The following is a 72,089-nucleotide window of genomic DNA, read 5'->3' as shown; positions in this document are numbered from 1 at the left end:
ACCAGAGTTAGCTAAGAGCTAATTTGCATGTGTTGCTGAGGGCTCTATTTGCAATCCGATTGCCGGACGGGATGAGGTCCGCGGGCACATTGAAGTCGCCCTGAAGTTCAAACATTTCTTTTTAGCGCTTCAACACTTTTCGTATCACGCAAGTTGTCAACACACCTCACTAGACCTCATTTCAACCAGCATCAGGCCTGACATTGTACAAGGCCGCCCCCACCCCCTTCCCCCCGATCCCGTCCTATCCCAACCTGGATCAAGTAAACTCCTTGTCAGCACTTTCCTCCCCGCAGCCTGGCACTCTGTTTATTTTTGCAAGACACACACAGCTGAATGGACTTTCATAACTGGTGCGTCCCGGCTTGTCACAACTCGTAAGCAAGCCGCCTGGGCCGCGCTGCGCCGCTCGGGTCCCACCATTCCGTGCTCACTCAACGGATGAGTGCACCGAGCTCACTCTCCCCGGGCCATCTGGAAAACTGCGCAGGTCAGGATGGAGATAGGGAGGGAGGAGGCAAGTCTATTTGCTGAGCTCAAAATGTCTAAGAAACGCATAACAGTGTGAGATTAATAGAGCCTAGGCTAGTTTAGTAGCAGGTGCTATATCACAACATTCTACGGATACCATATCAAAGAATAGATGGAAATAACACAATACAACAATATAATTGGAGGACACCATTGATACAATATGATAGATGGATACAAAATCATGCAATAGATGGGTATGATACAATGCAATACGGTCAATCAATGTTAGGTATGGCGCCACTAGGATACCAAGGATGTGCTACCATACCATTGATGGGTACGCCACGATACAACAATATACTAGTTAGTAGGGGTTGTACAGACTGCTTGACATGTTGACTTTATTATGTCACGATGAGCATGATGCTTCCATATTTATTGGAAGGAAGGAAGGAAGTGCTAGAGGACTCTGCATCTTTTTGCACAATTGTTTTTTGTCAATGTCTTTGTCTCCAAAGTGTTCTGTAAATTGACTGTCTGTTGTACTAGAGCGGCTCCAACTACCGGAGACAAATTCCTTGTGTGTTTTGGACTTACCTTGGCAAATAAAGATGATTCTGATTCTGATTCTGATTCTGATCATGTCGACAAGTAGCCAATCAAATTTTTGGGGTTTTTTTTTTTTGGCTTGAGAAGGCGGCAGAGCCGTTTGCAGCAACAAACGCTTTTATTTTGAAGGCCTCACTTTACCGGTTACAGAACGTTTACGCTGATGAGGGCAAGTGTTGCCGAGGAGATTGGGAGCGTCGTTGTTGCCTGTCGTTGTGAATACACATTTTGCATTCTGGAATACATCTTGCCCTCTCTTTGAAGCCCTTGATTACAACACACAATAACAAACCAGACTATCAAAGTGTAAGGAGAGCGGGGAATTATTACACATGAAAAATTTCCCACCATGCAGAACCCGCCGCTGCGGCAAGACATTATCAGTGACTAGCTGATGTCAACTCGAATTTCATCAGATTAGTGCCGATTTAAAAATGGAAAGTTGTGCAACTCTTACCAGGTTTTTAGGTAAGTAGGTAGGTAGATAGGTAAGTACGTAGGTAGACAGATACCAGGATACCATGCATACGATAAGAAGAAAGGTGGTAGGTTGGTTGGTAGGTAGAATCAGAATCATATTTATTGGAAGGAAGGAAGGAATTTCAAGGAATTTGGAGCCACTCTAGTATGATAACAAACAGCCACAATGACAAAATATAAAATTAGGACACAAAAACAGAAGTATGGAGAGTCACTCATTCACTGCCAGCCCTCCCAGTTAACATGGATATTTGACTTCAAATGCCGTCAATGGCAGTGAACGGCAATGGTACTGGTAATGGGATAATGCTGATACAATGACAATCATGCATATGATGCAGAGTCATCAAACAATTTAAAGTGACGAATAGCAAACCAACCACAACCAGGATACCAAGGAAATTATACCATAGATAGATACAAAACCATGAATAAAAATCAGTGCATCTGGATTTTCAGCCTTCTATTTTTTTTTTATTCCTGGTCAGTAGATTTAAGGCTCAAAGTGGGAGTTTGCGAGCATTCCACAGTGATTTCATCCTGTGTTAATCTTCACAGATTTGCATTAGTGTCCGCGGACACCTTTGATCTTCCCTCAAGACTCTGATTGGATGTGTGAAGGCGGGGGACCACTTTCTCATCACGGAGTCAAGACCAGGAAGGAGGCTTATTATATGTCTTTTTTTTTTTTTTTTCAGGTCAGTGATGTCTTTCAGGAGCAATCAGACAAACAGATTTCAGTGGCGGCACTGCAAAGACGGGAGAAAGGACAGCTCGGGGGAGGGGGGGAGGGGGGGGGGGTGGTGGTAACCATTTCAAACCCGCTGAACTTATGACGACAACACTGGCTGCTGAGCCGTTTTGCTAAATGTTGGCCGCCTTGTCAAAAAAGTTGGCGAGTGGAGGCATCAACTGGCAGGAGGGGCATGACATTGTTGTTTTACAGCCAAAGAAAGCTCAATGAGGTTTAAAGCAGCTGCAGATGGGGGCAAATACACACTAAAACAGCAAACAGGCACCACTGCTTGAATGTGTCATGATGCAAAATCCAATAGATTCTCAAACCGTGGTTCACGGACCACTGGGGGTGACAAAAAATTGTGGCTGCATCATTTACGTTGTCTATCCCTGATAGATGAATACAATACCAGTCACTAGATGGGTATGGTTCGGTCCAACAATATGGTAGATACAGTAGATGGGAGATAGGTCGGCAATTTGGTTGATCGATAGCAAGATGCAATGAATAGGACATGCTACATAGCTAGCTAGCGAGCCAGCTAACTACCTATCTAGCTAGATAGATAGACAGACAGGCAGGTAGGTACTGAGATACCAAGGACACAATATTCTACATGGATACAGTACAACACAACAGACGGGTTGTATAGTCCAACAATATGATAGATAGATCCTTGGTAGGTAGGTAAGTAGATACAGAGAGAGCATTAATATTATAGCTGGATACAACAATGTGGTCCATAGATGGGAGATAGGTTGGCAAGTCACATAGGAATGGAATTTGTACCTATTTAAAAGTCAAATGATGTGTGGAAATCCCTGGAAAGCAGGAGTACTTTGATACTCATAAGAGAAGCTGTCTCCGTTTATGCCATGTGTGGTGCAAAAGCATCTGAGAGAGAAAGAGAGAACGAGAGGGAGAGCAATTATTAGCTGAGTCAAAAGCCGTCGGGCCTGGATGACAGCTGCTCCCTGTTCCCACATGTCACCTTTCAGGAGTAGAAAAATCAGAAACACAACGCTCTCACTTATGACTGAAAACAGACTTTTTCAGGCCGCATTAATGCATCCTTGTCCGACAAAGTGCCACCCCAGGCCTGACTCACTTACATGGGCGGCTAATTTGGCCTAGCTGACATACGATTCTTCCGCACCATTCCGAGGAACATGGCCTGCTTCCCCCCCCCCCCCCCCACCCCCGCCGTGAGAATATGCTTGAAATGCGGTTGAAAATGGGGTGTGTGGAACTGGTATGTTTAATGTAAAATCTAGGCCAGGACACAAGGTTTCAGAGGTTGGACTGCAGGGAAAGAGGAAGAGAGAGAAAGAGAGAGATAGCAATTATTAGCTGAGTCAAAAGCCGTCGGGCCGAGATGACAGCTGCTCCCTGTCCCCACATGTCCACTTTCAGGGGTAGAAAAATCCGAAACATGGTCTCACACTCATGACTGAAAACGGACTTTCTCACGCCGCATTAATGCGTCCTCGTCCGACAACTGCCACCCCAGGCTTGACTCACTTACACGGGCGGCTAATTTGTCCTACCTGACATACGATTCTTCCGCACCACTCTGAGGGACATGCCCCCCACCCCCCCCCCTTCTCCCCGCACCCCCCGCCCCTCCCATCCCATCCCCGTGAGAATAATGCTTGAAATGCGGTTGAAAATGGGGTAACTGGATCCAGTATGTTTAATGTCAAATCTAGGCCAGGACACAAGGTTTCGGTGGTTGGACTGCAGGGTAGAAAGTGGATGCATTACATTACCGCTCGCTTGGATCTGGTCCAGGTAGGTTCACTCCAACCGGGTGCACAAGTCTCACTCAAGACCAGAACCAGAAACAACGATGAATTAGCTAGTTTCGGGGGTCTGCAACCCGTGGCTCCAGAACTGCCAGATGTGGCTCGTTTATCCTTCTGCTGTTGCTCTTTGTGACTTTGGAAGGTAAAGTATTGGATTTAAGTTTGTTTCATTTCAATTCATTCGTTTTCACTCTTCCTGCTATATGTACGTATATCCTCCTCAGCTCCAACACAGTATTTGGCAAGAGGGTGTCAATAAATGAGCTGTGAAGGCCAGGCCTTTCGCCTGTCAACATGTGACACTCAAAACTGTCAGCGGTTCACCCCGACCCTCCGAGGTATCAAATTCCCTTAACGAAGTTGAGATTTTTGGACCGCAAGCTTCGTTTTTGCTCCATTTCGGCCTCAGGAAAAGACACGAATTAGCGCTTTAATTGCGCGATAAAGACTGTAGCTGTAATCTGCCGTGCGTGTTTTCCGGCAAAACAACACGGCGCCCGTGAACAGGCGGCCCCTTTGTCAACGTCTCTGTTATCCCGCCTGAAACCTGAAACTGCCACACACCTGTTCTTTTGTGCCATTTTTTTGCAGCAGGGTCTCTTCTGGCCCTCATCCCATCTCACTCCTTTCTTGTGCCTTTGTACTCGCCGCCTTCATTGAACACCTTTTCTTCGCCTGCCTGCATTTTGCTCCAGATTGGGGATGATGGTGAAGGTCGAGGAGTTTATTTTCCTAATGGTACAGTCCACCCCACGAGTTTGTCAGAAAACAAACGAAAGAAAACACAATACTTTTTCTTGTCACGCAATTTTTTTTGAACAACTTCATTTGAGTAAATGTGAATGGTACAATCCACTCATGAGTAAAAATGGCCTCTCCATCAATTTGTGACATTATTTTCATACTCACACCCTTGGAGTCAATTTGGCGTTAATGGTACAGTCCACCCCATAAATCAAAAGCACATTGTTTGGCCATTAGCAATGTCATTTTTCGATGTTCGACTCACTAAGCCGTGAATGGTACACTCTCAACGAGAGTCGAAATGGTGTCGTTCGTCCACTTGCATCATTTGATTTTCATTTTTCAACCTACTCAAAATCAGAATATCTGTCCAATTGTAGTTTTCTTTTCTTTTTTTTTTTTTTTACATTACAAATCACTATGACATCATGTTGTCACAATATCAAAATTCTCACTTTGATACTACTGTATGTCTGTACAAAGTACCTCAATGTTGATCCTGAAACGGTAGCATGGCCAAAACTAAAACACTAGTAAATGCAGTAGATGTAAAAAACAAAAAACAAAAAAAAAAACATGGAACTTCAAATTGAACCACTTTTGGACACCAAAATATTGTTGTACACTTTTTTTGTAGTACCGGTACACCCTGCAACCCTACGACATGAATGGCTACGGTCCACCCCAGACTCAAAACGGTTTTATATATTGTTTCCACTTTTAGTTCTTCAACAGAAAGATGATTTATTGTTGCCAGTGTTGTCTTTGTTGTAGAAATGTCCAAAATGGTGAGTAATATCTCGGGGCCTTCATCAAATAAGTAGTAGTTCAGAACAAAGGAAAGCATCCTTCAAAGAAAAGGCCTTGCGTGTACATGTTGCCGTATTGTATCCGTCTAGCTATTTAACCTACACCTTTATTTTCTTGTCAAGCAATATGCTGATCTTCTCTCTGGAACGCACATCTCGCATCAATACTTTGCTCTCCAACGTCGCTACTACTCAGCTGCATAGAGGACGAGGTGAAAGAAAAGAGAAAAGAAGCCTTCCCTCATCTCCTTTCATATATTTTTGATTTTTTTTTGGAAAGCCAGCCTTTGTGGAGCGGGCCCGGGAGCAGCTCCAGTGTCTCCGAACGCAGCCTTTTCATCGCGGAACGAGTTGGGAATCTCACTGAGTCTATTCATGCGCTGCCAGGGCCTTCGTCACAAGGCGAGGCGATGCGGAGACGACCACCACCGCTGGGGAGTGGAAGTCATTCAGAGAAGGAGGAGGGAAGACAATTCACCAGGGAGTTTGAATGTCATTTGAAATCTTCAAGCCTGTTCTCCGGGGTAAAAAAAAAAAAAGAAGAAATAATAATAATAATAATAATAATAATAATAATAAGACACTGAGCTGTTCATGAAGTGGCCTCAAATAAGAGATACACAAACCTTCTAGTGCAGGGCTTCTCCAGGAACCTCTAACAGGGAAGACAATTTTTAAAGAAACCCCAATTAAACATAACTACCGTGTGTACCTGCAAATGCACTAGGAAGTTAAGATTGGTTTCTTTACAAGGGGGGAAAGAAAGTTGTAATGTTACGAGAGCAAATTCTCTTTATTTATTTATTTATGGGTTGTTTTTTTTTGAAAAAAATTGCTACAATATGACAATAAAGTTCACTTTTTGAAGAAAAGACATTTTGTCGGGATGAAAAGTCATAATCTTTCGAGAATGAAGTATTTTTCCACAATAAAGTCATCGTGTTATGATATTAAAGTTAAAGTCTCTGTCTATCTATTTGAGGTGTGGCATTTATACATTCAAGTATTATAACTATTGTTATTAAGGCTCCTTAGTGATGACCTCGACTGATTCCAAAACCTGCATTTCAGTAGTTATTGGAACTTAACATTGTCGTCTAATGTAAAACATGGTGTTAAAGAAAATGTCTATTTGAGGTGTGGCATTTATTGAGTCAAGTCTTACCCAAAAACATAATGATTCTCTAACCTCCGTTAAACTATGTAATGATTCGCAAATGTAAGTATTAGGAGTACTTTGTAATGACATCTACTGCAACGTAAGGTGGTAAAAAATGAAAATAAATGAAGCTGAGGCTGAGGCTGAGCCACGGAGGGTAAATGTACAAAACCGGCTTGTGTCAATACAGACGAGCCCGGCCCGAGTTGTGTGTTTAAACTCTCCAATGGGACGAGCCCGGGGGACCTGGCAGGTCCGGATGGGCAGAGCGGCGTGTGAAATACATGATGCAAAAAGAAAGCCAGTGACGTGGCCAAGAATAAATTCAAGAGGGTCGGCGCTTAAAAAGAAGAAGTTTTGGCCGGGGGAGAAGCAAGCAACGGGCGCCTCGCGAAGTTGACATTGGAGGCCGCGCCCCGCATCGCCGTTGTGTTTGCGCCTCGTATAAACGATGGTGCATTTTTGGTACCGTCTCTAGGTTACAGCTAGATCAATGTTTTCCAACCTTTAGCGAAACACATATTTTACTTTGGAAAAAAAATCTTACTGCACTATATATATACAGTCATTTCCAAACTTAAAAAATATAAAAAGATTTTGAATGCAGTGTACTCGACATCTACCACAAAACATGATGGTAAAGAGGGCATCTATTTGAGGTGTGGCATTTATCGATTTAACTATTACCAAGCAATATAATGATTCCCAAACCCTATTTAGGGTGCAACATTTTTTTAAAAACATAACGGTCCCCACTTCAGTAATTCAGCTTTAGTACTTAGCCATTTGAATTCTGTTGATAACTAAAACAGAAGCTGTAATATCATTTACATCATACATGTGGCTTTCTTCATCCGACTTACAACGAACGTGAAAAAAGAAGTCATTTCATTTTGTGGAGGTCAGACATCTTGAATAAAGCATGACAGGCTGATGATTAACAAATCCATCGGCGCTAATAAAAAGTGTGGCGTGCTGGGCTCGTCACGTTAACAGCCTCTAATCAAGCGGTGACACAAATAAGAATTTGAAAAAAAAAAATCCAATTAATTATGGCGCCTCACTACATTTTACATCAATTTGTTTTAAAACAAGGGAGAGGAATAGAAGGGGAAATGATTTCACATTTATATTAATAAGCAAGGGTGAAAAAAAAAAACCATACCATACCGCAACAAACCCAATCAATTATTGAGCGAACAAATGGACAAAAAATTAATTTAAAATATCAACCATACCATACCGTATGGTACTGTATCGTACGACAGTGCACCGTGTCGTATTGTGCCAAACCATATTTTCTCGATTACCGCATAAATCACAGTTTTGTGATAGTATCATCGACATATCGCGATGAAGTTAGACGTTACTCTGCGATGAAAAAGTACAGCTGTATTTCGGTTTGGTATTGTCCTGTGAGTTTTTTAAATTATGTAAAATATTTCCCTAGGCTCAATAAAAGTTGAGAAACATTGAAATAGTCTCATTGATTAATTGGGTCAGCTGTGGGAGTAATCACGTGTCAAACATTGCGCATCGGAATATGATCCAGTTCAAGAATCCGACTCACGCTCGCGGGCACTCAAAGCATTTGATCTCAGCACACATCCGCGGAAAAAAGAAAAACTCATCCGGATGCATTGGGCTCGAATGGGTCACGCTTGGATGGGCGCTCTGTTAGCGTGGTCACGGCCAGTTGAGCACAAAGTGAGCTTTTGGGTGGTTCGGTGCGGCCTGTGAAATAGCAGAAAGGGAGTGTAAAAAAATAAAAAAAAATTGCACAGTGCACGTCTTTCTCAAAGCATAACGTATTTTGGAAATAATATCAAAGGTATATAGCAATAGTGAAAGTAGAAGGACAGTTTATGTGCTTCTGTAGGTGCTGCTGTTTTGGTTAGCAGTAAACTATTGAAGGTCTGCGTGTGAACAAAAAGCATCCTTGAATTGAGCTAAATACACAAAGTGCATTTTTTTTTTCCCTGATGGGAAAATGTAGGTATCTGCTATATTTGAGGGAGGTGTTTAGATTTTTTTTTTTTGGAAGAAATATAACATATTAAATTAATACAGAGCAAATATTGATATTTTAAACTCAATTTTTGTTGTATCATACCGTATATTATATCATACCATATCATATATGCTACCGTATCATGTCACAATGTGTTGTTTATATTCATATATACAGTATCATATCATACTGTACCATATCATATTGTACCGCATCATCTTAGCTAGGATTCCCTGGAAGGAGAGCTCTTGTATCTATGTAAACAAAGGACAAATAAAATAAATACAAAATATTGTATCATATCACACAGTGTCATATGGTATCATTTCATGTCATAACCTTGCCACTTTGTATCATATCAAACTGTATCATATCATATGTTATGGTATCATATCATATGTGAGCTCTATCATCATATTGTATTCTACTGGACTAAATCATATCATATTACACAATATCGTACAGTATCGTATCAGATCGTAACGTATAGTCGCATATCATACTGTAATGTATACTGTTATAGTTTAACGTACAACCCCAATTCCAATGAAGTTGCGACGTTGTGTTAAGCATAAATAAAAACAGAATACAATGATTTGCAAATCATGTTTGACCTATATTTAATTGAATACACTACAAAGACAAGATATTTAATGTTCAAACTGATAAACTTTATTGTTTTTCAAAAATAATCATTAACTTCAAATTTTATGGCTGCAACACGTTCCAAAAAAGCTGGGACAGGGTCATGTTTACCACTGTTGTTACATCACCTTTTCTTTTAACAACATTCAATAAACGTTTGGGAACTGAGGACACTAATTGTTGAAGCTTTGTAGGTGGAATTCTTGCTTTCAGCTGTTCAACGGTCCGGGGTCTCCGTTGTCATATTTTACCTTTCGGCATTAATGGTGCCTTCACAGATGTGTAAGTTACCCATGCCATTGGCACTAACGCAGCCCCGTACCATCACAGATGCTGGCTTTTGAACTTTGCGTCCATAACAGTCCGGACGTTTCTTTTCCTCTTTGGCCCGGAGGACACGACGCCCACAATTTCCAAAACCAATTTGAAATGTGGACTCGTCGGACCACAGAACACTTTTCCACTTTGCATCAGTCCATCTAAGATGAGGTCTGGCCCAGAGAGGCCGGCGGCGTTTCTGGGTGTTGTTGATAAATGGCTTTTGCTTTGCATGGTAGAGTTTCAATTTGCAATTACGGATGTAGCGCCGAACTATATTTACTGACATTGCTTTTCTGAAGTGTTCCTGAGCCCACGTGGTGATATCCTTTACACATTGATGTGGGTTTTTGATGCAGTGCCGCCTGGGGGATCGAAGGTCACGGGCATTCAATGTTGGTTTTACGTGCAGTGATTTCTCCAGATTCTCTGAACCTTTTGATGATATTATGGACCGTAGAAGACGGAATCCCTAAATTCCTTGCAATTGTACGTCGAGGAACATTGTCCTTAAAAGTGTCCGACTATTTTCTCACGCACTTGTTCACAAAGAAGTGAAGCTCGCCCCATCTTTGCTTGTGAATGACTGAGCAATTCAGGCGAGCTCCTTTTCTACCCAATCATGTCACCCACCTGTTCCCAATTAGCCTTGTTCACCTGTGGGATGTTCCACACTTCCAACTTTTTTGCCCCCCGTCCCAACTTTTTGGGAACGTGTTGCAACCATAAAATTATACGTTAATGATTATTTGCTAAAAACAATAAGGTTTATCAATTTGAACATTAAATATCTTGTCTTTGTAGTGTATTCAATTAAATATAGGTTGAACATGATTTGCAAATCATTGTATTCTGTTTTTATTTATGTTTAACACAATCTCCCAACGTCATTGCAATTGGGGTTGTATATGATCATGTATATATCATATCATATCGTGTCATATCTTACCATATAACACCATATCACATATAGTAGCATATTCTATCAATTCCACATCTTACGTTCTGTATCATATGATATCATACGATATCACACTGTATCATATTTTACCATACCATATATCAGTTTGACTTGAATTTGGGTTACCCCCTGCATTTTACTCCTCATATTTTCCCAGTATACTTGTGCCCGACGATTCTTTTGACTGTGTAAAAATACCCTTCCTTCCTCCTCCTGGAGGGGATGAAGACCAATGATCGTGGCCATGTCACCCAGCAGACACTCCAGAAACGCAAACAATGGCAAGCAGGAATAGCAGCGGCATTATTGTGCCACTTGTATATTTCTCTTCTAAGGAGCCACATTCCCTCTCCAGCTTCCCCCCCCCCTCCTCCTCCTATCCCAGGTTTCATTCTTGAACCTGAATGAGGTCCAGACAAAAGAGGAGCTGTCAGTGGTCTCGCGGACACGGCGGATTAAGGGGGAGAAATGAAGACCTGTCGGAGGGGTTCAGCCAAATGGACTCCGGGCGGTGGCGGGCGGCCACATTTCTTTCACGGCGGCCTTTTAATGAGCTCTAATTAAATATCTGCGGACAGGCCGATGCTCCGCGGCTAAGCGCTAAATCAGCGCCGAGGAGCACAACAGCAGGAAGGAGAAGAAGAAGAAACATGCTGCCATTCAAATTCAACAAAATACACAAATAATGGACCTGTCATGTTGGGTATGACTTAACTATTTAAACCCAAAAAAAATGCCTTAGTAACTTAATCTCTAACTGCCATAATCCGGTTGTCGAAGCCTTGATCACGTCTTCCTTTATTACTTTCTGGTTAATCGAAACATAATTTAACATTACAATATTTTAATATAAATCAAGCTCGCTATAGACTGTACATACAGTTTAGACTGCATTGTATCGTACGATGTACTTATTATATCGTACAAAATCCTATATCGTTTGAAACTGTGCTGAAGAAACATCGTGCCGTATAGTGTTATATCGATATCATATCACATCGTGTCATTTAAAGCCGTATCATATGACGGTATCATACCAAACTTATATCACATCCTTTCCTGCATCATACCAAGGAGTATCATATCACATTCATATGGTATAATACCATATACAGTATCCTTAGACATATTACTGTATAGAATCATATTGTATGACACCAAACTGTATCATATCACACCAAATCAATCATATCACGCCGTATGGTTTATCATATTATACATATTGCATCATATCACAGCATATGACACCGTATCAATCATATCGTCTCATATCATGTGATACTGCATCATATGATACCCTAACACATCATATACACAGTATTATACTGTACAATATCATTTATCATTGATACTGTACTGTATCACATTGAACCCTATATAATCATATCCTACAGTTGTGTATGATATCACACCGTATCATATTGTGCCATGACATATATCGTATCATATACCAAACATAAGACAATGTATCAAATGATTTCTATCATGTCACACCACATCATATTGAACTGTATGGTATCATATCAGACCGTCTGACATCATGATAGCAAATGACACCATGCAGTGCTGTAGATGCTCATAAAGGTTTGCAAATCTGCAGTGATACAGTCACTTACGGTTTCAATTGTGCCCTCCATTGGTTCGGCTTGATCAATGACTTGAATAAATGTATAAACTGGGACTCGTTTGAAGTGCTTGCAGAACATTCGCCATCCGACACGTTTGCCCTTGTCATGGTTTCCCCCCTTCCTGGTCATCCCACAGCGGCTTTTTCTTCCACTGCACACTTGAGCCTCTCCTCCACCTCTGTTTCTTCTTCATTTGTATTTGTCGTCACATTCTTGTGCACAGAGCGTGCCAACACCTTGCAGCGCTTGCGATGTCCTTCCGCCCGGCTGTCTTTCATTCACAGCTGCCTCTGCCTGCTCCATTAGGCAACGCAGATACCTCTGCTCGCGAAGGAGGTGCATTTAGGGAGGCGGTGATGTGCTACGTAAAGGAAAAAATACTCTACATTGCAAACATTGTCAGCAGCATATTTTCTTTTATGCGGCAAACGAATTTACTGTTACACGGTATCCTCAACAGGCTTCACATTACAGACGATCCTTAATGTCAAGTCGTCTGAAGGGATCAAATCAAAACAGTGATTACTTGTCAGCCGTAACTAATCTCTGTTGCATTAAAAAGGCTTCTGGAAATAGATTAGGATGAACTTTTAATGGGGTGCAAAATAGTTGAACATTAACCTCCTGCCAAATTTCTGCAGAGGATATGGCATTTATCCACATAACTTTGCTTTGGGAACGTCCGTTTAGCTAGATGCTAACAACAAATGCAAAACGCCATAGATGGCCTAACGAACGGCATCAGCGTCAGGGTGTTAGAAACCCTTTAAACGAGGGAGAAGCGCATGTAAAGAAATGACGTAACTCACGGGCGTACTGTATATTATTTCTCCTCTGCAAAGAATGACTAATATTACTGCATCTTACTGAGCAATTGTGCCTTCATGTATATCAGTGTCTGTATTATACTGCCCCCAGGTGGCCAAGACACCCACAACAGAAGGTGCAGCATAATGTCCGTCGAATTGAATCAAACAAATGTGTCAAAAAATGTTCAATTCTTGGCATTCTATTGAGTATACCGTACAATATCATTGAGTAAATGATCATTTATCATTTATAAATTGAAAAGACATAACATACATTTTTTTTGTGTTTTTGACTGCCATTCTGTCTATTACCATATTCAGTAAACAGCCACCAATTGGCTGTGACCGTTCATTTCTTTGTCAGCGAACAAACTTACAAAATCAAACCCGCGCAAGTCCAGGGAGAATGTGTAAAGGTTTTGAGATTTTGAACCCAGAACCACAGAATTGCGAGGCATACGCGCTAACCACTACTCAACGCTGCTGAAGCGAATCGTGTTTTTTTTTTTTTTTTTTGTACTTTGACAGTGAATGACATTCAATGTGTTCTTTTTTTTAATAGAAAAAAGGAAAAGGGCCACTTAATGCATGTAAAACCTCTGGCGTCATTAAAGTGGCTTTGCAGAATGAAATCATTTCTCCTCGAGCAGCTGAGAGCTTGTATGACTCCCGCATTGTAATAAAACGAAATTATTTCCGAAGGCCTTTGATTCCCTATTGTGCGGAAATGCAGAGTTGGCAGGAGGGAAAGGAGGGGATGTGAAAGTGAAGGGAAGAGGAGGAAGAATGTCGTGAAGGAGGGAGGGAAATTGAATTGAAGATCTGTCTCATGACTTCTTAAACAATCAAACAAGCCCACAGTGCTCAGATTCTCCAGTCGAGTCCATTTGCAGCCTCGGCGCATGCATCAGTAGAAGCATTGTAATACTCTTCTGTCATCACATTCTGCTTCTTGTGCTTGCTGGCTAATATGGGAAATATGGCAAAAACATGACTGGTGCATGTGGAAACAGCCTGCTAATGGAGTACAGTGAAGAAGGACATCAACATTATAAAATATTGTGTGTGAGTCACTTATCCTCATAATAATAATTAAAAAAAAAAAAAAAAAACTTGTATTTGATTTATTTATTTATCTATGTATTCATGTATGTATTAATTTATTCATTGTATTCATTGCATTTATTTTAATCATTTTAATGCTTGCATTGGTGGACAGTTCAGGGTGTACACCACCTCTCAGCCGAAGTGAGGATAAGCGGTACGGAGAATGGATGGATATTTAGCTAGCCTTCTATCTTTGTTTTGTTTTTTTCATTCTATCCAAAACACAACAAATAAACATCTTTTTTTTCCCTGCTTAGCCTCATCCAGAGCTTGCATTTAACGGAGCTCATTTAGATTTTCGAGGGTTTTAACTGACTCAATTTGACACACCAGAGAAGAGTGTTGTTAACAAGCCTGCCAAGTTTTAATGAATAAAATGATCAGATCAAATCATCTTTCCCCATTGAAATTCATGGGAAAAAAACAAATCTAGCTAATCTTTTCCGGCCTCCCACCGAAAAAATAAAATAAAATAAAAATAAAAAAAATTAAAATGTTTAAATGTTTTAGAAAAATAGTATTAATACTAATATTTTACTTCATAAAAACGTACAGTAAGTTTTAAACAGTTTGTGCATCGTAAATAATTCCTTTGGGATTGTATGACTTGACCACTGGGGGGCGGTATATAAAGTCCTAGACACAAACGAAAAGAAGTTTGGAAACGACTCTAAATGACTCGGTAAGCTGCACTAAGTTAAAGTTGTGTTTTTTCCTCAACGCATCAAGAATATATGCGTGTGAGTATTGACAGTTTGCCTGTCCAAATACTACTGTTTGTATTCAAATAGCCATTGCTTAAAGTGTTTTAACGCCACCACACAGATGCCATTTGTTAGCCTGTCTATGGCATTTTTGCATGGTTTGTTAGCATTAAACTAAGCAGAGGCAAAGCTATGTGGTTGTTTTAAATAACGTTGAATGTTCTCTGCTTTACGTTTAGTTTGACATTAAACTCCAACTGGGAACGGCAAGAAAAGCTCAAAGCTCACTGCCACCACACAACGCTCCTATCTCAAATTTTTTGCTCGGGTCACTCGTAACTCGAGGCACTACTGTATTCTGTGACACTGTTCTACAATTTAGCAACTGTATCGTAATGACTCGTCGATAGATCTGAAATTGCTCCAAGGTTTTGTATCGTTACAGTTCCCTTCTCCTAAATTCGAGTTAGACAGTGTGTTACTGCTGCTGTTGCTAATACTCCAAGTGGAATGCGGTGAAGGTCAGATTCCATTATAGGGAAGTGTTACACAAGCCGGGTCCCGGGTGGGAGTCGACAGAGGAGGGCTTTCACTCGCTCGCCTCGCCGACTTCAGAGGCAGCTCAAATTCCTCGGGGGCATTTATATGTAGCCAGGTGATTTCCGAGCTCGCCCGTCCGTCCTCCCGGGGAAAGCAAAGTGTTTATCTTGCCCGTCGCTTTGAACGGGATAACAGGGAGGATTTACAGGAGTGCTGTTGCCGACTGGATTGCAAAGGGGAAGAAGACGGAGAAAAAACAAAAAAAAGTCAATGCATGGCCACAAAGTAACGTAAGAGAACTGAGAAGCCGCGTAATATAAAGGGCGGGCCACTCAATACACTCTGTAAATTAACTTTTATTCCAGGGAAGAGGGAAAAAAGGAAGCATGGAAGGAATGAAGGGAAACAAGGATGTGCGAAAAGAAGAAAGAAAGGAAGGAAGGTAGGAAAGGAGGGAAGGAATGAAGAATGAATGAATGGTTGGAAGGATGTAAGGAAGGAAAAGAAAGAAGGTAGGAAGGGTTGATGGATGGAAGGAAAGTAGGAAGAAAGGAAGGAAGAACTAAAGGATAGTTTGAAAGGAGGAAAGGAAGGAAGAATGTAGGTACAAAGGAAAGATACAAGAATAGCATGAAAGCAAGGAAAGCAAGGAAGCTAGGAAAGGAAGGAAGGATGCAAAAATTGTCTTAGAGGAAGGAGGGGGAAAAAGAGAGGGGAAGGAAGTAAGGAAGGATGAATGGTAGGAAGGATGAAAGTTAGTAAGAAAGGATGTAATGAAGGAAAGAAAGAAGGTAGGAAGGGTTGATGGATGGAAGGAAGAATGTAGGTACAAAGGGAAGATACAAGAATAGGATGAAAAGAAGGAAGGAAGGTTTAGGTAGGATGGAAGGATAAAGATTGGAATGAAAGGATGGCTGGAAGGAAAGAAGGATGGGAAGCAGGAAGAGGAAGGAAGGAAATAAAGTAGGTGAGAAGGAAGGGTGGATGGATGGAAGGAAAGTCGGAAAGGAGGAAAGTGCTGAAGGAAGGGGATGGGTTAAAGGAACAAGGAAGAAGGGACAAAGGAAGGAAGGAATCAAGAGTGATTGGATGTAAAGGAAAAGGCAAGGAAGGAAGGGAGAAGAAAGGAAGGATCAAAGGAAGGGACAAGAATAGAAGGAAGGAAGAATAGAGAGGAAGGAAGGAATGACATGGGGATGATGGATGATGGGAGGAAAGAAGGCTGGATATAAGGAAAAAAGAATAGAGGAAGGCTAAAAAAGAAGAATGGAAGGAAACAAGGCTGTATGAAAGGACTTAAGGACGGAAGGATGGAAGTACAGAAGGATAGCAGTTTGATCATTTGCGTTTCACGGCAATTATTGGTGTGGCAGTACGCTTTCCTGTGGTTGACAAAACGCTGGCCCTGCATCCCGTTCTCGGTGCCCAAATGCGGCAAGGGGCATTGCATGGGTTGATGTTCTCTGCTCGTCATCGCACGCCGTACATGACGGCAACAAACGCGAGCGTCTTTGTTCGTGCGCCGTTGACAGGCAGCGACATTAGCATTTAGATAACTCCTCCGGACGTGAAAGCAACATTTGGCATGAAGAGAACGTATTCACTTCTCTTTGGATTCCGTGTGCTCGCTCTTATTTGAACCTCGTGTGTCGCACATTAGTTATCATATTTCCTCAAATAACGGCCATCCCTCGAATAGACGACGCCTTACCCCCAGTAAGACAAATAAATGCCTTCCACAGATAAACATCACATCCACATCAGGAAAAAGTCAGGCAGTAAGTGGAATGATCTCAGTTGGACATCGAAGAATCCAACTGTTGACTCCATTTGAACTTGGTTGCTGACCAAAACAGCAGCACCAAACAAACAGTCCCTCAAATGAATGTGTGGGAGCGCAAGCGGTTTCGTGGTCTTACGATACGCAAGACGTTAGCTTCACAAGGAATGACACAATAATACTTTAGACAAGTCAATGAATAGCACTCTTCAAAAATGGAATTATATTTGGATTAATACAAATGCCTTTTTAAAAAAAAGCAAATGCTTGCCATTCGTGACAGTTCGCTTTGTCCAATTTCAGTTGAAGGAAGGAAGGAAGGAAGGAAGGAAAGATGAGTTGAAGGAGCGAAAGAAGGAAAGGAAAAGGGTAGGTGATATGAAATTTGTATATTAAGAAGCAGATTAAATACATATGGAAAAGGTACTTTTTAATGGTTGGGGATACAAATATTTCAAAATTGGGGAATGCCTGAAATGTGTGAAAAATTTAACAACCTAGTAAATCTTTTGTGAGCATTTCGGGGGGGGGGGAATAGTGTTTCGGTGAGCGGTTCTGAATTTTGCGAATTGGGCAGAACAATCCCTAATCCTAACCCTAACAGCAAAAAAAGGTGACTAGATTTGTCACTCGTCCACTTTTTGGGAAAAATAGAGGGGTTAGAAAGTCACAACGCCCTTCCTTCGCCCCCGGTCGTCGTGGTAACAAAAGCCGTGTTCGACATTTGCATGACACAGAAATGTCCCCCGTAAACTGAGTGATTCATTATTTTTCCTTTGTGCATTTTGACAGAAGAATGTCAGAGACCTTGAAGGTATCATTTTATTGAGCTTGATATTTTATTAGTTACTTTATTTGTATTTTCCATTAGTGTTACATGCCGAGAAGAATCGAAAAAAAAATGTCAGGACAACATCTTTTTCGATTTAATCCTGCATAAACAGCCTCCAAACTACAAGTACTTTGTTTTCCAACATTACAAACAGTATCAGATTAAGAATGACATTTCCCCCTAGAAGCATTTAATTAAAATGTCAATCAATTAACAGTAGAATTGGTGTTTTTTTCTTGGTCATTATTTTTAGCACATTTGTGCTGCGGGTGGGGAAACCTTGAATCCATCAATATTCCGGTCACCTGCTGTGTGAGGTAAAGAGCAAAAAAACAAGAAAGACCTGGACAAAGGCGTCACAAAAAAAAAAAAAAAAAGGCTCCACTGAAATACACGGCAGCCTCTGCAACCAGAAAGATGACGGAAGCCAGCGTAAAGGTTAGCGAGCAAGACGGCATGCCGGCGAGTCACTCAGCGGAGCACGGCGGTTAGCGGCACCTTGTCCGCATTCCCGGTAATGGAGATGATGGAGAGAGCAGAGGACAGGATGGAGGATTATGAGTGTGACGTTTGCACAAGGGCGATCGCCTTTCCTCTCTCGCGTTTGGCCGGACATGCTTGGGCGATGAAGCGGGCTTTCCCCTGAAGTTGGACCAAAAATACATGATGTAGCAATGGCAGATGGTAGTTACAGTTCAAAGCCACTGGAAATCTTTGTTTTCGTGCTTAAGTAAAAAAAAATAATAATAATACAAAAACAAAAATCCACTGTGCAACAACAAACATATCAGTGTTGGCGAGTAGCTAATTGCATGTAACCAGATTACGTGATTTAATTACATCAATTATATGCCATTACATGACTGGTAGAAAATGTGTAATCAAATTGCAGTTGCTTTTGGAAATTTTGCTTTTTCATATGACTTCCTCCTCCTAAAGCCGATGTTTGTGATCGTAAATTCCACGTTTACAAATTTGTCATCGTGGTCACGTTCCGGTCGAAACGTCACAGCCTTATCCTGCCATCCCGGCATAATTCACTGACCGCATCTGAAACTTCACACCGCTGTCCCACCATCCCGGAATTCAACAGTTGCGCAGGCGTTTGTCTCAGTTCGGTTACTACGCCTGCAAACTTCCCACCCTTGACTTTCATAGAGAACAGCAATACAGAAAAAGGGATGGATCAATCCCATCTTGAACAAGCTGTGTAAAAGGGGTTTAACACCATATTTGGCCTCGGTTGAATGAGGTCTCCCGGTTATTGTTGTGTTGCTAATGGAATACAACAGCACATTTGAAACGACACTTTGCATCAGGCCTGTGACTTTACCATCTCCATATGTCACTAATTTTTCACCGCATCAAGGACGGGTGACATTTAATATCTGACGGCTTTGTCGGCGAGGAACAAAAAAAAACAAAAAAAAACGAGCACCGTCTACTTTTCGGGGGGCTTAGCTGCAGCTCGGCTTTGTGCGCATCTCTCCTGGAGCCCTTCACTGAGCGGGGTAGCCCCCCTTTGAGTCACCATATTGCCCCAGCCCCAACCTCCCAGCTCACTTCCATCCCTTTGTTTGCGTTGCTGCCGTTACCGTGGCAACTGAGCACAGGGCCCCCACTATCAGAGGCCCAGAAACACTGACAAGAAGGGAAGGTGGTGTGGGGGTGTCGATGCTACATGTACGCAGGCCATCAATTATCAAAAGGTAATGGCCTCCTTGCAACTCATCTGCCATAAATCGAGCACTGGTGACAAAACGCCCTTATGATAGCAACATGGAACATCTTCCGAATTATTCTTAAGATGCTGCTGTCAACAAAGTCGTACATCCCCCCCAACACCAAGGTGAAGGCTTTTGCCTCCAGTGTTTTTGTTTTGTTTGGTTTTTTTTAAATCGGTGACAGTTACATTGATTGTTTCAGAGAAGCAGACATGTTCGTACATACAGGAAGTCAGTGTGCTACATGTTGCAAGGTTAACGACGCTTTGTCTCCCAACTAGCCCGTTTGTAGCCGCGATGCTAACATCAAACGGAGCGCTGAAAAGCTGACGTACGCTCAATGGCCCAAAGCTGCTCATTCATCCTCCAGGAAATCCGGCTAAATGGTCAAGCTGGCGCCTCCTTCCGCCTGCCAAAAGAGGCTTCAGAGGAGTTTTCGGGCTGAAGAATTTCAAGTGGCCTTTGAGGAGGGCTGTAGAAGTAATAATAAAACAGCCAGGATTAGTCATGTCAAAGAGACACACCTGGGTTTCCTACAACATCCAAACCACCCGCTCTGGACAAGCTCAACGAGATAACTCACAACAAACACATGGCTTTGAAGCACATACTTTGGCCTTTTTCCTCCGTCCAAAGTTGGGGCCTGTGTACCTGAAGAGGCAACAACAGAAAACGGTCGCTTCCATGTGACTCAAACTAATCGTGCAATAAAGTGCGAGTGAGGAATTAAAGCAATGTTTGAAAAGAATGTACAAGCACACCGATATGCTGCACGCAGATGTCGGAATCATCTTTATTTGTTTGGACAGTTGACAAGTTAGAAAAGATCACGGATGACAGCTATTGGACAATTTTTCGTCATGGGCGTTGTTTTTAGCATCAGGGTTTGCATCCACGGACGATTGAAACGTCATCTTCGTCTTAACTAGCTTTGACAATTAAATACCACGTAGTCCGACAATATTCTGAGTCGACAGAAGACGTTTGAAAAGCTCACAAATGACACCTACAGGCCAATTTTTTTTCATTGTTAGCTTTGTTTTAGCAGTAACATCAGCACCCATGGACGGCTGGAACGTTGTCAGCATCCTGATTAGCTTTGACAATGTTTGAAAGGCAACTGACACCTGCAAGACGTTTTGGGGGTTAGCATTGTTTTTAGCATTAGCGTCCAGAGATGGCCAAAACGACGTGTTCCTTTTGATTAATTTTGAAAATTGTGCACAACCTCCACAGCATTCCGATTCCACAGATATCGGAAATGTCTTCTTGATTTTGTTTTGACAGTTGACAGTTTGAAACACTCGTGACTGATACCTACAGGACACATTTTTTGTTGTTAGCATTCTTTTTAACATAGCATTTAGCATTCCCCAGACAGCTGAAATATTATCATTGTCTTGAATAGTTTTTGACAATCGTGCACGACTTCAATCTACAGAATTCAGAGTCCAGAGATGTCAGAAATCTCTCTTTATTGACTTGTTTTGATAGTTGACACGACTTAAGTGCAACAGCAATGAACCCATACCCCATTCAGTTTGCATTGTGTGGGCACAAATGATAAAAAACAATTTGCTTTGTTGCAACTTGCAAGCTTTTTTAATTGTTTTTTTTTTTTAGCTTTCCATGTCCACACATCTCAAATGACTTATTGATTTTTTACAATTTGACAAATTTAAAACACTCACGGCTGAAACCTGTAGGGTGATTTTTCCTTGTTAGCATTACTTTTAGCATTAGCGTCCACAGACAGCTGCAACGTTATCTTCGACTTTGATTCGTTTTGGCAAGCGTGCGCTACTTCTACTGCATTCCAAGTCAACAGATATCTGAAACGCCTTCGTCTTGGTTTTGTTTTGACAGTTGACGAGTAAATGGAACGATTGACAAAAAACCCGAAGGCACAGCGTGGGCACTTCAAGCAATATTTCCAAAATGTAGCATGTATAGCTTATAATGATTATTTTTTTTAAAAACAGACAATTTTTGCAGGCTGGCCTCCTCCTTTATTATGACACACTTTTTTTTTCTTTTTTTTTTTCTTTCGCCTAGCTCTCTTCTGTCAGCGTGTGATTGATACCTCTGCTCGTGGCCGATATGCTACTCCTAATTTTAGCGCGGCCCGCTCACTCCCTCGCCGGGGGGACAGCAACAGGTACGTAAGGCAATCGCCGGAGCGTGAGGCCATCTGCGCTGTAAATAGGCAGTGATGAATGACTTCTCCACGGCGCGGCTCACATACGCCGTCTCGTTAAACTACGTTGAGTAAAGACTTCATCCACTTGCCTGCAGTCTTATGTGATAGTCATGTAGGCATTTGCATTCATTAAAATATGATTACAGATGACGACAAAAGGCTCACACATCCTAAACAACACTTGGAAAAACGTACGATGGTCTCACATTATTAAACATCATTTGGATGGTCCTGCACAACACAAGAAAATACGCTAATGTAAAAAATGAAATGCATTTAATTTTATTGTTCATTTTTTAGAATAGTTATCAAACTTATAATAATAACATAATTAAAATGTTAATCAATCTTTCTTTTGTTGCAGATTTAAATATCTGGATTTCGTTTTCGTTCAGATGACTTTGAAAAATGTTTTGTTGTGATATTATTTTTGTCTTCAATTTTTTGTTGTTGATTGTATGCAAGGACAACTAAGTATTTAATTTAAATTAAAACATCTTTGTATACTTTAGTTGTTTTTCCCAAAAAATATTTTAGATAGGGTTAGGGTTAGAAAATATGTAGTTGTTCACATTTTTCTGCTTTCATAGTATTTTATTTCATATTGATGAAAAATAAAAATATTTGAAAAACCATAAAGACTTCATTTAAATCGCTTGGTTTTCTGATTATTTTTTTCATAAACTAAAAATAAAAAAGTTTTAGAGACATGGAAAAAATACATTTGAAATGTTCATTTTTTCTGATTTCACGGTGTTAAAAATAAAAATTAGAAAACTATTTTATAAACAAGAAAATCTATTTATTTTGTCTTTTTTACAGATTCAGTTTTATTGTATTTCATTACATTACAAACATTATGTTTAATATTCTTCTTTTTACTGATTTTAACTGTATTTTATTTCTCCTAAATGTAAAAATACAACTGTTTTAAAAACAGAAAAACGATAAACGACATCTCATTCCCTCGTGTTCCAACAATATAAATTTTCATGGATTTACGTATTGTGCTCACACTCAGGGGAAAAACAAAAGTGGGTCACTTTCATAATAGAGCAACGAGGCCAACGAGGTACCGAGGGTCGGAGTTCATCTTCACTTCCGTGTGCATTTTCTTCTCCGTCCACCGTCACTGGTGAATAATTTCCTAATGTGCGCATGCAAATTCTCCAACTGGGCCTCCTAGGATTGTTTAGTAGCCCGCGCCATGCATATGTATGAGCCCCTATATTTAGTTACTTCTCATCAGGGTGCAAAGAATGAGAGTGTTGGGGTGAATGGTGGTTCCGAGCTGGGCTCCAACACCACTTTCACACTGAACACAAATAACAGATGGACTGACCGGCCTGCAACACTTTAACCCAAATGCAAAGTAGTCAAATGGTTCATTATGTGAGACTTTCACTGCTCTCGTGCAGGAGATCTCGAACTTTTCGGGCCCAAGGACCACACATAGGCCAGATATTTTTCCAAGGAACCCCTCGTACTGTAATTCGGATGACAAATAAACATGTGTAGCCCTAAATGCAATGGGAATTTAAAGGTTGCCTTTCTTTAAGAAATGCATTCTGATGTTACAATTTTTAAAAAAATGTTATACGAGAACAAAAATATATTTTTTGGGGATAAGTAGTCGTAAGCTTACGAGAATAAAGTTGGATTTTTCCAAGGTAGTCATGGTTCAGCTGATTGTTTGCTTTGACTTGTGAGCAAAATTTTCAGTTACAACCGCTGTATGGCACGGTGACCGACTGGTTAGCACATCTGCCTCACAGTTCTAAGGACCCGGGTTCAAATCCGGCCTCGCCTGTGTGGAGTTTGCATGTTCTCCCTCGTGTCTGCGTGGGTTTTTTCCGGGTACTCTGGTTTCCTCCCACATCCCAAAAACATGCACAGTAAGTTCAATGAAAACTCTAAATTGCCCATAGGTGCGAGTGGTTGTTTGTTTATACTGTATGTGCCCTGTCCTTAATAAAGTCTGTCAAAGTCAAAATCCTTATCCATATTCTTTGCCAAAAATGACTAATATTCCTGCAGCTTACTGAGTCAGTTGTGAAAAACGTCTTCATCCGTGTCTCTATGTCTGTATTATGCTGCCCTCAGGTGGCCAAGGTGCACACAACAGAAGGAGGGCAACAATGTTCACTGAATTGAAGCAAAAAAAAAAGTGGCAAAGAAATGTTGCATTTTTTCCATTCTATTTATTTATGATGTCACTTTATGTTTTTATAAAGTACAATATTATCGTGTGACATTGTTTTTATTTAAAAAAATACTCTCCCAAAAAAATGTTTTTTTGGGGGGGGGGGGCTGGGGGGTGGGGGGGGGGTTGTGGAATGGCTCCTACCTATAAACTCCTATCTGTCAAAATCAAAATGTATCAAGGGAAAAAAGTCATGCAGTATTTTAACAAGTGAGTTGAAAAAAATACAACTTTATTCTCTTAATAGTGCAGTATGGCTTTCATTCTGGAAAATATGTCATTATTATCTTTAAAAAAACGACTTTAGTCTTGAACATTTTTTTTTTGTTCTCTGAATAAAAAAAAAAAACTTGATTCATGCGGGGATGTCATATTTATGTGGTGATATATCACAATCTTATTAGAGCTTTACCACTCAATTTAACCCTTCGTCATGTTGTGTCGTCATATGTGAAAAAAACAACAACAACAAAAATGAGCCTATTTCGACACAGTAAGTAGTAGCAAGTATAGCTATTTGTTTTCGAATGTGGGGAATACACGTAAAAAAAACCCAAAAAAATAATAAAAAAATTGCTAATATTTACTTTATCTAGCTAGCTATATGAAAGAGATCCACCTAAGATCCATTATTGAGCCATCCGACATTGTCGGATATCCATGCCGGGACACATCTGGAGTATGACGCTTAGTGGAGAATATGAAACAATCTTTCGATTAGAAATAGGAAATTGCTTCTGTCAAGACCACTCAGCAGTGTAGGGGATGGACGCTGGCTCTCCGGCTCCAATTGCGTCTCAATTGGTGAAAAGAGGCTTAATCTAATGTGACATCTTGATCACGTTGATCATGGCAGAAGAAGGCTGAGGGAGAGTTTTGCCAAGAGGATTTGTTACATTCTACACCGGGTATCGGCCCCAACCTATAACGGAATGGCTGTTGGCGGTGCCACTCGTTCCGCTAACATGATAACATGTTAACATGCAAAACGCTAATTACGCTAATTCATCAAGAACAAAGGTTTCCAAAGACAATTTGGCAGGGCTGTTTTTATTTGTCTGTGGCATTTTTAAGACCTCTGAATGGCTGATTTAAGGATTTTATTTTAACACAATGCCGTGGAGGGATCACATGAGGATTGAAGAATTACGACGACTAAGGCTTTCATTTGAAAACAAAATCAAAAGGGACTTTTATGGAGAAATGCAGCGATACATATTGAAAGTATTGTAACTGCCTGAAATATGTAAACACGGAGACACACACAACATTGTGGAATGATCACGTCATATTTGAGGATTTGGTTGCATTTTTAAGGCTCTTTAAGGCCTTGGCATGGAGAATTTCAAAGAAAGAGCAAGATCCAAACAATTAGCATATAGCTGCTGAAACATAAACATGGATGCACACAACATTGCAGAGTGACCATACGTCAGATTTAATGATGTAACATGTTATATGTATTTAGAGAAAAATCTCTGTAGGCTCTTTAACAGAAGAGGGGGCAAAAGACACAGCCAATGCCATCCTTTCATCCCTTCCAAAGAGTCTTCATTTTGCCTTTACCAAATACCAAACAAGCAACACGGTCACGTTTGGCCTTCAGGTGTCTGCACAGGCAAGAGACCTCTTTTCCAGTGTATCTAAACGGCAGTCGTTTTGCATCCCAAATCAGTCATGCCAATCGTAGTTGGGACGGGCCTTGAACTTAGGGGATAAATAGTTGGTATTTCCACACCAACACTCAGGCTTCAGCTATTGCTATGCAGCCTATGTGCATGACCTGATGAAGGCAGCTCGGATAAGAGGCCAAACATCAACCGGAACAGTCCAGTTGCCATCGATTCAATGCCTTGAGACTATGAGAGAGAAATTCAAGAACTGATGCAGACTAGGTAGAACAAATAAGCTTCCTGGAACATTAAGATGGACTCGGACAACATTGTGGAACGGTCACAATTCTAATTTAAGACTTCTTAATGATCTGCTGATACTCAGCCTACAGTGGCTCAGGCCGGAAAATACTCCCTGCAAAGGCTCCAATTAGTCTCTCGCGAAGTTTAATAAGTAATGTCCAGAAAAAAGGGGTTGCCGCATGGGGCCGAACTCTCTGTGGGTCACCTTTTACCTTAGGACAGGGAGGAGGGAAAGCCTTTTGTTGAGAACTCAGGCATTCCGTTTGTAACCGCTTTAATGGCCGCGGCCTCCTGGTCGAGAGGTGCTCGCTGAAGGCACTAATCTGCGGGATTAGTCCGCCGTGTCGACCAAACAAACCTGACCTGACTGTGAGGAATCCGTGCATGCGCAAGTATACATTGACTCCATAGGAGAGCAAAGGCATGAGGGATGAGGAGAAGGGAGTACGTTGGGGTATGGTGTCGGGGGGGGGGTGTCCATCAAGGGATTAGCCGGGATCAAGCATTCAGGCGTACATTTAGACTTTGAAAGGCTCTCCAAACAAGAGTCAGCCCTCAGAAGAGGGGATTGATAGCAGCCAAGGATGAAAAGACATAGACAGGAAAGCATAGCAGTGCATAATGTGAGCCACGGTGTAATAAAACTAAAATAAAGTTAAAATACACAGCCTTTGAAGAGAGGGCCTGGAGGGTGTTAGCGAATTCATACGATATGTATGTACTCTATTGTTATTTTGTCACTGGAGCCAGATGAGGTGGCTCGGGCATCTGGTTAGGATGCATCCTGGAACTCCCCTGGTGAGGTGTTCTGGGCACATTCCAGTGGGAGGAGCCCCCCGGGGTGACGACCCAGGATCCCCCTGGAAAAACTGGACGAGGTGGCTGGGGAGGGATAAGTCTGGGCTTCCCTGCTGAAACTGCTGCCCATGCGACCTGAACCTAAGCAGAAGAAAATGGATGGATGTAGAGTTATGGTGGGTACCTTGCTCGACACATTTGCAACCCCTGAAAGTGTGACGATAGTACTCCGCCTTCCTCCCACGTGTGTTCGATGCGTGACCTACTTCTGTCGCCAAAAGCCATCTCAGCTTAATTAAAGACTCTAAATTGTACATAGGTGTGGATGTACTGTAAGTGTGAATGCTTTTTTTGTCTAAAGGTGCCCTCTGATTGGCTGACGACCAGTCCAGGGTGTACTCTCGCCCAAAGTCAGGTGAGATAGGCTCCAGCTCACCTTAATTCATTCTTAATTCTGCGGTATAGAAAATGGATGGACGTGCGGCATCTCTAAGATATCAAAAATTGGTATGCACCCTGCTTGGGTCTCACGAGAGTCTCGCAGAATGTATGACGGTTCGAACCCCATGTTTTTATTCGTCGATTTCGAGGCATAGTGAGTGTACCATGTTTGATGGCTTTCTCTTTTCTTGCAGTATAGACAACAAATGGCGCTGTACGGAATGCTCATTAACATTCGACGCTGGTCTATCCCCGGGATAATCTATTATTCACAAGAAAAGGTGGAGTTGCGTGTAGAACCATTGTTGAAAATGAATCCCCATTGATTGAGAGGTATTGTATTTTCCTTCCAGAAGGTTCCCTCCTGCTGCTGCTGTGCACGTGATTTCCCCGAGTTGGATGCACGGGGCTGGGTAAATACAAACAAACCAATCGACCGATCAATAAAGAAGACGAGCCCCCTCGGTGGTGCTGCATTTAGAAAACAGTGGATGATGAAGATTGGAGTTCTCACAATGCAGTCACTCTGATTAGCAGCATGAAAGGACAGCTCGTCTTGCACAATGTTGTCAGTTGCAAAACCGCAAGCTATCAAATGCATTGTTGCACACAACATCGTGGAGCGAGCGCGTCAGTGTGGACCTGAACGCTAATCGGCGTTAAAGATGTTGTCGCTACTGTGCAGCATTAAAACATGCCTTGAGGCTACACTATAATTCCCCTGAAAGGCTGTTTACTTTCTTCTGTAGCTGCTGCTATTTTGTTTAGCAACAGAATTCAAATAGATGAAAAAGTTAACTCATTATTGACCTAGTCTATGAAGTGAGATAATTACAGTAACTACCCATTTACCTCAACGGGGAAAATAACTAATTGTGGTATGTCATCTTTTATGGGCGCTCTCACTATTGGAGGAAATGCGGTAGATTCATTTTTCTGATGATGTAATTATGTTGTCCTCAACTGCAGGGAGTGCTCACATCGCCATCTTTACGGCACAAACGCTAAAGCTCATGGGCATTTCCCCCAGTTTAAAAAGCCATTTAAAAGCATTTACGAGTGCAGTGTCCGAAATGGGCTCAACAGGTCTGATATATGTATCAGCAGGAGCTTCCTGCCTCTCTGTTGGATCCACCTGTCCAAGAATTCCTCATATATATGTACAGTATGTATACAGACGTTAAAAAAAATTCACTGCTGCCGTTCAAACTCTGTTGCTAACCAAAAGAGCAGCACCTACCCAAGTATGTAAACAGTCCCTTCGATAAAATTTCGGGGTCGTAGCGCAACGTCCCTGTGAAGTCCTCAAGATGATCTTACGTTCTGTGCGGGGGGGGGGGGGGGGGGGGGGGTGCATGTTACCCAGGGAGTTGGTAACGAGGCTCCACTCCATGACTTTAATCATCCACTTGAATTGTTTCTTGATTATTTGCTTGTTGTTTTGATGAGGATTGTAAAGTCTTGCGTTGAGCGTGCTCTAGCGGGCGGCACTGCTTCGGGTGGTTAAAAAAAAAAAAAAAAAAAAAAGATTGACGGTATGCCCCCGTCTTTGTGTGGACATACGCTCGACATAATTTGAAATATCCATTGCTTGAAGGGATATAACACCGCAACACTAATGCTACTTTTGTTAGCCTGTCTATGGCGTTTTGCATTGTGCGTGGGCATTAAGCGAGCAAACATTTGTCAGACAAAGTTACGTGGTTTCGTTAAATACGTAACGCGTAATTCTCTGTTTGATGGTTAGTTTTACAGAAAACTTCAACGGCGAGTGGCAATAAACATCTTTTTAGTGTACACATTGCAAACACAAGAGGATAAAATGGGAACAAAAGACGCACACCATTTTTGTACATGAAAAGCATCTGAGCCACTTGACCATCATTCGAAGGCAATAACAACCTCCACTCTCCCGGGAAGAAGGCTTTGCACCAGATTTGCGGTTCTGCCCACAGGGATTTGCTCCCATTCAGCAACGAGAGCTTTTGCCAGCTCGGCCTCTGATGTTTGCTGATAAAGAGCCGCTCGCTCGGCCGCCGGTGTTCCAGCTCATCGCGTGTGCGCAAGGTGAGGTCCGAGCTCGCCGCGGGCCACTTAGCTTCTCCGGAATCAAAGAGCAGGCAAGCAAAACACCTCTACGAGCCTGGCTTGTGTTCAATCTGAGGATGTGATTGTACATCTGATATGGGCAAAAAAAAAACATCGAAAAAACATAATTTGATGTATTTTTCTACTTCTGCCAGCCTAAACACGAAGGACATGAAGTGCCCTCAGAGCACAAACCTCAGCAATCAACCCAAACATACAGAACGTATTGAAATGAAATGTCAACCAGGTGCGGGTAAACAGCACAGCCTGGGGTTACCATGGTGATGCTAACTGCCTAGCTGCCATGGAGTGAGAGAGACAAGCATTTAGCTTTAAACAACCGATGAAAACATGTTTTCTTTATGTGAGATGACTAAAATGTGACAAGGCCCATAAGGAAAATGAGTTTGGCATCAGACATTTTGTAGTTAGATAAGCTTTAATAGTGCCACAGTGGGGAACTTGGCATTGTATAGGCAAGTATTGGGGTTACAGGGGGGGGGGGGGGGGAAGAAATAAAGAAAGAGCAAACAAGGAGGAGACAGAAATGTAGGCTATCCGTTGTATCCGCTCAAGCACATCAACATCAATGCCCTGCTTTCTGGTCTTCCTAAAAAAGAGTGTCTCGAGTTTAAAATTCGTACAGGGATTTTCAAATGTTCTGTATTGATAGCAAACGCTTTGACTTTGTCCAAAAAGTAAACCACGTGAAAATCACTTGAGAAATTAGCATGTTGTGACTTAATTTCAATGTCCGTGCATTTCCTTTGACGGGAACGTCGACCTCCCCAATATGGCCGCCACGTAGGTTCGTCGGCCGGCCGGTCTGCTACAGCGCCATGGCGTATCTAATCTTCATATTTATGAGCGATAAAGTTGGAGCCAAACTGTAGTTGAGGCTATGTAGATGAGAATTCTGCTCAATAATATCATAAACCTAAGTTAAGACGAACACCATCACCTGCCATCGCCACACATTTTAATCCAAGCTACTTCAAAATGAAAAAAAAAAAATAATAATAGCTTTTGAATAGGCGCCCTAGTGACTGATGTGAAACTTTGACAAAGGGTTGTAACTTTGACCTATCTACATTAACACCTAGAAACTGTATAAATTGCACTAATGTGTTCATTCTGCTAGCTTTGCTACAAAGGACACCCTTTAAGTCATTATAACAGTTTATATTACAGCGAGGGAGGAATCCAAGGCGGTGACAATGGTAATTTGGAGACGAGTCCAACTTATTTGCATAGCCGCCTTAAATATCATTTACCAGCTCGCGGCTGATTGCCAATCGAGATCTGGTTTCCTTTCTATCTCTAAATATTAATAGTCTCCATTACACAGCAATGACTTTCATCTCCAACTGCGCGTGGAGGGGATTAGATTTTAATCAAGGTATTAAATATGACTTTCTATTCCTGCCGCCTGCAGATGGCAGGCAGTCAATTAATATCACGCTCTGTTTGCACTCTGACTCCGAAGCTCGATAACGTCTTTGTCATCTGAGAGTTATAAACATTATTTGGGTAAGAGGGCATCCGTTACTTCACAAATGTTCACTATTCACAAAAGGGTTCGATCGCTAAGATCACTAAGAGTTCACAATATATACAGTAATGACTTTTTTGTTTTGTTTTTGAGCCCTAAAAACAGTCGAGGGACCCCTTACAAAGGCAGAAACATTTCCAACGAACCCATTCACTGTATAATCCAATTGAAATGACTGCCATGCCACCGCGATGCCATAGGAAATCAAACAAAAAAAAAAACTTGTGCAAAAGAATTCTGATTTTGTTAGGAGAAAAAACGTTCAATGTTATGAGAGTAAATTTTTATATATTCTTTTAAATAAAACAAAAGTGATCTTTTTTTTTTTTTTTTTTTTTTTTTGCACACACCTCTCATGCATACACATCCAGCGTTTACAGCAGTAAAATACAAAGTGGTTTGGCAAGGCGATGTGTTCTCAGGATGTTCTTTGTTTGCTGTATTAAATCCGCACTGAGCTCCCTGGTTGACTGACACGCTTTAATCGTTTCAATGGAGTCCCCACTTCTAGGATAACATTGGGTTTAATCGCCAGTTATCTAGTGTGGCACATGCGCAACAATAGCCTCCTCTGAATTTATGTGCAATTATGAAGAGCCCATTTTTGTCCTACCTGTCAGGCTGAGGAACAAAAGAAAATGCAGCACTTAGATATTTGCTGGATGGCGCTGGTAAGAATGCATCAGTTGGAGCTGCAGTGCTATCCGCTGATATGGAAATAATACCCATTAAGTACAGCTTCTTGGGAGACGAAAAGATAAAGATGTTCAGGCGCCGTTAATGTCAAGCCTGCGCACCTTTTAAGCTTTTAAAGCCCTATAAAGTCTGAAAAGGAGGCCCGATTCGGGGGTGTCCGGACTGGCAAGTTACGGCGGTTAATCAAATCTGATTCAATATCCTGCGTCTTTGCTCATTTGCATAATGACAAACAGAGCTAAAATGGGCGCCGGTTAAAGCACATGTTTAGCTTGGAGACCCAAAATGGAAGTAGAATAAAAGAAAGCATATACTACTTTTCGTCGTGACCTGACTTTCTGGACAATTCTGACCGGGGGAAAAATATCATGTCGCTTTCAGTATCACTAAACAAGTGACTAATATCACTATTATGGCTATGTGATATTCAAGTATATAGTTTCCAGATCCCAGTCTGTACTTTATCATCTTCTTAAATAAATGGCAAAACTGACTTGAAGTTTAGTTCAAGTTTGACCAGATATCGCTAAGTTAAACTGGGACGCTAACCTACAGTTGCTAGCTTACCTGCATCTGAGCGATGAAGGTAGACGTCGTAGAAGTTGCGTCTCTTATCTCTGAGTTGCAAAGTGTTGCTACTGTCTTTTTTTCCCAATTTCATCAAAAAGATAATCCTTGAATCCAAACGTCATCATCTTTGTATGTACCTTTCAGCATTAATGGTGCCTTCCGAGATGTGTCAGTTACCCACGCCACTGGCGCTAACACAGCCCCATGCCAACACAGACGCTGGCTTTTGAACTTTGCGTCCATAACAGTCCAGATGGTTCTTTTCTGGACACAACGTCCACAGTTTCCAAAAACAATTTGAAGTGTGGACTCGTCGGATATCCTTTTTGATGCAGTGCCGCCTGAGGGATCGAAGGTCACGAGCATTCCATGTTGGTTTTTGGCCCCGCCGCTTACGGTGCAGTGATTTCTTCAGATTCTCTGAACCTTTCGATGATATTATGGACCGTAGATGATGAAATCCCTAAATTCCTTGCAATTGTACGTTGAGGAACATTGTCCTTAAACTGATGGACTATTTTCTCACGCACTTGTTCACAAAGAGGTGAACCTCGCCCCATCTTTGCTTGTGAATGACTGAGCAATTCAGGGAAGCTCCTTTTATACCCAATCATGGGTCTTTTTTGCCACCTGTCCCAGCTTTTTGGGAACGCGTCGCAGCCATAAAATTCTAAGTTAATGATTATTTGCTAAAAGTTCAAGTTTATCAGTTTGAACCTTAAATATCTTGTCTTTGCAGTGTATTCAATTAAATATAGGTTGAACATGAGATTTGCACATCATTGTATTCTGTTTTTATTTAGGTTTAACACATCGTCCCAACGTCATTGGAATTGGGGTTGTACAATAATAACTTTCCTTTCCAAAACAAACAGCACATTATGTTGAAAATTCTGATTTTCAAATGTAAACAGTATGACTCGTCACATCATGGAGTTCAAGTCAAAGTCGAGTCTCATAACTGCCAAGTCAAAGTACAGTTAAGTCTTTCATAAGTTTTAGCCAAGTCCTAAAACTGGCAACTCGAGTCTGACTCGAGTCAAGTTACGTGACTCGAGTCCCCCACCTCTGGATAATACTTCCTAAGGGAAGTACATAAAGGCGAAACAGTACTGGTCCCAAGTACAGACTCCTGCAGGACGTGATGACTGAGTTTTACCCGTATAGTATTTCTTACCAATATTTACAAACGGTAAACCATCTGACACATATGATTTAAAAGTCTCTGGCAACCAGATGCCTATTAAAACATAATGTTCGTAATCCAAGGTTGTTGACATTTGATTTACTCAACAAAATAGTGACGATTGTCTTTTTTATTCTGTCATTGTCTCGTAAATCTTTGCTCGTCTTCAATACAAAGCCAATGTGGTTCTGTTACGTGTCAGACCGGATGATCAAGGCAAACGCTTTTGCCGTTACGAGCTTTTATTAGCTTAAATAGTGCTTGAAATTCCTGTCGGCGCAAAACAGATTTCTTGCAACAAAATAGGCACATGGTATGTGGGAACTTAGCGGCATGAAAAAGGCTAGCGGGCGCCGGCCAGTGCGCACGGGATGCTGATTCAGCATTCGTCTTCATTACAGCGATCAATATAGCCAAACAGATTTCTCCAGAAATTCCTGAAACTCCATTATGTGTTGTCTCAGTGATCAATGTCGTGCTCTGTAAACATGGATATGGAAGGAATACGTGCGTTTTTGTGTGTCTTTATTATTAGCTGAAATAGAAGCGGTGGAATGTGTCAGCGTCAGTGAGCCAATAGAGGTTGAGGACATTATTTGTACAAACTGACGACTATGTGGAGAGAAACGAGACAAATCTTGTCTCGCACCTCCCCGGAACATAAACTTCGACGTTTTTCCTCACCCTTCCAGGTCTGTCATTGCCTACGTGAATTTTAAAGTCCCCCCCAGCAGAATGAGGTCGTCTCCAAAAAAGGATGGGTACTCTGAACTGCGGATGGCACTCGTTTGCTTCTGCAATGAAACCTTGATTTTTCCCTGAGTTTTTGCATAGTAACGGCTTGGTCATGCGTGGCTCTATTTTTGTCCAAGTAGCGCTTGTCGGATTTTTGCATTTGAACGCTTCATAACCTCCATCACTTCCACTAACAACCCAGGCTTAACTCAGCTCCTCCCCGACATGCAAAGCTAAGTATCACTTCGACTTACTTCTCTAACACCGCTTTATGTTCCGCTTTGTGTTTTCGCAAGCGCACAACTACTTTGCGTCATTCCGCTATAAATCCTCATTCCTCCATAGCCACGGCGGCTGCTATTTTGCAAGCATTATTAATCCCATTTACTCTCAACAATTACAGGAATAATGCAAGGCCGTGAATGCTTCAGTTGGAGCGAAGGCAGGAATCGACTTGCACGTTGACACGCGCACGCGCACGCACACACAAAGACGAAAGAAAAAGCAATACATGCAATATTAATGTTTCATCATGAAATGTGGGGCCCCATCTGAGCGCGAGTGAGAATCCAATGAGGAGTCAATGCTTCGCAGGGAGAAAGTCCAATGAAGCGTGCTTGCGTGTCTTATTAGATCACTGGCAGGCACATATGAGAAGTCAGTGAGTTCCTTCCCGCGACTTTTAATTGGAACACCAGTCAGTTACTCGACTTTACCTTTGTTTTAGAGGGGGTTCGGCTTCCAACATTCCTCAGCGGGAAGAGAGAGGCCGGATTCCATCTGACATTTGCGTTGGGTTTCACCTCAAGAATGATCCAAAAATCAATAACTCAATAAATAAACTTCACACATTCCTTCGCAAAGATAAGAACGTTCATTTAAGTATGTTGTTATTTATTTATTTGTTTGTTACTGGTGCACTGATCGTAATCCCTCAAAGGCAAATTCAACAAGATATAATCAATCATTTCCAAATCTGATTCTAATATTAGTGCCTCACCACACGTATGAAATGCACGACTGGAAAGACTTTTGGCATAAAGTCAACTCAAATCCTCCAGATGGGCAAAATAACCAATCCACTAAAGCTCGGCTTCTCCTTCGACTGAATTAACAACAAAGTCTTGTTCCCTCTTTGTTTACATTCACCGGGAATTGCACTCTGCCGCCCCCTGTTGAGAGCTGCTCAGAATTGTTGCCATTATGAACAACATGAACATTGAGACTCTTTCTGGCGATTTTGAATGAGAAGGTGCGGCCAAAGCTGTCATGTGATTGTTGTGTGCATCCAAGTTTATGTTCCGGGGGGAGCTGCACTTCTGATTCTTTGAATGTTTCACCCTATTTCTGTTTTCAAATTCTATTTTCAAAGTATATTCTGATAAAATACAATTTTTTATGTCCTGTATTTTCATTTGTTTTTTCTGTTTTAGCATTTTTGCTGTTTTTCTCCATAATAATAAACACCCACTGCCGAAATATTTAACACTATTTATGTATCTTGTAAATATAACAGTATATCACTGTGCCTTGCTGCATAATTTAATCTTGTCTCAGTTGAGTTTATATATGTATTGTTCTATTGTTTGTTTGTTTTTTTGCACCATACAATGACAATAAAGGCTTTTTTTTAAATTATTATTCTTATTATTGTTGTATTTGTGCATGGACACTTTGTCCCAGCACGGCTATTTTGCTTCGTTCCCTCCACTATCCCCCCCATAAAAATTGTGCGTGGAGATGAAAAGATCCAAAACGTGGTTCCGAGCAAGCCCCGCCCACCAGCCCCCTCCCCTCCCTTATAAGGCCCAGAGCGAGCGGTGGGGAGCTCAGATGAGACCGCCGTACCGGAGATACCGCAGCGTCCGGGGGGATTTTATTCTTCTCGTTTCCCGGCCAGCATGGATTTTCTCAATCACAACTACTTGAGCGCCAGGGGGCCCTACGACTACACCTTTAATTTCTGGAACGATTACCTGGGCCTGACCACGCTGGTCACCAAGAACCCCAAGATGAGCGTGCCCCACATGAGCCCCAACTCCATCACCGAGTCCCTGAAGGCCACGCTGGGTCTGGACGACGCGCGCGAGTGCGCCTGCGCCTGCGCCTGCGAGGGCGCAGCGCCGGAGGGCGGCTGCTGCTGCTACTGCTGCTGCTGCTGCTGCTGCTCGGGATGCCCGCCCGGCACGCCCCCGCCGCCGGGCTGCGTCGCCGAGCTCAAGGAGCGCTTCTCCATCCTCAACCCCTTCCAGAGCCACCAGCCACCGGAGCGCGAGGCGCACGGGTGCTTCCCCGGCTTCGAGCGCGCGAGGACCCGCGGCAAGCCGGCGTCCGTGCGGGCCAAGCTGGAGCCCAAAATCTGCGTGTTCTGCCGGAACAACGGCGCACCGGAAGAGGTGTACGGCTCGCACGTCCTCAAGACGCCCGACGGCCGGGTGGTGTGCCCCATCTTGCGGGCGTACACTTGCCCGCTGTGCAGCGCCAACGGGGACAACGCGCACACCATCAAGTACTGCCCGCTGTCCAAGGAGCAGCCCCCGCAGAGGCCACTGAAGGGGGGCCGGGCTGTGGGGGGTAAGCGGATGAAAATATTTTAAAAAAAACAAAAAAAGAAAAAAAAAAAAGAGATGGAATGAAATGACCTTCGAGTATGATGAAGAATTGCACTGAACAATTTGCAGATGACTGTCGATTTTATTTAGACTTTTATCCCATACACATGTTGACTAATATGGGGTGTCCAAAAGAAAGAAATACAAACATTTAAAATAATCATATTTAGACCAATCCAGTGTAGGTCCAAATATTATAAGCAGTTAAATATATATATATATATTTTTTAATACTGTATATGCTTTGTGTTATATGTAACATGTTTTAGTGTGGTCCTTTAATCTCATTTGTCATTTTTTGATGCTTAGAGATTGGTTTTGATTTTTGTCTTTTACCCATTATTTGATATTGCATTTTGCCCTAAAGCTCTTCCTCCTCCTTGTCATGTTACTTTTAGTTTAATCTAATAGTTTGCTTTTTCTTTTCACTATTATATTTAGACTCTTTTGACTCTTTTTCTCCCCTTTTAGTGTGGCCCTAAACCTCCTTTTTTAATTCTTTTTTTTTCTCGTCTCTAATTATATTTTTTACTTTTTTGGCGTGGCCCTAACCTGCTTTCGTCATGTTATTTTTAATTCTTATCCACTTTTTTTTCATTTTCCTATTATTACATTTTCTGGGGGGCAAAAAAATCAAATAAATACAATCTTCAGTCGTACTTTGGACACCCCCGATGTATCCAGATCTATTTTTATAGTTCCTTAATCCACTCAATGATGGTTTGTACGTTGAATTTATTTTCTTTCCTAGTGTGTGGTAATGTGTGCGTATATAAGTACACTAATGTACAGTAATCAAATAGAGATGGACAAAAAAAAAAATGAGTATTTTGGTTAGTAGGAATGTGAATGTCGTGTTTCTATACTGAGTATTTTTTTATCTGGCAGCAAAGCTGACCTCTTTTGTCGTCCTCGTTTAAAATAATAAAAAAAAAAAACATTTTGTTGGCCATTAAAAACCCTCCTGTTATGTTGCGGGTCAAATTGACCCATATGAAACTTGATGAAAATGTGTATTTTAACATATTTGCAATGAAATGGTTAGGAACTCAGTTAATATTGTGACATTAATGAAGTTAATTGTTGTTGTTTTTTTTTCTGTTTTGGACATTGAACATGGCCCAGGTCAAATTGACCCGTGTTAAACTTCTTCTGGTCAGTAACAAAGTAAATAATGACATATAAACAACGTCTATTGGGATGTTTCTTCCCATTTTGAACACTTTTAAACAAGCCCTGGGTCAAATTGACCCATTCGAAACCATATCTGGAAAATTGACCCATGTCAAACTTATTGGCTTAATGAAAATCTTTCATTTTACATAATTGCATTTAAATGGTTCATCACAGAGTTAATAATGACATAAAAACAATGTTTTGGGGAATTCCCCCCCCCCCCAGAACACTATTGGTTCACAAAACAGGGTCATACTGACCCATACGAAACGTCTTGACAAAAAGGGTTCAATTCACATCTTTAACATGAAATTGATAGTCACAGACTCGATAGTGACTTATAAACAATCTAGAATGTTATGGGATCAGTTTCTTTCGCTTTTGGATCATTAAACACACCCTGGGGTCAAAATGACCCATGTGGAAGCAGTTCATTTTACATATTTGCAATGACTTGGTTAATAGTGACGTATTAACAACGTCTATTGGCAAGTTCGTTACTAATTATATATATATATATTCCCATTTCTGACACTCATTAAACAAAATACGCCTGGGTCAAATTGACCCATGGACATGATTACTGTTCGTGAGAAAACGAAGTTAACAGGAGGGTTTAACAAAAGAATGTGTCCAGTCAGGAGTCGTTTGATCCCACAAAAGTTGACACTGAAACCGCAATGAGGTGGGCCGGAGTGGAACACAATGTGGCCTCTGTTTAAGAGAACTGTTCTTTTCCTCCAAGGAATCCCCCAACCCACCCACCCACCCACACCCACACACCCACACACACACACACACACACACAGGTTTTTTTCTAGCCAAACGCCTTCATTTTTGTTTACATTGCCAAATAAGGGCATCGACACACTGGATTTAGCGCTTCTTCTTCTTATTCCCACTTGGGGACAAAGCATATGAATGTCGACCACATGCTCGTTTAACTGAGGAATTCCCAAATAATCAACAATAATCATGCAAAACTGTTGTGAATGTATGCAGGACTGCGCGGTTTACCAAAGGATGGCAAATGGGTGTGCTTGGGTGTGTGCGCGCGCGTGCGTGTGTGCGTGTGTGTGTGATGTCAGTGTTTGAACAAAGAGTGACCACATGAGGGCGCTACCTCAACCTGGTTTTTGTACTTAAAAGAAAAAACAAGTCTAAGGCAGTTTCTGGAAAGAGTGCCATTTATAATGAGGGTTTTTGATAGTATTTTGGATCTTTGTATAACACAATTGTATTTCTGTTGCATTTAACAAGACGCGAGCGCATCAGCTAGAGCGTTGTTGTCCGAAGTACTAATGAACATGCCCGTACTTTATAGGCAAATATACTTTTTTTTTTTTTTGTTGTTGTTGTTGATGTTGTTTGGATTAAATGAAGAAAGCGATGATGATGAAAATACTGTTGTTATTTATATTTGACCACACATTTTGGGGCTGTATGCTTCTGTGCAGAATAATGAACATATAAACTTACTAGAGACATAATAAACGCTTATGGAATATTTGTATATATTTTCACTTGGCCTACTCTGGATTTTTACTCAGCTGATGACATGACATAATGCGCGTCTAAAATTTGTAACCAAGAGACAACGGAAAGGTGACACATTTCCTTAATTAATTCGAAAAATTAAGTGTCTGATCAATGAATCATGATTTCTTCGATTCTGTATCATCAAACATGATGCTATGTTATGTTAACTTCTTTGGACTGCAAACTAATGTAGATTGTGCCATGGTCTTGGCTACTTTACTGGCAAACAAACCAAATGTCGCCAACTATTGGCCTGGCATGCAAATTACAGCGTCTTGAGTAATTTCTTCACGTCCTTTTGGCAAAATAAGAATAGTAATTTGTACTAATTACAATGCATCACTTTTAGTTCAAAATCTTACCAGATCTCCATCCATTCATCCATCCATTTTCTACGGCTTATCCAAGCTTAAGCAGGGACGCCCAGACTTCCCTCTCCTCAGCCACTTCATCCAGCTCTCCCGGGGGGATCCCGAGGCGTTCCCAGGCCAGCCGAAGGATGTAGTCTCTCCAGCGTGTCCTGGGTCATCCCCGGGGTCTCCTCCCAATTGGACGTACCCGCAACACCTCACCGAGGAGGCGCCCGGGAGGTATTCGAATCAGATGCCCCAGCCACCTCATCTGGCTCCTCTCGATGTGGAGGAGCAGCGGCTCTACTCTGAGATCCTCCCGGATGACCGAGCTTCTCACCCTATCTCGAAGGGAGAGCCCGGACACCCTGCGGAGGAAACTCATTTCGGCCGCTTCTATCCGGGATCTTGTTCTTTCGGTCACGACTCACAGCTTGTGACCATAGGTGAGGGTCGGAACGTAGATCGACCGGTAAAGTGAGAGCGTCGCTTTTCGTTTTAGCTCCTTCTTTACCTCAACGGACCGATACAAAGTCCGCATCACTGCAGAAGCTGCAGCGATCCGCCTGTCGATCTCCCGTTCCATTCTTCCCTCACTCGTGAACAAGACCCCAAGATACTTGGGACTAGATCTCATCCCCGACCTGGAGAGTGCACGCCGCCCTTTTCCGACTGAGGACCATGGTCTCAGATTTGGAGGTGCCAATTCTCATCCCAGCCACTTCACACTCGGCGGCAAACCGCTCCAGTGAGAGTTGGAGATCACGGCTTGATGAAGCCAACAGAACCACATCATCTGCAAAAAGCAGAGATGCAATACTGAGGCCACCAAACGAGACCCCCTCTATGTTTCGGCTGCGCTTAGAAATTCTGTTAAAAGTTATGAACAGAATCTGTGACAAAGGGCAGTTTTGGCAGAGTCCAACCCTCACCGGAAATGAGTCCGACTTACTGCCGGATATGCGGACCAAACTCTGACTCCGGTCGTACAGGGACCGAGCAGCCCGTATCAGGGGGTTCGGTACCCCATACTCCCGAAGCACCCCCCACAGGGCCCCCCGAGGGACACGGTCGAACGCCTTCTCCAAGTCCACAAAACACATGTAGACTGGTTGGGCAAACTCCCATGCACCCTCGAGGACCCTGCCGAGGGTGTAGAGCTGGTCCACTCTTCCACGGCCAGAACGAAAACCACACTGATCCTCCTGAATCTGAGATTCAACTTCCCGACGGAAGTATTTTTAAAGAAACAACTTGAGTCAAAATAAAAATGTGACTTTATCCTCGTAAGATTACGACTCTTTACCCCAACAAAAGACATAATTGTTCTTGTGCGGATTACAAATTTTTCAGGAAAAACGCATTCTTTTCATAACATTAAATAAAAACTCACCAAAAATGTGAATTTGCTATCGTAACATTAGGACTTTTGTTGCATGCAGCCCAAACGCACATCTCCATCCTCGGCCCCGCCATGAAATATGGATGACGACTAAGTGTGACTGAGATTGGCCTCGGCGAACCCAAGCAAGCCTAGCGTTGCAGGCTAGCTTTTCTATTCCCTGCAGGCCACCGTCTCCATTAGCGCAGCGCACGCCGGGCCCCGTATAATCTAGTTAGCCCAGCCACTTACGAGATGTGTATCTTACACGAACGCATAATATGAGCTGCGCGAGCCGACTTGAGTGCACGATAATGTCTGACGAAGGGAGTGGAGGCTTTTAAAGGTTGATATATATTATGCATTATTTTTCGCAATTTAAAACACTTCCCAGGGGTTCCACTTCACATGCTTGCCTGAAAATACCCCAAGGGTCAAGAATGACTCTTTTATACCCTTTTTTCTTAGCTTTTTGAAATGAGCCACTAAGAACTAGAGGGGGCTCCATATTTGTCATTTTGAAGTGATTTGAGTGATTTAAAGCTACAATAAAACGTGATTTATATCTTGGTGATTCATATGGCAATAATTACTTCTTCTGGAAGACTTCTTTTCACTCGGTCATTCTTTTTTGTCTCCTTTGTGTTGCAAACCGAAATTCAGATGTACAGTACCCCCATGCTCGAGTGAAGTGTAAAAAAAAAAAAAAAACAAAAACAAAAGTGAAAAAAAAAAGTAATGGAACACACAAATACAAAATAAGAACAGTTGCAAGGAGCTGCTGTAAGCCACAACTCACAAACAGATGCTCACAAGGACACTAACTGATTCCACCTCGGGAGTATTATTTGATTTGAATTTGAACAGACCAGAAGCACATTTTGATTATTGGAGTTATTTTTGTCTTTCTAAAAGCCTCCTTTTTCTCTTTTTCTTTGCCTTTTTTTCTTTTTTTTTTTTTTTTGCTGCTGCTGTTAAGTTTCTAAAGGGCAGCCTAAAAATAGCCAACATTAAGAAAGTGCACTGGCAATCTTTACTCCCCCTCCCAAGAAAGAAAAAAGAAACAAGCCATCATCAGTATTTAATGAAGAAAAGTAGCGTTCATTAACCCGACGGATAACGTCAAAAATGGTATTTAACATGAAGACACTGATGTTAAAGTTAATAAATCACATCATGGAGCCTGTTTATCTTTAGAGGATGACTAGACATTGGTATTTGCAAGATATTAAAAGTCCTTAATTCCAAGGAGGGAGGAAAAGCAAGTTCCCGGATGTCCTCATTTATTAATCGGAGCTTCTAAGAACAAACGAGTGATAATAGATAAGCCAAGCGAGTGCCTGGACTCAATGTTGCCTTCAGGCACAAGGAAGAGAGGCGCATAGCTGTTTTTTTTTTCCGTTGCTTTTTAAATTTGCAGGGGAAATTTGTATTTTTTTTAAGGGAATGTGTTGTGTTAAAACTGCTAGCATGATTTTAATGTAGCCTCACTTCTCTAATCCCTCCCCTCCTCGATTCTCTGATCAAAGCCACGCCCCTCACTAACATGCACAAGCGCAATTCTCAGTCCACTACACTCAATTCGCAGAATCCCACGTCACTGAACAAGCCAAGCCCCGCCTTTTAAGGCTGCGCACATTCAAAGTCACAGATACTACAGTTTAGAACATGACGATGGCGACCCCCAAGTGGACGGAACAAATACCTGCGCCTCACATGCATACATATTTTTTTATTGGTGTTACGCATATACTTTAACATTTTTATTAATAACAAAGTCAAAATATGGTCACTACTTTGCAGATTTTTGTCTGCTGCGTAACCCTACGAGGGATAAACGAGGGACTACTGTATTACAATGAATAGAAGTAGCGAACTAACTTGCATTACATTTAGAACGTCACAACATTATTTGTACAGCGCTGTTCATGCATACCCCATGTGCTTTATTCATTTATTTATCTATATATATATCTATATATAGATATATATATATAGATATATATTGTATTTATCCTTTATTTATCCAAGAAATGTCCCGTTGAGATACATGGTCTTCTCCCAAGGAGTCCTATACATTAATTTAAAAAAAAAAAAACACCCACCGCATGTCCACAAGGACACATGCATGCACACGCACAGTTTAAAAATAATACCGTAGTAACCTAAGAAAATATATACTGTATATATAACTTTTTACCACATTCAAAATGTATTATTTCTAATTTAATGTTATCTTCATTGAAAATAACAGTGCTTTTCTATCAAAGGACACTAATAAGTAACACCAAATTTTTAATGGTACTATACGGTATGTGGAGCTAATAAAGTGACTCAGGAGCCTTACAGATATTTCATCTCTACATTTCTAAAGACCTTCTTAGCCCTCTGACCCACGTGAGTCGTGTTGACGGCCGCCGATAATGATTAGCAGATCGGTGGCGATGGTGTACGGGTCCCATCACGTCCCTCCCTGTCGCCTAGCAACAACTCCCCGAGATAAAATTGGACAGCAGCCAAGCATGAAAGTCATTCCACGGAGCGGGCAAAAGGGAGAGGTGAAAAGGGATAACATCTTTTAGACCCAGGAGGGAGTAGGGTGGGTTGAGGGGAGGCGGGCCTGGGGAGAATTCACTCGGCACCGCTCAATCTTTTACGACATCTCCTTTAAGCTATTGCGATGTATGCATACGCATGTTTAATTTAGCATTTTGAATGTGTCTTTGCTCGACGGGGGCCACTTTGCAGAGAGGGATTAGTTCCACCTGTGTATGATGTAACACATCCGGTGTCCACAGATTTCCATGATTTTGCAAATGAAATTCAATGAGAATTAACAGGTCGTACATACTCTTGTCTACTACTGTAAATAATACACAACACTGTCACTGACAGAAGTATTGGGACATACAGTACAGTAATGCTGTTCTCAAATTTTTTAAACTAAGTACCATCTAAAAAAAATTATTAATTATCGTAAAATGTAACTCAATGATTCACTTAAAGTGAATTATACGCCAAGTATAAATAAAAATGGCACCTTAATAAAAATAAGTTCTTTAAGATTAAATGGAAATGTTTTAAATGAAATTAATGTTTTAATTTACTGAAAAGGTATCTATGTCCCAATATCTTTGCCCATATAGATAAATAGTACTTAATAATTAATGTTTTAATTTACTGAAAAGGTATCTGTCCCAATACTTTGGTCAGTATGGATTTATTTGATTAAGAGAGACATGTCCCAATACTATTAGTATATGGACATACCTCTTAAATGAATTACTCCACATGAACAAATGTATTGGGCCATTCCTTCATAATTCCTTATATGGATATTTATGGATTGGGACATACCGCTTAATTCTTTTGACTTTCTGTAGAGGTGGAATGACTACGTCTCAATTCGCATATACCTTTTGACAAAAGACATCAGTCCGAGTTTCATGAAAAGAACCAGTATGTTTTTAATCGCAATTGTTTCACTTACTCAGTTTTCATTGTGAAAAGCTTAGGTTAGGCATTGGGTGATTGACTCTGGTGTGTTTACTTTGGTTTATTCTGTACTGTCGCGTATGAACTTCTCTTCTTTGATCAAATTAAAGTGCATACATAAATACAAGGAAAAGTCCAAAGTGCGGTCACGAAATCTGATGACATCATCAAGGAGAAAACAATTGGATGATGTCGGGCTTTTCCTGTAGTTCCAAAGCCAGAGGCTCCACATCATCTTCAGGGTACAGCAGTGATAAGTCGTGAAGAGGTTCTGGTAACTTGGAGCAGCTGCTCATTAAAAGCAACGACTTATTATCTGACCCAAAAGGGAGGACGTCACTCCAAATAGATCCATCTTCACCACCAAGTCCGGATAGGGCTTTTGTTTTCGCTTTGAACACCTGCTGAGGGGAGGACATTTGCACAACCTCAAGATCAGGACATTCGTCAATGTGCAGCCACTCTATATCTGCCAGTCCAATCCCCTCTAGACCTGGACGAGGTGGTTCCTCAGGCTCTACCATCACCGATGGAAGCTTGTTCTCCTGGTGCTCGGGGTTTTCAGTGGTTGTAGATTCTCTTTCTGCTTCCTTGTCAAGAAGCCTGACATCCTCTCTACCCACACGAGGGGCCTTGTCTTCCCCTTCCACAGACATCTTATGTTTCATCTCAACCTCTAACCCTTCATCAGGGTTCTCTGATCTGGAATCTTCTTCCTCCTGGTTTTTATTGGCACGCGGTATGGGTTGAGTTGGGATAACCTCTTCATCGACCTCCAGTGTGGACTGGGGAAGGCTATGGGTGTTCTCAGCTGGTGATTCAACATCTTCAAGAAGAATGTCATCCATGCAAAGCGACGCTGTATCCTCCAGTTCAGTCCCCAGTGTACCGGGACCTTGTGGTTCTTCAAGAAAACCTACCATCTCTGAAAGACGCTGGTTTTCCCAGTGTGAAAGATTTACAATTGTTGTAGGTTCTCTTCCTGCGTCATCGGCAAGACCCCGATGCACCTCTCCATCAGCCTGCTGGGCTTGTTCTCCCTGTTCTTCAGGGATCTCTTCTGTTTCGTCCTCCATACCTTTATCATGGTGACCTGCTTCAAAGTCTTCATTGTTCTCTTGGTTTTCATCAGATTGCAGTGTGGTCTGACTTTGGAGGAACTCTTCACAGGCCTCCACCAGTGTGTCCTTCACAAAACTTTGAATGTTTTTCCCAGGTGGTTCAACATCCTCAAGAGGAATATCATCAATGCACAGTGGTTCTGCATCCTGCCATCCCTCAGAAGATTCGACCCAGACCAAAGGAAGCAGATTATTCTGGTGCTCAGGGTGCTCAAGTTCTCTTCCGAATTCATCAACAAGAACCCGATCCCCCTCTCTATCCACCAACTGAGTCTGTTCATCTTCAAAAGACATTTTTTCTTCAATCTTTGCCTCCAGTTCTTTATCAAGCTGCTCTGATTTGGAGTCCATGCATTTTTTTATTTTTTCATCAGATTGCAGTGATGTTTGACTTTGTAGAACCACCTCATGGGCCTCCAGTGCGTCCTGCACAAGGCTGGGACAGCTGTCAGCATGTGGTTCCAGCTTCTCAGTCTTGGGACAATCATCAATGTAGAGTGACACTGCATGCTCCATTGGGGTCCTGAGTGATGCTTCAGGAGGATCTACCTTCATGGAAGGAAGCTGGTTCTCATGATCTTCATGGTTTACAATTGTTGAAGGTTCTATTGTTGCTTCATCACCAAGAACAAGACTGTTTTCTTCATCACTCTGCTGAGCTGAATCCTCCTGTTCTTCAGCCATGTCCTCTTCAATTCTGACCTCCGATCCTTCATCAAGCTGCTCTGATTTGGAGTCTTCATCTTTTTCCTGGTTTTCTTTGGATTTCTGTGTTGTTTCACTTTGGAGACACTCATCATGCGCCTCCAGTGTGTCCCGCACAAGGCTTTGGATGCTCTCAGCAGTTGGTTCCACATCTTCAAAATCAGGAAGATCGTCAATGTGCAACAGCACTCTGTCTGGTAGTTCAGTCCCCTGTGGACAGGGATCTTGTGATTCCTCATGGGACTCAACCACCACCGAAGGAAGCTTTGTCTCTTGCTGCTCATTGTTTACAATTGTTGTAGGTTCATTTATTGCTTCATCCCCAAGAACATGATCACTCACTCCATCAACCTTCTGAGCTTGTTCTTTCTGTTTTTCAGAGATACCTTCTTCATTTCCGACCTCCAAGCTTCCATCAAGCTGCTCTGATTTGGAGATTTTGTCTTTTTCATAGTTTTCATCACATGGCTGCGTTGTGTGACTTTGGAAAAGCTCCTCATGGTCCTCTAGTGGGTGCTGCAAAAAGCTATGGATGTTCTCAGGAGTTTGTTCGGCATATTCAAGAACAGGAAGATCGATCTGGAGCAGTGCTCTATCCTGTAGTCCTTGAGAAGAATCCACCCTCACAGAAGGAAGTTGATTCTCCCGTTGTTCAAGGTTTACCTTTGTTGTAAATTCACTTCCTGCTTCATCGGCTAGAACCTGATGCTCTTCATCATCACCCCATTGATGCTGTTCTTCATCTTCCTCAGGTTCCTTCAGTCCTTCAACATGCTGCTCTGATTTAGACTCTTTCCATTTTTTCTGTTTTTCATCAGATGCCTGTGTTGTTTGACTTTGATCAAACTCATTGGCCTCCAGTGTGTCCTGCATAAATCTATGGATGTTCTCAGCAGCTGTTTCCGCATCTTCCAGATAACAACTATCATCATTGTGCAGCAACTCTGCATCCTGCAGTTCAGTCCCTAGTCGATCAGGATCTTGTGGCTCTTCAGGAGAATCTACTATCAAAGGAAGCTTGTTCTCTTGGTGCTCAGGGTTTACAATTGACATAGATTCTGCTCCTGCTTCAGCTAGAAGAAACCGATGCTCCCCTCCGTCCACCAGCTGAGTTTTTTTCTGCTTTTCAGACATCTCACCTTCAATTCTGTTTTTTAAATCACCAAGCTGCTCTGACTTGGAGACTCTATCTTTTCCCTGAAACTCCTCACGGGCCTCTAATGTATCCTGGGCACATCTATGGATATTCTCAGCACTTGCTTTGACATTTTCAACAACACGAACATCAATATGCAGCAACTGTGCATCTTGATGCCCAGTCCACAGTGGATTGGGACCTTGTGGTTCTTCAGGAGAATCTGCCACCAAAAGAAGGTGAATATCCTGGCGAACAGAGTTTACAATTGTTCTAGGTTCTCTTCTGGCTTCATCGTCAATAACCTGATCCTCATCTGCACCCACCTGCCAAGCGTGTTCTTTATGTTCCTCTTTCTCAGACATCTGCGCTTTGATCTCCAGTCCTGCATCAAGCTGCTCTGATTTGGAGTCTTCACCCCGTTCCTGGTTTTCATCAGCTTCCGGTACTGTTTGACTTGGGAGGTACTCCTGATGGGCCTCCAGTGTGTCGTGCACAAGGCAATGAATCATCTCAGCAGCTGGTTCCAAAGCGTCAAAAAGAATATCATCAACATGCAGCAACATTGCATCCTCCCGAACACTGGGACCTTCTGACTCTTCAGGGGCATCTACCTTCACAGTAGGAAGCTGGTTCTCAGGGTTTAAGATTGCTGCAGGTTCTCTTTCTTTGTCAATGACAAGAAGCTGATCCGTCTCACCATCACCCCGCTGAGCATTTTCTTTATCTTCCTCTGACATCTTGTGTTTAATCTCAGCCTCTAAACCTGTATCAAGCTGCTCGGATTTGGAGTCTTCACCCCTTTCCTGGTTTTCATCAGCTTGCAGTACTGTTTGACTTGGGAGGTGCTCCTCATGGGCCTCCACTGTGTCGTGCACAAGGCAATGAATCATCTCAGCAGCTGGTTCCAAAGCGTCAAAAAGAATATCATCAACATGCAGCAACATTGCATCCTCCCGAACACTGGGACCTTCTGACTCTTCGGGGGTATTTACCTTCACAGTAGGAAGCTGTTTCTCAGGGTTTAAAATTGCCGCAGGTTCTCTTTCTTTGTCAACAACAAGAACCTGATCCTTCTCACCATCACCCAGCTGAGCATTTTCTTTATCCTCCTCTGACATCTTGTGTTTAATCTCAGTCTCTAAACCTTCATCAAGCTGCTCTGATTTGGAGTCTTCACCTTTTTCCTGATTTTCATCAGCTTGGGGAATCGTTTGACCTTCGAGAAACTTCTCATGGGCCTCCAGTGTGTCCTGTACAAGGCTACGGATGTTCTCAGCAGGGTGTTCCACATCCTCAAGAACAGGGAGGTCATCAATGTGGACAAGCCTTCCATCCACCAGTCCAGTCCCGAGTGGACTGGGACCATGTGGTTCCTCAGAAGAATGTAGCATCACCGAAGAAAGCTGGTTCTCTTGGTCGTCATGGTTTACAACTGTTGCAGGTTCTCTTCCTGCTTCATCACCAAGAAGCAGATCCTTCTCTTTATCCGATTCTTGGGCCTGTTCATCATGGTCAGACATCTTATCTTCAATCTTGGCCTCCAACCCTTCATCAAGCTGCTCAGATTCTGAGTTCTCATCGTCTTCCTGTTTTTTATCTGACCGTTGCGTTGTTTGACTTAGGAGGAACTCATCGTGGGCATCCAGTGTGTCTTGCACAAAGCTTTGAATGTTATCAGCATGTGATTCCTCACAAGAGGTTTTGGAAGTGATGGAAGACTCAGAGTCACCTGGTAAAAGGCAAGTAGACGGTTATCAAATTCTACGTCGATAAGAATTTTGCGTCGGACATAAAAAGTGCTCACCTCTCGCCGCCTCCTCTTTAAGGCGCAGCCGCCGCTGTGCTTTCTTTTTTATCAACGCCAAGGCGTCCAAGCTCTCCTGGATTTTCTTCCTGTCCTGGTTGTCCCACTGCTCTCTCTCCTTGCGCTCGAACTCGAGACCACCAAGGGCCCAGGCCTCTGCACAGGCCCTGTCCCTAGGGAAAACGGGTCGGTCGTCCAGGAAAGTGAGCTGCCTAAGGCGGACGATTAGTGTCTTCCTATAGTTGGGGATCTTGCTAACCACCTTGTTGCCCATCAAATTTAGGACACGCAGTTCTGGCATGGCCTCCAGGATGGGCACAATCCCCGGCTCATGTAGTAGGTTGTGCGACAGGTCCAAAACCGTGAGGGCCATACAGTCGCTCAGGTGCTGGATATCGTGGACCACCTCCAGCTTGTTGTGGGCGATCTGCAGGGTGCTGAGCTGGGAGAGGCAGGAGATGTTCTCGATAGTGTTGATGTAGTTGTTGGAGACGTTTAGGGAGCACAGCTTCTGCATAGGCGCCAGGTTCTCCAGCTTGTGGATCAGGTTCTGCTGAAGGAAAAGACAGCGCAGGTTGACTTGCGCATCCAGGTTCTGAATGCGCTGCAGCCCGTTGCTCTCAAGCCACAGACACTTGAGCCCAGTGTACTCCTCCAAGTTCTCGATAGTGGAGAAGCCCTTAAAATGTAGGTAGAGCGTGTCGTTTAAACAAGGCGTGGAGTAGAGCCTGTTTTGCTTGCAGTGATCCTTCAAGAACTCCTTGGTCATCCGTGGCCCAGAGAGTTTCTTCAACGGTGTATTCTCATCGCTGCTTAAAGTGCCGCGCTTCATTGACGCGGACACAGCTTTTTCCATAGTGTCCCTGAACGCAGCACGGCGGACTTCAGGGTTCGTCACTCGGTGTTTTCCCGACGTCGTCCGTTTAATGGCGATTTGGAGTCCGAGGGGTCGGTAATTAAAGCTATTAGGCGCTGATTTCCGCCGGCGTGGCGTCACACAGGAGCGACTTCGTATCAAAACGGGACAATAAGCGAGGCGTAGTGACGTCAAAAAAACGTCGGAGTTTAAACGGTACGTCACAGGCTCCGCGTCGTTCGCCCCAATGGCGAATAACTCCCGCTCTGGTTTAAAGATAATTATCCGGGAGGAACATTCACCATTTCGAATCCGCCTCGAGTATCGGAATGATCCGCAAAGTTAGTTTAGCCGAAGCTCACCTGCCCCGGTACACGGTGAAAGCCGGAGTCCACGTTCATCGGTAGCTTAACTACGTTAACTCCGTCAAAATTTGTCACCGCTCGTTATGGTTTCCCATTGAGGCATTAACGTTATGAACTGTTTTGTTTTCCCCAGGACACAAGCACCGTTTCCCCACAGGTATAGTTGCTGTTATGATTCATATGTCCTGCTTCATGATGCATCTGCACACCAAACTCAACGTATATCGTTAAAGAATGCCACTTGCCAATGAAAAGCGTGTATCTCCAAATTTTAGGGAGCTTCCTTTTCAGCCAAAAACACTTTATTATTATTATTATTATATATATATTTTTTGCATAACAACAAAAAACAGTATACAACATTTGGAAAGGTGAAACGCAATGTCTGTTGTTTTTTTTTTTGCTTAAGAAACAAAACATTCACTTAGAGATACCCCAATACTCTAATGACAATCAAGATTCTAATTCAGGCAAAGTATATGTTTAAAAAAAAAAAAAAAAAAAATGATTCACACGAACAAATCTCCAACATTTGCACGTGACACTTTAAAAAAAAAAAAAATTTTTATAACAAGCAAAACCAACATTTGGAGATGCATCTGAAAGACAACTTGTTTTGCGTTAAAAACAAAAACAAACCTGATGGTTGAAGACAAAGGTGAAATACAAAATCGTTTGGTTGTTCCACAAAAATACAAAAAATGGAACATTTAGAGCCTCTGGCCAACAGCTTCATAGCGCTTCAACTAGTATTTATTTTTTTGGTAACTAATATTGATGACTTCATCAGTTTATTCATATATGCATAAATGTAACAAGCATAAAAAAATTTAAAAAAATTAGCAATCCTTCTTTTTAACTGAAACAGCAGACGTTTGTAGTTGTTTTTATTTTGCATAAAAAGCAAACCTCAAAAATAGTTCTCATCGACATACAGCTAAAATGCACATGCTTTAGTTGTTTATTTGCATAAAAACGCAAAACAATCCAACATTTGGAGATACAGGCATTGCAATGGAATGCGACAAGTAGGCCGCACACCTCCGCCATCGGCCATAAGTTGCAAAAAAAAAATAAAAAAATAAAAAATCTTCATCGCTATCTGCCTTGCCAACATTTGCTACAAAAACTAAATGACAAAGATGAAAAGTCTTCGAAAGAGGTCATCGAGTCAAAAGTGACACAAATCCATAGCGGAAAGTTTTCCAAAGTCGTATGTTTCATTGACACCCTCTTAATGATGTGACTCTTTAATGAATGTGTGAATTAAATTGCAGCTAAAAAAGTGGAGCTATACAGTCAGAGGACACCAGTGAACATGCTCCTGACAAAAAAACCTCTTTGATTGGCCTGCTAAGAAAAGGACTTGCAAGAGCTTCTCGACCAATTGGAATTAGCACCTAGTTTAGCATTCTTAAAAGAAAAAGAGAACATCTTGCTACTTTTAACATCTGTGACAGTTAACACTGTCGCTGCTGCTTTTTCATTCCAACCCTCACATACTTCTGCTTCAGGAGACATGGTGAGTGTGATAAAGGTTTTTTTTTTTTTTTTTTGTACGTATAAATACATATTGAATAATATAAAACAGCTTCGACTTTTTAGGAAAGTGTAAAATAGTGACTCTTTAGTAAAGTACAACACGAGTAGTTTATCTTCGTTTTGAGGAAAGTACAACACTAGTTTGTCTTGAGGAAAGTGCAACATCAATAGTTTGGTTTTAAGAAGGTACAAAACCAGCAGTTTGTCTTCTTTTTGGGAAAATTTAACATCAATAGTTTCTCTGCGCTTTTATGAAAGTCAGCCATTTTGTTTTCAAGCCACCATTTTCGGGGATTTCCGGCATTTCCCACTCGGTAATTCATCTGGTCGTCACTTGTAGTTGACTGGACTTTTATGAGGTGAAACCTGTAGGTTTTTTCGAACCTCATTCCCCACCCCCCCCCTAAATTATTATGGCTGCGTTTGTGGTAAATCACGTTCAGCATGAACTAAAATAATATCATCCGAGGACTGCTTCACAGCAACTCCTATAAAGAGTTGTTTTCCCTCGTTAGCGCGAGTGTATCTCGATACACGTGGGCCAAGCTGGCGTCCAGATCGGCAATGCCTGCTGGGAGCTGTACTGCCTGGAGCATGGCATCCAGCCGGACGGCCAGATGCCCGGCGATCAGGTCTTCGGAGGCGACGCTTCCTCCAACACCTTCTTCAGCGAGACCGGGTCGGGAAAGCACGTCCCCAGGGCGGTTTTTGTGGACCTCGAGCCCACCGTCATCGGTAGCACTCCACCGCTGATCCGTATCCGTAAAAAGTTTTAACAACTGACGATGAGCTTGTCTGTAGACGAGGTGCGCACCGGAACCTATCGCAAACTCTTCCATCCGAATCAGCTGATCACAGGTAAGGAGGATGCGGCCAACAACTACGCCCGCGGGCACTACACCATCGGCAAAGAGATCATCGACCTGGTAGCTGACAGGATACGCAAACTGGTGAGCAGCTTTATTTATGGAAGCCGCCAATGTCGTTTGCTTATCTGCCTGGGGGAGCTCACTCCGTTCCTCTCCAAAAGTATACACACCCCTATTCAATTCAAATGCCAGGTTTTTGTAAGGTACACCTTTTTTAAACCATTTCACACTCTTTCCTTGGACTATAACAAAATCTCCTAAACGTGGGGAAAATGCGTTACGGTCCGGTGAAACCAAATTTGACGTAAATGCGACACTGCTCATCACCAAATAAATGCCACGCCCAGACTGAAGCATGGTGGTTGTATGCTCGTCTTCAGCGGGAACTCTGACCGTAGACGAGGTGCAAGGAATTATGAACAGGTCAGTGTGAGCACAAAAAAAAAACCAACCAAAAGCTTCTAGAACTGCTCAATTTTATTTAGTGTCCATCAGAGGCACTCTAAATGGTCGCAAGTGTGGTGCGACTCTCATTTAACATGACTCAATGTAATTGGTTAATTCAAAACAGTCACATGCCCGGTAGAAGAGGGTGTGCGCACTTGTGCAACCACATCATCTCAGTTGTTTCTTTTTACTTCCTTTCTTGAAAAAGATTAGCATTTGGTTTTCAATGAACTTGTGCAGGTTATCGGTCACGTTATTGGTGGAAAAAATCTCGATCTCATGTATTTTATATGACAAACACCTGGCATTCGAACCAACGTGTAGACGTATGAATTCCCGCTGTATGCATCTCTGGCATACGATTTTAATGTAATGTAAAACAAAATTATAATAATAATCATGTACAAATGCACTTGCAGTGATGACTCATTACTTCTTCGAACAACCCAGCCTAAACTCACTTCCTGCCGTACCTCCTTGACACCAATTACTACTTCCCTATTAGACAAAGCTTCGGCACCATTTAATGGTGCGTTAAGACATTATGGTCAACAAATAACCGAGAATGGGTTCTGCAGACAAAAAAATGTGAATATGTGGGGGGGTTACTGTAACCCGCTTATTAACGTCGCTGGTTTCTGAAATCTAAAAAAAAATGACATGATAGCGTGTGATTTTAGTGCCAGCACTTATTTTTTTTTTTTTGTTTTTTTTTGTACAGTTTTATTGATGTGTGAGGTTTTCGACACGGTATTGTTCCGGTACCGGTGTTGAGATATCGAGGTCTGAATTTTGGTATGGTGACAACACTACTCTCTCGCGTGTGTTGCCAGGCCGACTTGTGTTCCGGCCTGCAGGGTTTCCTGGTGTTCCACAGCTTCGGCGGCGGCACCGGCTCGGGTTTCACCTCGCTGCTGATGGAGCGTCTCTCCGTGGACTACGGCAAGAAATCCAAGTTGGAGTTCTCCATCTACCCGGCGCCCCGGGTGTCCACCGCCGTGGTGGAGCCCTACAACGCCATCCTGACCACGCACACCACGCTGGAGCACTCGGACTGCGCCTTCATGGTGGACAACGAGGCCATCTACGACATCTGCCACCGGAACCTGGACATTGAGCGTCCCACGTACACCAACCTGAACCGGCTGATCAGCCAGATCGTGTCGTCCATCACCGCCTCCTTACGTTTTGACGGCGCCTTGAACGTGGACCTGACCGAGTTCCAAACCAACCTGGTGCCTTACCCGCGCATCCACTTCCCGCTGGCCACCTACGCCCCGGTGATCTCGGCCGAGAAGGCCTACCACGAGCAGCTATCCGTGGCCGAGATCACCAACTCGTGCTTCGATCCCGCCAACCAGATGGTGAAGTGCGACCCGCGCCACGGTAAGTACATGGCCTGCTGCCTGCTGTACCGCGGCGACGTGGTGCCCAAGGACGTCAACGCCGCCATCAACTCCATCAAGAACAAGCGCACCATCCATTTCGTGGACTGGTGCCCCACCGGCTTCAAGGTGGGCATCAACTACCAGCCGCCCACCGCCGTGCCCGGAGGCGACCTGGCTAAAGTGCAGCGGGCCGTGTGCATGCTCAGCAACACCACCGCCATCGCGGAGGCCTGGGCCCGCCTGGACCACAAGTTCGACCTAATGTACGCCAAGCGCGCCTTCGTGCACTGGTACGTGGGCGAGGGCATGGAGGAGGGCGAGTTCACCGAGGCCCGCGAGGACATGGCGGCCCTGGAGAAGGACTACGAGGAGGTCGGCGCCGACACGGTGGACGACGCCCCCGAAGACGGCGAATATTTTTAAAAAAAAAAAGGAAAGCTTTGATTGCTTGCTGTGAAACGGCAAAAGTGGATCAGGACTAAAGGGGGCGGATCTTCCGCCAAATGTCCCCGATCGATTCAATGGGAAGATTAAGGATCGATTAATATATGAATTGATGTTTTAGTATATATAAATTGATCCGAATTATGCTGCTTGGTTTGGAAGATTAAAAAATGGTGGTTGACATGTACTATTCTGAACTCAAAGTCGGTTGCTTTCATGGCCTTAATTGGAAGAAACTTATTACTATTATAAACTGATTTCGTTCAAAATCAGTAGCTTTAAAATTAGTAGGAATATTTATTTTTTTGTTTTGTTTAATAGAAACTGTTTAGGTGCGATATTTACAATTTCAAGAAAGATCATTTTTACAATGACTGGAATTTTTAAATTTGTAAAAAAAAATAATAATAATATTGGCCGGAATAGTTACACATAAAAAAACAATTGTGGGAAATTACAAATGAGCTAAATTTAAAACAGATTTGCTTGTGAATTTTTTTTAAAAATAATTGGTTGAATATTTATCAATCAAATCTGCAAATATTTGGAATTTATACAATTTTTATTGTGAAATTTTGACAAATTTTGCTAATGTGAAACCCAAAAAAGTTGCTGAAATTGTATGTAAATATTGTGAATTTTCTTCTTTCTGTAATGTATAATTCAAAATGTGTATTTAATTAGCGTGTATGGAAAATGACCTTTTAGTGGATGTTCAGGAAGCTTGAGTTGGTTGCTGTGAAACGGATCACGACTAAAGGGACGGTCTGATCGATTCATTGGGACAGTAGCTATGGAATATATGGACTGATATTTTTATATTCAATGAAATATATTGATCAGCATTCAGATCAATATATTGGATGTACATGCATTCTTTGAGTTTTAAATCTAACCAAATTGGAACATCTCATTCGATATTTGGACTTTTCTAGCCCTTACAAAGCAAAAACTAAAATAATAATTTAAAAAAATAAATATAAAATGTGTAATCACGATATTAGTATGTTAATAGCTGGAATACAACGTGGCATCTTTTCCCATTAAGACTGACTTGTAATGGCTAGAATGCTGAATTGCCAAGTTCAAGTATTGTGAAACCAATTTTTTTTTTTTTTTAATTAGCTGGATTTGTTATAGTTTATATATATATATATATATATATATAATAGTTGGTAAATATTAAATTGTAGTTTTAGCTAACAAAAGTAATCATAAAAATGTGAAATACATTTTAAATTCGCTGTGTTGTTTAGTATTTGAAATATTTATTTAGCTGGAATCCTAAAATGAAAAAGTACCTGGAATATTTTTAAAGAGTCAATTAGATAATGTGAAAATACTTGTAATTAGCTGGGGTATTGACAAATTCAAATGGAAATTATTTTTCTTGAATTAGCTGAAGTTAAACAAAATAGTGTATTTTTTAAGTGTGAAATTTAAATCATCTGTAATATTTGTAATTTATTTGTAAGAATTCTGATGTAATATAGATTCATATATGACCTGGGTTCTTTAAATGTTTAAATATTTATATTTTTAATGGGTATTAAACGTTCAAAGGGTAAAAAATGCAGAAGTTTGGATAAATCCAAAAAGATGTGAAATCGTTTTTTTGTTTTTTTTTTCCTGTCCACGTATGCAATTTTTATTTTTATTTTTTTCTCCCTGGATGTTTTTCTCACTTTGAGTGTGTGGATGCTGGTGGTGGTAAAGTTCCATGTGGGTAGTGAGTGCCATGTGCTTGTGGTTTACTCCTGGGGCGGCCCAATAATGAGTTTGTGAATGAGGAATTGACCAAAAAAAAAAAAATGCAGCTTTCTGTTGAAGTTTTTTTTTTCTTTTTTTTTTCTTCTACTGCTTCCAGGTGGCTTAAGAGGAGCAGCAAGCAGCAACGAAGTTTTGTGGGGCAACAGCGACACCCAGAGGGCGAACTACAAATCGACTGCCCGTGAGTTACCTTTAATTTCCTTCCAACAGTACCCTCTATTGGCGCTTTTGAGAATTACAACAATTTTATTAGCTAGCCATCTTGATTTTTTTTTGTTACTTCTGAACTAAATTAACTTGACTTTATACAATGAGTTGAAGTTAAAATTGCATTTGACTTAAATTCTTTGGATGTGATACAATGTAATTTCAACCCCCCCCCCCCCCCCCCATCCACACACACACAATTTTATTTATACACACATGGTAGTGCAGTGAACATAATGTACTGATGTATTTGCAAACAGTCAATAATATAAAATAATTTTGGGAGAAAATATCTCAAATGCATTTTTATATAATCTAATGCGAGCTGTTTGAATTCAAAATTGAAATGTATACTTTTTTTTAAATATCTAGAATATTGCAACACCCAAAGATGATTCTATTTGCTATTTGGACTATTTGAAAAGTCAAACACTGGAAGTTCATTAAACAAAAAATAATAATTTCAGAAACTGAAATTGTGTGGAAACTAGGATAGATGCAATACATACTAGGCCTTCATATAGTATGTATATGTACATATTTAAAATGTCATGTTTACCCTTTATTTCGCGGAATCTCCTCATATTTTGGCAGTTTCATACAAGGTAAATCAAATTCCATTTTTTCGTGTGGAATGCCAGTAGCTTGTAACGCCCCGCGCCGCCACCTGGGGGCAGTAGTGTTTCACAACTTTAGTTACAAGATTGACATGCTGAGGAAGACTTGCATTCAAGTTAAATAACCGTGAAACCAACCATCCATTCTGACTTGTCACTTTAAAAATACGAACTAGTATAGACCGAGACTTTACGTTTAATTTTAAAGACATGCAAAACGATTTTTATTGGCTCAATATAATGTGGTGTCCTGGACTGTACTGTACATAAATCATCGGTCACAACATTAGGTACACCTGTTACTGTGTGTCATAGAATCCAGTCTTACGAAATATAAGATCGAATGCAGCAGTCGGTTTATTGCACTGAGCGCAATGTCGAGCTAGTTGTATAACTTACGTATCGAAGTGCACTGTGTTTAATAATTCAATCTATTTGATTAAACTCAACTTTTTTGAATCAGATTTTTTTTATTTTTATTAACTGAAATAGAGCAAAACCCTATTTATGTGGAATAATTGTATCAAATGTTACTTTACAAATTCAAGTCATGTAAAATGTGTTTTGTTAAATTATCGGAATTACTGGAAAAAATAGTATGAATATTTTTTTAAATGAATTTAAAATTAGCTGGAATATTTTGAAATTTTCTTTTTTAAATGAGCCAGACTATTGAAAATATCAAATAATCAAATTTAAGAAGTTACTGGAATTAATTAGAAGTATAATGTGATCTACAACTATAATGTTATTTTGAATAGCAACTGACATTATTGGAAACAATATTGGATTATTTAAAAATGTAAATGATTTAAATAAAAATAGCTGGCATATTTTGAAAATCCAATAAGATTTTTTTTAATCAGGTGTAATATTAATTTTTTTAAAATGTGTGAATTGCAAAATTTCAATATCAAGTCATATGAAATTATTTTTAGGAAAATAGCTGGCATATCAAAAATCTCCCATATGATTTATGAAAATATCCGATGTAATTTTTATTTTTATTTTTTTTAGCTGTGAAATTCAAATGTGAGCCTATTATTGCTTGCGTCACTGTTAAAAATTCTAATAATAATGTAAAAAAAAAATAAATAAAAAAAAGAAATAAAAAGAAGTGTTTGAATGGAAGCATCTGGCGGGGCGTTTAATGGCTCACTTAACTCGGCCAACTTAAGTCACGGGCCGCCCCACTTGGGAGCATCCGCCAAAGGAATTCACCCCCTCGCCTTTTTTTTTTCTTTACGAACCCCTTTGGGCCCCCCTCCCGACTGCAATGAATGTCACCGCAATATGGCCGCCGCCTGGCCAGGGGAGGGGTATTGACTTGTTTCCAAACACTTAATTCAATTTGTCATCGCCGCTGCTGAGAGGAGGGGGGCAGAGAGAGGGAGGTCTGTTGGGGCTCAAGTGCTCTAATTTGTGTTAATGAGGGCTAATAAAGTCATAGTCCCTTCTATATTACTGCTGGGGGGCCGCAAGGCATTGTGTGTCACGTGTGTGTGTGTGTGTGTTGTCTCAGGCGGCCTCTTCTCATGCGTTGTTTTTAAAAAAAATAATAATAATGTTTTTCTTTTTTATTAGTACAATGTGATTTTTTAAAATTTGCTTCAATTTATTTTAAGAATTATAATAATGTGAAATTATTATTTTTTTAAATTTGCGTTATTCAAAAATCTTGAATATTTAAAAAAGATTACGTATGAAATAATTTCATTGGCTGGAAGGTGAAAGCTAAAAACAATTTAAAATGGGAAATTATTTGTTCCAAATGACTGGACTATTTAAAAAAATTATGTTATGATAATTTTTTAACTGCATAAATATTTGTAATTGTCTCAAATATAAAACAAATTTTACAAATAATGAGAGATGATATATTGTTTAATATTTGAAATAATTGAAAAATATATATATATTTGTAGGAATATTTACAACTTAAAATGTTTCTTCAATCAACTGGACTATTCAAAACTTTATATAATATGAACTAATTTAATAAAATAACTTGAACGTTTTCTTTTAAGAAGCAATCTCAAAATAAATGATTTGATTAACTCCAATATTTCCAAATGTAACTGTGAAAACATTTTCTTACTATTTGGACTTTAAAATTCTAATTTCAAATTATTTAAAAGTAAAATAGGTGGAGTGCTGTTTTTCTGCTGCAAATCTTTTAATATTTAAGTATATTTAAAAAAAAATCAAATCGTGTAGTAAATTACTTAAAAATATCTTGAATATTAAGAAATTCAATATGTTTAAATATTCTTTTAATGGAACGTTCTTTCACGATTACAATAGTCAAACATTGTAACAAACGTATAATATATATATATATATATATATATATATGTTTTATAAATCTAATAATGTGACTTAAAAATTGTAATTGAAATATTTAAAAATTCTAATAATTTAATGAAATATTTAAATATAAAAAAATCCAAAACAATCCAATATATTGTTTTTAATAATTGGGATATGAAAGCATTTAAAGGCAGTTGACATGATTGAAAAAGAATATTGAAAAAGTCCAATAATATGGCTAATAAAGTAATTGCCCGCATATTGGAGGCGGGAGTGTGTGTTACGTGTGCAAGTCGTCTCAGGCGGCCTCTCTCCATTGTGCGCCTAATTAGACGTCCTTTGTGGGGCTAATGCCGCTGCCATCTGGCCGGGCCCTTCCGGGGGTGTCGGACAGAGGGTCCGCGGTCCAACCTCCGTCCCCAACCCGCCCCACGCTCAATAGCACCGGCGGGGACCATCTTCTCGCTTTGGCTGACACCACCAGGATCCTTTCACACTTGAAGGAATTAGTGAAAGATTGATGTCCTCACCCCATAGACCCCCTCTTGACCGCCACCCCCCGCCCCCGCTCACTCCCCGCCATATTGAGCCCATGTTGGCGACAGGGGTCAAATGTTACCATTTGCAAAACTATGCTCATGAGGACGCCAAACATTTAAAGAGGCAAAATTACAGTGAAACCCCTAATGTTTATGTTATGTTAATTTAATATAAGAATCATAATTTCCTTGGATTTTTTTTAAAAAATTTTTAAACGTCCACTGTAGGAAATAATGGAATGAGAAATAATCCCTTTCAGGATAAAACTGTCCCCAATAACTGTTAAATATAATATATATTTTTAAACGCTTTCTAAAAGATAAAACATTTCTAGAAAAAAATAATAAACTTTTTAAAAATATGCATTTTTTTCTAAAATATTTACTTTTTTCTTTCTACTGCTATTTCCGTTGAAAATGTATTATTTTTTTCCTCTAAAATATTCAACTTATTTTTAGCGATATGACATTTCTCAACCTTGCTATTTTAATTGTTTTTCTTCAAGATATACATTTTTCTTGATATTTCTCCTAAATATTACATTGTGTAATTTTAAAATTGTATATATATATTCCCCCCCCCCCCAAACAACTACTCTTCCCAAAAGTATACAAGACTTGAAATAAAAAAAAAAAAAAAATTTTTAAATAATAATTGATTAATTTTCTTTTCAAAATGTCCCAAAAAAACCCCCCAAAAACATTTTGTCCAAAGTACACGACTTTTATCTCTGTGTGTTTGTCTGGTCAAAGACAAATGTCAAGCATTGCGTTTATTTTGTTAATAATGTTTGTGTGGGGCGTGTACGTGTCGAGTGGCCCGTCCTCCTCCTCTTTCGTCGTCGTTGTCGTCTTTCAAGCGGCGAGCGCAACCCTTTGCCGACCTCCGGCAGTTGGCCTCCTTCACGCCTCTTTTCATCCCGCCCGGCAACAACAACGTCGTCCATCTGCCCCCACCTTGCCCCCCCCCCCCATACCCCCCCCCCCCCCTCCCCACCCTGTCGTCCCTCACACGCCGACACTGACAACACACACGAGAATGGCCGTGTGCCTACATACAAACACACTCACACACTTTTGGTGTTGCTGTTGTTAACAAGAGCTCCCAATGGTTAACATCGCTCTACCAACTCACCATAAGCGGAGTTAACACCCATTAGACATGAACTACCGTGTGCGCCCCTCAATGCCATATGGCAATTGAAATGATATTTTCCAGTTTTTATAATATGATCCTTTGTTTCCTCTGAAAATACACAATTTTATCCCTTGGACTTTTTCCTCAAAATGTGCAGCTTTTTTTTTTCTTTAAAGTCGAGGAATTTTTATTCCCAAAATATAAGACTATTTTTCCTCAAAAATATCAAATTTTATCCCTTGAAATGAAACAACTGTTTTCTTGAAATATCTATGCTATATATTAAATAAAACACATTTAAAAAAAATATTCAACATGACTTTTTTCCCCTCAAAATATAAAACTTGTTCTCGTGAAAAAAAACCAACAACATTTTATATTTTGAAATGACATTTTTTTTCTTCCTCAAAATATACATTTATTGATGTAAAAATATTTTTAACTTTAAAACTTTTTTCTTGGAAATATGGATTTTTTTTCTTAAAATACAGGACTTTTTTGGGTATATAATTGTATTCCTTGAACTCAAACACATTCAATTATTTTATCAAAAATATGTGCCATATAGAGCTTTTTTGCCTTTTTCTGTTTACATTGTGTTAAAATATATGTAAGAGTAAAAAGAAATCTCTTGAAATGAATCCTTTTATTTTCTCAAATATATCTTACTTTTTTTTTGTTTTTTTTTTTTTTTTTACAAAAAAAATATTTTCTTGAAATTATACTTTTTTCTCAATAAACACAAATTTTTCAAATTAATTTTATAGCAGTTTTTTGGGAAAATATACCACTTTTTAAAATATGACGTTTCTTTCTCAAAACAAAAAACACACTTTAGGCCTTTCTCAAAAACACTATTTTATCCCTTATAAGTAAACTTTTTTTCCTGGAGAATAAATATTTTCTCTAATATGTGACTTGTTTTATTGAAAATATAAAACGTTTTCCCTCAAACGTAAAATGTTCTTTCCTTGAAAACGTTTCGTTTTTAGACGTCCAACTTTAATCTGCTCGTTTTAATTCCTTTTTTTCCTGCGTCGCAGGAACCAATGAAAGCGCAACAACAACAACTTGGAGGTCAAGCGGCATCCCGGAATGCGTCAATTTCAGACTTAACGTCTCCCCCAAAAAAAAAAAAAAAAAAAAACGTAAGTAAATGTCCTCTGGTGTATGTGAATTTAAAGCCATGCTTCCACACTCTCCATCTTCATTCCTGAAATTTTTGCGCACGGATGAAAGTCTTAAATGCCTCAAAAAAATTGTAGCAGCGCTGTTTTGAAAGGTGTTATTGTAGCTGTGAAAGTTGTTCTTGGAATCCTCCAATGTGCACACTTCACAGCCACTTGGCCCGACGTTCTCTTCATCTTCATCTTTTTTTTTTTTTTTTTTTTTTTTTATGATTGATTTTCCGCCCCTCTCGTCTTCGTGTCACGGCCTAATTAGGAACCAAACTGGACCGCGGCTGGGATAGAGCAATGGAAACCGAATGGAATCAGACCCAATTAGGGAATGTATTAGTTCTTGTCATGTTCATAGTGGTAATACAATAAACATGGCTTTGGAATAATCACAACCAGAAGGGGGGCTGGGTTAAAGCGGCCTGCAATCATGCTAACAATGGCGTTCTCTTTTACGTCTGCACAGTGTTAACGTACACTGATAACATGCATCCTGCCAAAGGTGCTGAGCCACGCTTGGGCTCTGTCAAAACATTTGAACAAATGAATCCCTTTTAGGAAATGAAAACAAGGGCAGAAGCATCAGCGTACGGGTTTCATCGGTTCTGTGACCATGCTTGTAACTCAAAAAACACTCGTATCTCAAATCATCTTAACCCATTGAAATCAACTGAAATGCCATTCTTCTCTTCCAACCCCCAAAAACACCATCGAAAATGTTTCTGATGTGATTTTTAATAAAAAAAAAAAAAATCAGTCTATAGTATTGTTCCTTATATTCAGAAATCATACAGTAATAATATAATTGAATATAATGTAAATAATTACAAAGTTTGTGCCTCGTGATTTCATGCTTCAAAGCCCATTGATGTTGTGCTCCTTCTGGTGTCATAAAAAAATATTTTGCCAATACATTTTGAAGAAAAAAAACAAAAACATTTCAAAAACTCTTCAAAATTTCTCTCAAAACTGTGGAAAGAACTCCATATATTTTCTCCATTTGTAGATAATAGCGCTCATTGTGCTGGTTTTGTAACCCTTTACAGACTGACAGATATCTAGTACTTTGTTGCTTATCTGTTCTAGAATTTCTTTTGATGGTGCCATTTTGGTGCAGCTTTTTGAGCTGTTTTGGCCGACTTCATTTTTCAGACAGGTTCTATTTTAAGTGATTTTTTTATATATTTTTTTAATTCAACAGGTGTGGAGGTAATCGGGCTTGGGCGTGGTCAGTGAAAATAAAACCAAAAAAATTGATGAGCCACAGTAACAGTTAATTCTTGATTAGGCAAGGAGGACAATTGCTTTTTTTAACACAGGCCCAGGTAGCTTTGAATTGTTTTTTTTCCCCTTAATAAATAAAATCACCATTTAAAAACTGCATTTTATGTTTACTTGGGTTATCTTTGTCTGATTGTTTGATGATCTTAAACATTAATTTGGGGACACTGCAAAAAAATATCCAAAATAAACTCCTGCTTTTACAACATTACTACAACCCCAATTCCAATAAAGTTGGGACGTTGTGTTAAACATAAATGAAAACAGAATACAACGATTTGCAAATCATGTTCAACCTGTTTTTAATTGAATACACTACTAAGACATTGAATGTTCAAACTGATAAACCTTATTGTTTTTAGCAAATAATCGTTAACTTTTATGGCTGCAACACGTTCCAAAAAAGCTGGGAAAAGGTGGCAAAAAAGAGTGAGAAAGTTGAGGAATGCTCATCAAACAGCTGTTTGGAACATCCCACAGGTGAACAGGCTCATTGGGAACAGGTGGGTGCCATGATTGGGGAGAAAAGGAGCTTCCCTGAATTGCTCAGTCATTCACAAGCAAAGATGGGACGAGGTTCACCTCTTTGTGAACAAGTGCGTGAGAAAATAGTCAAACAGTATAAGGACAATGTTCCTCAACGTACAATTGCAAGGAATTTAGGGATTGCGTCATCTACGGTCCATAATATCATCAAAAGCTTCAGAGAATCTGGAGAAATCACTGCATGTAAGCGGCGAGGCCCAAAACCAACATTGAGTGCCTGTGACCTTCGATCCCCCAGGCGGCTCTGCATCAAAAACCGACATCAAGGTTTAAAGGATATCACCATGTGGGCTCAGGAATACTTCAGAAAACCAATGTCAGTCAATACAGTTCGGCGCTACATCCGTAAGTGCAACTTGAAACTCTACTATACAAAGCAAAAGCCATTTATCAACAACACCCAGAAACGCCGCTGGCTTCTCTGGGCCCGAGCTCATCTAAGATGGACTCATGCAAAGTGGAAAAGGTTTCTGTGGTCCGACGAGTCCACATTTCAAATTGTTTTTGGAAACTTTGGACGCCGTGTCCTCCGGGCCAAAGAGGAAAAGAACCATCCGGACTTTTATGGACGCAAAGTTCAAAAGCCAGCATCTGTGATGGTACGGGGCTGTGTTAGTGCCAATGGCATGGGTAACTTACACATCTGTGAGGGCACCATTAATGCTGAAAGGTGAATACAGGTTTTGGAGAAACATATGCTGCCATCCAAGCAATGTCTTTTTCATGGACGCCCCTGCTTATTTCAGGAAGACAATGCCCAACCACATTCTGCACGTGTTACAACAGCATGGCTTTGTAGTTAAAGAGTGCGGGTACTAGACTGGCCTGCCTGCAGTCCAGACCTGTCTCCCATTGAAAATGTGTGGCGACAGAGACCCCGGACTGTTGAAAAGCTGAAGTTGTACATCAAGCAAGAATGGGAAAGAATTCCACCTACAAAGCTTCAACAATTAGTGTCCTTAGTTCCCAAACGTTTATTGAAAACAAAAAGTGATGTAACACAGTGGTAAACATGACCCTGTCCAAGCTTTTTTGGAATGTGTTGCAGCCATAAAATTCTAAGTTAATGATTATTTGCTAAGAACAATATATCAGTTTGAACAGTAAATATCTTGTCTTTGTGGTGTATTTAATTAAAAATAGGTTGAACATGATTTGCAAATCATTGTATTCTGTTTTTATTTGTTTAACCCAACGTCAGATCTTCAGTGGCATTGGGGTTGTACATCCCTCTCGTGTAAAAATACTGTAAAACTTGTGATATGTGCCCCCCCCCCCAAAGAAACAACAACCCCCTGCTGCTTCTTAACACCTCATGGTGGCGTGAACACTCAGATAAGCACAGCTCCGTCACACGCCAACATACACGCGCGCGCACACGCTCACACACTCACAACACAGTTGCAGGGTTAAACTAAACGTCAGCACTGAAGCATATTGCACCCCCGCTAGCTTCTCTCTCTCTCCACATCCTTTATTCACAGGCGCGTAATTGGTAGTCAATTGGAGCGCCCCCTTTGCCCATTGTGGGCACATTTTGCTCTTGACAGAGTGCGGAAGATTAATGGCTACGAGCAGCCGAGGGAGCCTCGCCTCAGCGAGCATGAGCGCCCTAAATTCATTACGCCAATTTCCCCCTGTCCTGCGCTCCCTTACGCCCAGCCCACACTCTGGGAAAAAAAAAAATTGGTGGGGAGGGGTGTAGAGAGTCAGATGGCGGCGGTGGAGGACGACGAAAGGCAGAAACAAAAGGCTTCCAACAATAACGTGGTGCATTATCACAACGCTTTTATCACCCCCCCAAAAAAAAACAATGTTAAGAATATAAAAGGTAGCATAGTGCCAGCTACACGTGTGGATAAATGCCACCCTCAGCTAGACACCTCCATTTCTGGATGGAAACAACAGGTAGGCAGCAAATTGCGAAAAACTGAGTTGAGTGACACCCGCTTTAAAAATGTTCTGGGTTGATTGTAAAAGTCACCTTTTCATAATTTTGTGGTGGGGACCTACCGTTTGTTATTCCCTGAAAAACTTGCTATTCACAATGGCCAAAGCCGTTTCGAATATAACAATATTGCTTTGGCGCCATCTGGTGGCATCGTGGTCCCAAGCAACTATGTTGAACTGAGGGGAGGAGCTTCATTTAGTCAGGCTATTTATTGGCTTGTCTAAAAGAAAACTAGTGCTTTGCCATCTTTGCCATCTTGTGGCATCTAAAGGCAATTACAAACCCTTTGAGGTGGGCATGAATTAATTGCAGAGTTTAGCTGTTTGGCGCACGGTTCAGCTTTAACACTGTATTAATAGTTTAAACTACAAACGATGATCCCCAAGCACTTTAATATCATTTCAAAATCATCTTACAACAATACACATCAAATTAAATGGCTTACAAAGGATTTGATTTTGGGGGGAAAATGCACCAGAAGTGACTTTCCGTAACTTCCACTAATAACCCAAGCTAAACTTAGCTCCTCCTGACATGCAAAGCCTGTCTCTCAGTCAAGATGTATCACTTCAGCAATATTTCCTTGACACCAATTACTACTTTCCTATTAGGTGGGGGTTGTTCCAGAAAGAGCACAAAAATTGCAAATATGGGAGTTGTTCATCAAATAGTTGAGGACAGGTTGCACAGGGGAAAAAAACATAAATAACTGAATTCATAGATAGGAAGGGATTCACTGCAATTATCTCTGATCATAGATAAACCAACATTAAATAGTTGTCCGCTGAGCGCATTTGAACTATGTTGCGAATCAAAACAACAGCACCTACAGAGTCTTACAACAGCTTGTAAATGTCTTCACAATACAGTATTAAAAATGATTTTCCTACATTATGTGGATGGCGTCTTTAACTGCAGTTAGCGTTCCGGTACACCAACATGTGGTCGCTCCACAATGTATGTTTCTCAATAATAATAATAATTATTTTTTTTTTTTAAAACTGTAGTTTCACTCGACATCAATTTTAATACAGTAAACCACCGCCGATTCATGGTTCACCTGTTCGCGATTTCAACTATTCACGTTTCTTTTCACATATTCGCCGTTATTTGCTGAAAAACTCACCGGTACTACGATACCACAACATGGCACCAAAGCCCTGTCAAAATAGAAATTGTTGTCAAAGAAGTACTAACATACTTCTCAACTGATCTAAAATCTTTGTACGTTGCGAAGGGGTAAGTTTAACCTGGGTTGTTACCGGGAGTTGCAGACGACTTCATCCCATGTGCAATGACAAGCGCACTTCTGGTGCAATGTTTTTTAAATCAAATCATCTCTAAGCCATTTATTTTTAAGGGTTATGTTAGCCTAATAGCATAGTCTCCTAAGTTATAGTTTGTTTTCAGAAAACAAGAAAAAGCACAATTTATACCAAGCACATTATTATTATTTTTTTTTCAATATCATGTCATATCAATATAGGTAAATTAAAAATGACTTTGGCAATTACGCTATTAGGCTAGAAATACCAGTGTGCTTGCTAAAAGTTGTGTTTTCCGAATACATTAAGATATTATTGAAGCAACTACGCCTTTTGGCTAATGAGATCGAATTGTTCTGGGATCATAGTCCGTGGTATATTCTTGATTTGAAGTATTAATCTAGGCAATTATACACATTTTTAGTGGGGCGTGTGAATTACGTTTTATTTATTTTTTTAAATTTATTTATTTTTTTTTGCTCTTTGTAGTTGGGGTCGGTAGCCAGGATTACTGTACACCATTAACAACATTATTCAATAAAATGCGTACAGTAACTGCCTCACTCATCTGCAGTTAAATAAATCCTGCGAGGGGACACCTTGACCTTGGCAACTGGCGAGGGGCTCTAGTAGCCCGTAATTGTGGTGATTTATTCCCGCTGTCAAAGTCAAGAGACCCCGTCGCACCCACCATGCATTCTGGGAAAAACTACACTGGGCATGCATGACGGCCATGGCGCCGTGCCTCAAGGGCTCATTTGGGGCAGGGTGGGGGGGTGTGCAGAGGATTTTTGCAGATGTGTATTTATCTATGTACTCCGCCTCCGGGCTTCTTCAAGTAGAGCAGAGATTCCCTAATTGTGGCCTTTTATTTTGTGGAGAAAAAAAAACACATCCCAACCGTTGGCACGTCAGTCTTTCCCACTCACACTAAATGCAGGGACATCCCTGAAAATATTTTTGCTTGGATGGCAGCATATGTTGTTCCAAACCTTTATGTCCCTTTCACCATTAATGGTGCCTTCACAGATGTGCAAGTTACCCATGCCATGGGCACAAACCGATCCCCATATCATCACAGATGCTGGCTTTTGAACTTTTCGCTGACAACAATCAGGATGGTCCTTTTCCTCTTTGGCCCGGAGGACAAGACAGTAAATATCATGTCTTTGTGATGTATTCAAGTAAATATAGGCCGAAAAGTATTTGTAAATCATTGTATTTTGTTTTTCTTTACATTTTACACAACATCCCAACTTCGTTGTAATAAAAAATTCATTTAAAAAAGCACTGTGCAATAATTAGAACCACCCGGGGGTGTGCGCACACCACAGTTTGGGAACCCCTGCTCCAAGGCAGTCTTGCTCCCACACACCCCTAAAAAAATTAAAAACTAAGTCTTCTCATAGCCAATAAAGGAATCACACTCGAACAAAATTGTATATTCCAACTGATTGCTCTTATACTTTGAATGTCCCGCACTCCCACAGTCTGGGAATCCCTGAAGTAGGGAAAAAACTTTAAGGGGGGTTTGGGGGCACTTCCAGGCCAGCTCATAAATCAGCACAGGGCAGATAGATTCATCTCGTTGTATAATGTCGACAAGGCGCGCAGGTTAAATTCCCATTTTCACAGCTTCTTTTAAGGAAGACGCTGCAAATGTTTTGCATTAATGTCTCCCTGTCTCCGGGTCAGTGCGGGGGTGTCGAGAGGGGCATGGTTAGGTGAAAGCCAGGTTTATAGAAGTGAGTAACAGGGAGCCTTCATAAAGATGTCACAAGAAGACACAAAGTCTCAATTTGGGGGCCGAGGCGCTGCCAGCCAGATGTGGAGGCGCAGAGCAGCAACGGGATCGTAACGCCCAAGATAACGCGCAGAACCGCCGGGCCTCCGTTTGAAGTGGTCGCCAGGAGGCGTCCGGGGCGTCCTTAACGACTGGCGATTTACGACAGGCGAGGAGCGAGAGGTCGACGTTAGCGCCGCTCGGACGTCTTTGTCGTCTCTTGACGCCTCCTCCGTGCGCTCGGGTTGCATTTGTCCCGCTCTCCTCTTTCGCCGCACCTGTTTGACACCTTGACTCCGTTTACGACCTTTGTCAAGCAGCCGTTAAGTATTCCTGATGACGGCCGCCTGCTGAGACATCCAGCTGGCCTCCGCTACGGGATCGACATTCTTGCATCTCACACTTTTGGCCTTATAAGAAACAAACAAAAAACATAACCAGAGGAAATTTGGCCCAAGTAGGGCAGCGCCCCACCACAACAATGAAGATGATTTCCAGTGTTTAATGAACCTAATGTGTTTTGTATACAGTGAAAACGTCTTTGTGATCACTGAATTTAGCGCACCAGTTCAGTGGGTACCTCGGCTCTCGCCCAAAGTCAGCTGGAATAGGCGCCAGCACACCCGCCACCCTAGTGAGGATAAGCGGTTCCGAAAATGGATTTATGGCTGGATGGATGAGTTTAGCGTTCATGGTCGAGATTTTGGTGAATTTGTTCGGGGCACAGGCAGACAGATTCTGAGGTCTTTGCATTGGCTAGATTAATGTTACTTCCATGGTATCACGGTGTAATTTTTTCTTACGAGTACAGGAAGAAATGCATTGTAAGTCATGTTAAGTGGAAGTGTTCTTTGACCTGCCGGTGACTCAGAGCGGCGCCAGATGGCCCGATGAATTCTTATTAATCATAAAACTATCAAATATCATCCCAAAAAAAGAGCATATGGACTCCAAAGGGGGTTATTTTGCTCTCCACTTAGATGAGTGTGTATCTTCTTTTGTTTTGCTGGAAATGTTGAAATTGTACTTCATTTTTATTATTTTTTTAAGAAGGAAGTATTTATTGCACCAAAGGAAATTGATCATTAACTGAGATGGACTTGGGCCACCCTCTCAGGGGCTGTCTTGGACTACAAACACGGTGTTTTTTTGTTTTTTTTTGTGTGTGGTAATTTCATTATAATGGCACTTTCACACTTGGCTCAAAAAGTGCACACTAGTTCCTATTAAGCACCCACGCCGCTACATCTGTGTCCACTTTGTAGATGACGTGCAAAAAGACCGCCGTTTCTGTTTTCTTTGCTAATGAATTGTAGCGGTGGAGCAAAATTACACACAGATTGGAAATTATGAGCAATTTTTGATGCGTTGGATCAAGAAAAAGGCATCTGTGGACATTCATATTTGGGATTGATTTATTGCCCCGAATGTGTGCAAACACAAACATTGAATTTGACTTGATCTGATATGCATAGAGAGACGTAGACGCAAATATGGAGTGCCATCATAAAAAATAAAAATAATAATGTAAAAACGTAAACTGTAGTCAAAATAAACATATTCCTTGTAAAATATATGTTAAAGTAACCAGGTGATGATTGGATATGGGGTATAACCTTTTTGTGATTATGAGATTCTAGGAAATTAATCGTCAACAGGTGACAATTATGATCACTTACTGTAAGCTTTTTTCTGACCTTTTTATTGTGAATAAGAGTTCCAAATATAAAACATATGAATAAATAAAATAAATAAAAATATATAAGTATACTTTTTTCTGTATATACATCATAGGTTGTTAATAATAATAATAATAATAATAATGTCCTATAATGGTACTGTTACTTAGTACATTATTACTGCAACACAGTTTTTGTTACTCTAAATATTATTATTAACAAAAAAATAATCATACAACTCACCCCAATAATTGTATTTTCTCAAATTTTATTATGCAATTTAGCATGTTTATATAAACTAGTATAGCATTGTACCACTATATTAATAAT

At 41.1% G+C, this 72,089-nt stretch overlaps 3 protein-coding genes and 1 long non-coding RNA gene across 6 annotated transcripts; 2 read left to right on the top strand and 2 right to left on the bottom strand.

The window, feature by feature from the left end:
* Positions 1-7,800: 7,800 nt before the first annotated feature.
* Positions 7,801-12,672, bottom strand: LOC133485173 (uncharacterized). Its single transcript, XR_009790630.1, has 3 exons — positions 12,371-12,672; positions 9,026-9,084; positions 7,801-8,553 (listed from the first exon to the last, which is right to left on the bottom strand). It is a non-coding gene; the product is annotated as an uncharacterized LOC133485173 (long non-coding RNA).
* Positions 12,673-36,106: 23,434 nt separating this feature from the next.
* nanos1 (nanos homolog 1) lies at positions 36,107-39,556 on the top strand. The gene has a single exon (XM_061788381.1). It carries the CDS (start codon positions 36,165-36,167, stop codon positions 36,858-36,860), a length of 696 nt encoding a protein of 231 aa, XP_061644365.1. The 5' UTR covers positions 36,107-36,164; the 3' UTR covers positions 36,861-39,556.
* A 5,227-nt stretch (positions 39,557-44,783) lies between these two features.
* Positions 44,784-50,449, bottom strand: LOC133484842 (titin homolog). The gene is made up of 2 exons (XM_061787969.1): positions 49,585-50,449; positions 44,784-49,509 (listed from the first exon to the last, which is right to left on the bottom strand). Exons 1-2 carry the CDS (start codon positions 50,438-50,440, stop codon positions 44,984-44,986), a joined length of 5,382 nt encoding a protein of 1,793 aa, XP_061643953.1. The 5' UTR covers positions 50,441-50,449; the 3' UTR covers positions 44,784-44,983.
* An 80-nt stretch (positions 50,450-50,529) lies between these two features.
* LOC133484843 (tubulin alpha-1 chain-like) lies at positions 50,530-64,596 on the top strand. Of its 3 annotated transcripts, none has more exons than XM_061787972.1 (6): positions 50,530-50,656; positions 50,939-50,962; positions 52,863-53,082; positions 53,149-53,297; positions 54,497-57,446; positions 63,120-64,596. In XM_061787972.1, exons 3-5 carry the CDS (start codon positions 52,965-52,967, stop codon positions 55,472-55,474), a joined length of 1,245 nt encoding a protein of 414 aa, XP_061643956.1. In that variant the 5' UTR covers positions 50,530-50,656; positions 50,939-50,962; positions 52,863-52,964; the 3' UTR covers positions 55,475-57,446; positions 63,120-64,596. The 3 variants fall into 3 exon arrangements, with proteins under 3 accessions (XP_061643956.1, XP_061643954.1, XP_061643955.1); XM_061787970.1 differs by lacking the exon at positions 50,530-50,656 and adding an exon at positions 50,706-50,843; XM_061787971.1 differs by lacking the exons at positions 50,530-50,656; positions 50,939-50,962 and having other exon boundaries at positions 51,079-53,082.
* The last annotated feature ends 7,493 nt before the right edge of the window (positions 64,597-72,089 follow it).

The sequence above is a fragment of the Phyllopteryx taeniolatus genome, chromosome 10, assembly GCF_024500385.1.
Source record: "Phyllopteryx taeniolatus isolate TA_2022b chromosome 10, UOR_Ptae_1.2, whole genome shotgun sequence".
NCBI classification, from domain to species: domain Eukaryota; kingdom Metazoa; phylum Chordata; class Actinopteri; order Syngnathiformes; family Syngnathidae; genus Phyllopteryx; species Phyllopteryx taeniolatus.
Note: the sequence above shows the minus strand (reverse complement) of the source record. Positions and strands in the feature narration are given on the sequence as shown.

What these genes read in the sequence shown, in the direction of transcription:
- nanos1 (XM_061788381.1), top strand. Translation starts at nt 36,165, where the DNA reads ATGGATTTTCTCAATCACAACTACTTGAGCGCCAGGGGGCCCTACGAC.
- LOC133484842 (XM_061787969.1), bottom strand. Translation starts at nt 50,440, where the DNA reads ATGGAAAAAGCTGTGTCCGCGTCAATGAAGCGCGGCACTTTAAGCAGC. An exon ending in TAAAGAGGAGGCGGCGAGAG is followed by an intron (nt 49,510 to 49,584) that starts GTGAGCACTTTT and finishes GCCTTTTACCAG; the next exon opens with GTGACTCTGAGTCTTCCATC.
- LOC133484843 (XM_061787972.1), top strand. Translation starts at nt 52,965, where the DNA reads ATGCCCGGCGATCAGGTCTTCGGAGGCGACGCTTCCTCCAACACCTTC. An exon ending in CCTCGAGCCCACCGTCATCG is followed by an intron (nt 53,083 to 53,148) that starts GTAGCACTCCAC and finishes GCTTGTCTGTAG; the next exon opens with ACGAGGTGCGCACCGGAACC. An exon ending in CTGACAGGATACGCAAACTG is followed by an intron (nt 53,298 to 54,496) that starts GTGAGCAGCTTT and finishes GTGTGTTGCCAG; the next exon opens with GCCGACTTGTGTTCCGGCCT.